Source organism: Patella vulgata, chromosome 2 (assembly GCF_932274485.2).
Source record: "Patella vulgata chromosome 2, xgPatVulg1.2, whole genome shotgun sequence".
Classification (NCBI taxonomy): Eukaryota; Metazoa; Mollusca; class Gastropoda; family Patellidae; genus Patella; species Patella vulgata.
Window position 1 is genome coordinate 75155403 of NC_065880.2, and position 72089 is coordinate 75227491.

The following is a 72089-nucleotide window of genomic DNA, read 5'->3' on the forward strand; positions in this document are numbered from 1 at the left end:
GGACCGTGGAGGCATCCACGGAGGTTTACAGATCCACGGAGAAGTACCGGGGATGCTTCCGTGTCCAGAGCTTTCTCGAAAATGTCTTTCCCGAGGCATCCACGTTGCATCGGTGATGTCTCGCCGAAGTATCAGGGGACCTCCAAGGATATTTGAATCGGAGATGCCTCGGGGGAAAAAATATTTCGAGGAAGCTCCGGAGATGATTCCCCGGCCTGTTTTCCCGACAAAACGTAGAGAACACATCTGGAAAAATTGCAATTCTTCTTTTGCAGTTCTCCCGAGGTCTCCCGATGGTTCCACATGGCTCGCGAAGCTTCCCTGAGACGCCGGGGAACCTAGATATTTCGAGGAGGCTCCGGAGATGCCTCCCCGGCCTGTTTTCCAGACAAAACGTAGAGAACACATCGGGAAAAATTGCAATTCCTCTTTTGCAGATCTCCCGATGGTTCCACATGGCTCGTGACGCTCCGAAGCCGGGGAACCTAGATAATGCATCTTTAAATAAGGAAATACTATTTTCCTCTCGTTGGCTATTATGATTTGTCTCTTTCACGATCACTGATAAATCAAGTAACCATTTTCTTCAACTTGGTTTGTCACTTCCATCAATACTTTCACCTTCACAATCACTGACAAAAGTGAGGTGGCTTGTCGTTTAATGAGCAACAATAATTGACCGTGGGCTAATTTGATTATTAATGTTTCCGATTATATCACTGGTAAACTGATATCGTTGACGTATGAACCCGGTATTGTTGAGTTATGAAACCGGGACTTTTATTATTGACAATGTTTGTCAGTAAATCATATAAGTGGCCATTATTCTAAACTAATGATTAGTATGTATAGAAAGTGGTCAGAAATTATACACTTTTCATGAATTAGCAGGTGTTTAACTAGCTGTAAAAGATGTCACTGCTGGTGTAAAAGCGTGACTATTTATAACAGCCATCACTATTGAATACACAAACCTGGACGTGTATCATTCAATAGTAACGGTTTAAACACCTTAGTGACATAACACCATTCCTAGTTAATGGCTTCTGTCTGATTACTACCAATAAAAAATGACATTTGATCTGCTAGTGTCGTATATAATCATTTATAAAAGTTATTTGTTGCTTAGTCAACAATATCAACTTTAGGGTGTATTAAATAACTTATTTTCGTTTATTAAAGCTGTGTTATGTAAGAGCTAAATATGCCCATTGCAGGTCTTTATTTTGGCTTTAAATAATATACAAACTATTATTTAGATATTTATTGACAATACGAGCTTATAATTCTAGACAATTAGGTGGTGGAGATGATTTAAACGGATTGAAACAGGATCGGCATTTAAGGATTTAATTTATAATGTTGAATAGAGACTAAATCTCGAATAACAAGTACCTTTGCTACGAAAATAAACAATCTATGCCTCATCTTTCCAAATTTCAAAAACGCGATAGCTTGGCTCAGAATAAAGTCATTTGAATGAAATATTCACTATATTCATTTTGCATTATCATTATCTATTTTTAAATTACTATGGCATGAACGCCAAGTTCAAACCTTACATAATGCATCTTTAAGAACGCAGTTGTACGTTTGAAAAATACACATACTTGTCCTAAGCACAACTTTTGGCTGCACCCATATCTGGGCAAGTAAAATATAAATTAAACAAATATCACCATTACTTTACAGATCACTGACTACAAACTATAATGATCCTTTTTCTTCAGAATTTTCATCTGTACAAGTTTAATATCAGAGAAATACCAACGATTTCTTGTGAGAACAACGCCTTGCTTATCCAGGAAATTACTTCCAACATCTTGACAGACATCTTGAAAAATCAGACATCACGTGATTATCTTTTCCCGGATGACGTAGTTAGAATTCATAGTGTGCCGTTTAAACCCATTAAAGCCAACATAAAAAGTTTTGTAAATAAAAGAACATACATTATAGGCAGTTTCAATAAATACAAAGGCGAAGAAGAAGTAGATATTAGTGACCTTGACCTTTGTAACATTCGTCTGATGACCTTAGCAAGTTTCTATACCTGTAAGGATGGACTGGCATACCAACTTGACATATTTGGGAACAGAACAGAAGACTTAGGAGATCATCTGTACTATCACATGCAGAAAATCAAAACCATGGCGAACAGTCACGTCACTTCTGGTGTAATGACTCCTAGTGATATGGAGTTTGGCGACGTTGAGAAACATTTCAAGCCTTACAAGCAAATATCATTCTGGGAGACACACATTTTCACCAAAACTCTGTAACGCCTTGATTTGTCAGAATATATAGTACATTAACAAAACAAGTTTAATTTTAAAAAAATTATTCATAACTGTGTCCATTGAGAGTGTATATCGGTTTCTGTTGATTTAACAACTCCATCTATTGTGATCAACGTCGACTGGTAAAGTACATATTTTTGATTCAATATCGCACCAATTCTTCTCAGAGAAACCTGTAATATACTAGTCGTGTACATTATTTAGTAGTGGTTTTAACTTAAGGGATTTAATAAACGGTCGTATAATTTGCTTTACTGTAGGACAATACTAGTTCCTCGGTGTTACAGCCAGTAAAATCAGTAACAGTGATAATATGACATTAACTTTATGTCTACTTCAATAAAACTGCTTTTCGGCGAGATATGGTATTTTGTTGATGGTGCTTTAGATTTGGTACGCACCCTCCCCTCCTCCTTATTCACAGCTTCTAAATCCTCTACTGGACAATTTATCCACCCAACCCCCTTTTAAAATCTTGAGCAGGTCCTGGCGGTTAAAGTTTTCATCCGAGTGACTTGGAATTTACATTCAAATTAGTGAAACGAAGTATCGGTTCATTTTAAAGAATTCATGGGCTAATATCAATGATGTCCAGTATTATTTGAGAGTGGGAAAGTAACATACCAGGTATTTATAAATTAGATTAAGTAACACACCTGTAACACAAAGTACACGTCCATGAACTCATCTAAGAGAGAATATCTCTTAGCCCCCCACCCCCTTGCACTAGCCTTTCAGATTCCTTACAGAATGCGCTGAGGAGAATTCTTTTGGATTGTAACAATTTCTGATATATCAGATTATAGAGTTATTGCCCTTGATTAGGCCATATAATCGTCCCAAATCGTCACTTATATTTTACAGTATTACGATTTGTTGTAGTTATATCTGGTTCACAGCTAGTTCTCTGGTGGTTCGACCTATTTATGACCTATTATGACAACCATACTGTGTAGCGCCTTGAGCATGCATGGATGTATGGAACTGTGCACGGTATAAATATACATATTATTATTATTATTATTTGCCTAAAGACTCACAATGCGATAACCTTTGTGGACTTCTTCGTTGATGTGATTAGTGCAATATATTTTTGAATATAGTCGGCAGATACTAGAGAAATTAGTTCATGCGACAACAGGCTTAGCCTCCACCCAGAAAGGGGGAAGTGTGACAAAGTGATTTATATTTCTCACCAAATTGAACAGTATCATTTAGGTACATAGAACTTAATGAACTATGCTAGTTTTAACAATATATGATTTTTGACTTTCACCTCTATATAAACTTCTGTTAAGTACTAGCTTATTAAACATGTAATTGATTCAGTATGTTCTTTACAAACTACGTGTGGTCTTTGCACACGCTCCGCTTTACTTCAAAGGAATATGCATTGGTCAGTAGTCATGCCCGTACGTAACTACGTCAATTCTATGAGTTGTAGATGTTATTTTTGTGAAAAATCATTGGAAGAAGAGAGAACATGTTGGGACTGTACGAATTATATAGTCTTTATGGGTGCATCCGACACAATGCTGAAGATAAACCTATTGTTTACAATGTTGACCTCTTGACGCCAATGTCATGATCTGTGATGTGTAGATCACGTGATATGGATATCATGGCTACTGACTGTGTCTGAGATACTTCTCCGCAGGTAGCGTGTCTCAGATGTTCAGAATGTAGTCATGCCGTGACGAGATAAAAGAGACAATTGCATGTATGACCATGTGTGCAAGGGTATATATTGAGGAGTTCGCTGACAGTTAGGAGAGAGGAGCCGGGAGGAGAAGAAAGGGTCGGGCGAGTGTATGGACTCACCGAGTTCAGCCGCTGCCTTGGCAGAGGGGCAGAATGGTAGATCCAATATGGTTAGATGTATTCCTGTCGTAGTAATAGTTCCAGTATTGTCTAGTTTTTGTAGTGTTGATGTATTTATGTAGATGTGTGATACACTGTTCCCGTTGTAAATAAATGCTGTATTTACTAAACTGGTCTACTGTTATCACCAACGATAGTGTTACAGAAGTGGTAAAGAATTTCGAAATAATGGCGAAAGAAGATCATAAAAGTAAAATCAAATCTGTTGCGAACAAAATAAACCCGTATAATTTAATGACGAAAATCAAATAATTTGGTCATATGGCAACTAAAACTACTAAATGTTTCGATTAACGTCGCCTTCACAAGGTTGACGGACACAAGGCTAAACTCAAAAATAACATGTTCAGCGAATATCAGGTGAACATATGGGTAAATTCTTGAAATCCACGTAAAACACCACTTCATATGATGGTGTAACTTTTTGGTGCATGTGTAATAATTGCTAATACGGGCACGAATATTTAATGCGTTTCTGAAAAGAAACGAAACCGGATTTCGTTGCACTTCTTTCACTTTATCCATGACGTCATTGGGAAGAGGGGTTGGTTAGTGGTACTGATCTTACGTCAGGAGACGGTAATAAACGCTTTACTACTTTCTTATGTACCGTATGTTGATAAATGTACAACACTGTCTTATACGAGTCGACTATAGAGTTAAATCATTCGACACCAACATCTAGTATCCAACGTCACAGTGATCAAACACAGCAAAGCGATAACTGTTTACATAACCTATTTTGTCCTGTATTATATATTGTGGTGTAAGAGTTATGTGTATGTATATAAACTGTCTTATATTAAACGAGAGGTGACAGCTCGACATAAGCAGGTTATTTCCGGACTAAACTAGGGATTGGCGCCAGGGCCCATGTTCAATGAAAATCGTAAGTCTAAGTTTGTCATTTAAAGCTGAACCCTGATTACAAAACTACAGAAATAATTAAATAAAAAAAATTAACACCTTAAATAATCGCCATACTTGTTTTCAAGTTGTAGAACAATCATGGACGATTGTATGGCGTACAAAAACAAGATGCAGGCAACGCCCACACCCAGTTCATGCCTTGTCAACCACACTGTCCACATCCAGTAGACGTGGTACAAGGGTTAATCAGCGAACTGGATGTATGAGATGTGTTGTTGACGTTTGGGAAAGTAGGACGAGGGGAAATGTGTAGGGGGTGAAGTGCTGTAAAGGGATAGTTAGATGTATTATGAATGGTTAGAGTGGCTGTGGTGTTACGGTGAAATACTATGCCGCCACCGTAACACCACAGCTTTATGATTTGTTAGACAGGAGTGATGTAATGGGTGTCAACAACTGGGTATGCTGGTACCGTCGCAACGTAGCCGTGAAATATATATTGTGGGGGGGGGGGGGGGGAAGGGCGGAAACGGAAAAATATACAATGTTGACAGTATGTGCCAGGCATGAGGCTGCGCAGACCGAGCGGCAGCTCGATAGGGAGTGTGTGGGAGGGTCACCCTCATAAAAAAATTTTTTTTTAAATTTCAGTTTTCTGTAAGCAGTGAAAACACTATTTTTGGCGTTGTTTGCGGGGTTAAACCTAAAAATCACATTAATACACCTATTGCACGATATTGTGAAACTAGCTGACGAAGACAGCTCGGGCGGCGATTGTTCGACTCGGGGCTGCTCTGTCAGTATCTAACAAACGCATTTAGTTCGCGTACAACTTTTAAAAACCGAATGTCAGTATGGCAATATTTCAGCTGACTGATTGACATTTTTTCACTATCAGTTTACTGAAAATATTAATGCTACACAATAATTATGTCTGATCAGGTACATATTATTTTACCGGTGTACTTTTGCTCTAAAAATAAGAGAAAAGCTGCCTTACCCAAAACAATAACAAATCTACCAACACAAACAATTTTTTTCTTATTTCTTGAAATGTTTTGTACAACAGCGTGGAAACACGAAATAATTTCTAGTATTATAAAGTCTAGTATTATCGTTCCAAAATATATCCAAAGCAGCAATAAAACGGTTGTTCTCTCCATCAAAGAAGTATGTTTTCACTTCAAAATATTCACTATCTTGTGAAGTAGTTATGTCCCTTGATGTTATGTCAACAACATAGAATTGGTTGGCGTTGTTGATAGATTTGTTATTGTTTAGGTTAAGGCAGTTGTTTCTTATATTTAGAGCAAAAGTACACAGTGGTTTACTTATTTCGTCTAATTAGTAAAATAATATGTACCTGATCAGATAAAATAATTAGGTACCAATAATACTTTCTGTAAACTGTTAGTGAAAAAACGCCAATCAGTCAGGAGGAAATTGGGAGTTGAAATGGCCCTGCTTGATTTATCCATACCGGCGCATACCGGCTTACCACAGTTCGGCAGTTTCCCCGGTGATGTTTCTTGATTTAACCGGAAGTCGACAAAATAATAGCAATAATACTTTCTGTAAACTGTTAGTGAAAAAACGCCAATCAGTCAGGAGGTAATTGGTAGTTGAAATGGCACTGCTTGATTTATCCATACCGGCGCATACCGGCTTACCACAGTTCGGCAGTTTCCCCGGCGATGTTACTTGATTTAACCGGAAGTTGACAAAAATTCGGCCACGGCGTACGCCGAATACGCCGCTTTGTTGGCAGCGGCGATCACCGGCGCAAGATGGTGAACATGTCAACGAGATAAAATTCACGTTAGTTAGGAATGCCATTAAACACAAATATTAAAGCGTTAAAATTAAACAAAATGCTTTAAAGTTGAATTAAGGCTTCGTAAAACCAGATGTTCATATGTCATTTTTTTTTTTTTTTTCAGTAATACTACAAATAATTTTCTGTATTATTTTGCGGTCACTTACTTATAGTAATGCTTTCATGAATACTGTTTTACACGCTCACATTGAAATGTGGTCGTATATTGTCGTCCGTCCGTCCACAATTGCTTGTGGACGCTCTAGAGGCCACAGCTAACATCCGATCAATGAATTTTGATAACTGAACAGCTAAATCCATGATATTAAATGTTTCGTATTCTAAACGTTAGCATGTGACGGGACTTGATATTTAATTAATGAGTTGTTACTTTTATTCAGATTTTATTGTATTATAAATGTTTCATTACCGAAAAAAGTAAAAATATGCGACAACTCTTGTTGACTGCACGGACGCTTTAGCTGCTGTGGGCGCGTGTTTCGTTGCCTGGCAACCTATCGTTATTAAAACATGTCATGTTACCGGTTTAATATTATCCGACGCCAAATTTATTATCAGCCGGGTCACTTGATTTGCTCTGATACGGTAACCTGACCGGCGTACGCCTTGTACAAACCGGCTCGCCTATCGGCGGACAAATCAAGCAGGCCCCATGCTAGCCGGATGTGGACAGTGTGGTTGACAAGGCGTGAACTGGATGTGGGCGTGGCCTGCCTCTTGTTTTTGTACGCCGTACAATCGTCCATGATTGTTCTACAACTTGAAAACAAGTATGGCGATTATTGAGGGTGTCAATTTTTTTTATTTGATTATTTATTTAGTTTTGTAATCGGAGTTCAGCTTTAACTACTAGATTTCACTAATAAATATACGTAACTTCCTGTAAGTTAAGGGCAAGTGGTATCCAAAGGCAATATTCAACATCAAAATTTTCCTAAAGTTAAGTTACCTTAACTATAAGTGTTTATAGGCCTCCCACCAGAATTTCTAGCTTGCTTAGAAACACGATTTTGCATTTTGCATCTCCTTGCATCTCCTTGCTACACGGAGTTCCGTAAAAAATGTTTGCTCAAATTCGCTTTATAGGGCCTTATGAAACACTATATTTATACTAAATTCTATATTTATACTAACAATTCTGAATTTGGCATAAATTAAATACTGGCGAAAACACCAGATGCATTAATTCAAAGCGTAGTGTATTGGTTAAATTTTGATTTAAACAAAAATGCTAAAAACATAAAGAAGAAGGGAACACGGTTAGGGCTAAATATTAAGGTCACCTGCAAAATTCGTCAAGGTCTAACGCTAGCCCTAAACCACAATCTCGTCAACAATCACGTCCCCTAAGCCTATTTACATCTCGCGAACTTGCCGAAATCTGCAGGTGGCCTTAATATTTAGATTTAAAAAGGGGGAAAACCCGGGATTTCGGAAATCCATTAAATGTACAAGGTACAAGTATTTACCTCCCTTTATAACAAATATCAATAATATTATTATTGATAACAGTATTTAGTTTAAACAATTTATTCGATAAACTAAATAGGATCTACTATACAAGTTCTCCCCAGAACTGTTTCTGTTATAACCGCCGTAAACCTTTATCTATCTTCTATATACTAATATTTGTGACTGTCGTTTGTCTGTCTGTTTGTCTGTCTGTCTGTTCGGGGTTGGCGGCTACACTAGGTCTGCCCCGAGTTTGAAATTTGGGTATAGGGGTAGCTCGGACCGGGGAGTAACATAGTCCAGGTGGCGTTAGTCTACCACTTCCGGTTTCGGGGTTATGACCCCCGAGCGAAGCCGGTCTGTACGGGGTTGGCGGCTACACTAGGTCTGTCCCGAGTCTGAAATTTGGGGTATAGGGGTAGCTCGGACCGGGGAGTAACATAGTCCAGGTGGCGTTAGTCTACCTCTTCCGGTTTCGGGGTTATGACCCCCGAGCGAAGCCGGTCTATTCGGGGTTGGCGGCTACACTAGGTCTGCCCCGAGTCTGAAATTTGGGGTATAGGGGTAGTTCGGACCGGGGGATAACATAGACCAGGTGGCGTTAGTCTACCACGTTCGGTTTCGGGGTTATGACCCCCGAGCGAAGCCGGGTATCCTGCTAGTTTCAGATAAGATTTGAGGCTAAAGTTCTAACAAATATTTGAATTAAAAATATTTTCATAAAAGTATTATCAGTGCAAGGGAGCCGCGGTGACTCAGCAAGGGGCGGACTCACTTTCCAGGAGGCCCGTGATTCGTTCCATGTTGGCATGTATCTGTGTTGGTGGTGTAAGTCCTTTCAGTTGCAGGTACTTGATGACTGCCCTAATGTCAGTTTTGTTCATATATGATGTCAATGGGTAGGTTCACGAGATGTTCTGGTACGAAGACAGCAATAAAACTACAGTTGCAGTTCTATGATTCATTCAATGATTGTACGTGTTGGTGGCAAAGGTTCAACCCAATTGATCTGTCCTTTTCAGATTTAGAACTTTTTAGCCCGGTCTCGTAGGAATTATTTAAACCCGTCTTATCACAATGGCCAGTGAACGTGTATACAGACGAGCAACTCTCGATGATAAAGAAGATGTGCTTGGTATGTCTGATAATATTTATGATGGTCGGGATTACCTACCAGAACTCTACGATGACGTAATATACGATAACGACATGCGGGGATATGTTTGCGAAGAAAAGGGAAAAGTGGTAAATATTTTTATTCTCAACATAACGGATTTCCTATGCTGTTATTAATTGGGCAGGCTACGATGTCGGATTGATCTGGAGTACCTCACTCTCAATGGGGGCGTTCGGGTAATGTCCCTTGGGCTGGGACTGCCGAGTTCTACAGTTTAAGATCGTCTCACCAGCTAATGCTAGTAGTAGGTTACAATCTGTATTCAGTGAATGTCAGTTTATAGTTTAAAATCATCTCACCAGTTACATAAACACACATAAACTTTGTCGAAATCAATTATGTTGGTTCGGTGTTAATATTTTTCAGTTGGGATTCTTCTTTGTCCATATTGTTGATAACAGCGAGACTATCGTAAGAAGAGCCGGGAGGGTAAAGTCCAGTCACCAGGGTCAGGGTATATTTAGAAATTTGATGGAGTATATGATGAGTGATTGTGCTTCGTTACCCAAAGTAAGATACACCTCTATCGCTATTGATGGGATACCTACAAAGCAGGTCTCAAAATTTTTAAAGAGAGAGAATTATCGACATGCACATGCACATGTAAGTACATTAAAATATCTGAATCTTAAATTATTACTCGAAAAAGCTCGCAACAAACACAGTTTAAACCATACCGGATTATGGGGAAAAATCATCGGCGATAAAACAAAAATAAACCAATTTTCTCCCGATGACTCCAGATGCTCCTGATGTTTTTGCTCATGAGAAATGACACTTATTATGCATCGGAGATGGTCCTGTGGAAGCTTATTAGTGCTTTGGCTATGATCATAAAGCTTCTGGGAATGTCCGCCGAACAATTGCCGTGAATCATAGGGGATGGCTCCCAATAATCAGGAAAGCTCCGGGGTACCTTCGCCGGTAATCAACATCATCGAGTATCGGCAGCACTTATTCCTTGGTCATACTAGGCATTTTTTCCTCGGCAATGTACTACCGCGTGCAATTGATGAGCCTCGTGGGTCCTCGGGGAAGCTTTGGAGGCATCGCGAGCCATTTGAAACCATCGGGAGGCCTCGGGCGAACTTCAAAAATGTCAATGCTTGCATTGAATATTCTCCGATATGTTTTCGACGTTTTTCGGGAAAGCCCCGGGGATGCTTCCTTGTCCAAAGTTTTCTCGAATTTTTTTCCCGAGACATCCACGTAGCATCGGGGATGTCTAGCCGAAGTATCAGGCGACCTCAAAGGATATTTGAATCGGGGATGCCTCGCGAGATAAAGTATTTCGAGGAAGCTCCGGAGATGCCTTCCCGGCGTGTTTTCGAGACAAAACGTAGAGAATATATCGGGAAAAATTGCAATTCTTGTTTTGCAGTTCTCCCGAGGTCTCACGATGGGTCCACATGGCTCGCGACGCTCCCGAAGCTTCCCTGTGACGCCGGTGAACCTGTTCCCTACGCCTCCTGAGGCTCATCAATTTTCACCGGTAGTACATTCCCGAGGCAAAAAATGTCCAGTGGGATCTAGGCATTATAGGTTATTCTATTTGCTTAAGACGATTGCATTCTTTCACATGGTATGTCCGCCTGGATTACGAATAAAATTTAGATGTTCTGGTAAATGAACTCTTTTGAAATAACAGTTCAGTGGCGTCAAATGTCTATACTTACCAGTTGGTCAAAATTTCGGTACCTATCCTGGGTCATGACATAATTTCCAGAAACACTGATAGTTAATGTCTCTAACGCTTTCACTTTTATATGTGTTTCCCCGTCTTTAAAAGCAGCGAACTTAGATTCCACAAACATCATTTGAACAAGATATCGTGTAGATTTAGAGTTTGGCTCTCATCGCGTGCTGGAGTGTCCGATTACATGCTAAGTTATTATTATTAATAGTGTTGTGGGGTTTGTTCCCAAATTTTTAGTGGCTGAGCCAGATTACTTTCTGCATAGCCTTCTGGTGATTAATGACTTACAGTAAAAGATGCACTTACAGTAAAAGATGCACTATGTAAGAGCTAAATCTGCCTAATGCAGATCTTTCATATGACTTCCAATGTTATATAAACTATTATTGAGATATTTATTCACATGACAAACCTAATCAACTCTCTAGGTCATCGGTTGGTCGTGATTCAGACACGATCGCCATTTAATGATTAATTTAAAAAGGGTGAATCGAGACTTTGTTTATTATCGTAACAACGGTAGCAATGACAATCGAGACTACGCTGTTCTTCAAGAGGTCATAACTCCGATCTGAATAAAGTAATTATCTATTTTTTAACTATTATAGCGAGAACTGTCAGCATCGAAATCTTAGATAATGCATCTTTAAATAAGGAAATAATATTTTCCTCGATTTAGCTTTTATGATTTGTCACTTTCACTTTCGCTGACAAATCAAGTAACCATTTTCCACAACTCGGTTTGTCACTTCCATCAATACTTTCACTTTCACAATCACTGATGAAAGTGAGGTGGCTTGTCGTTTAAAATGCAACAATAATTGACCGTGGGCGAATTTGATTTATAATGTCTCCGGTCACATCACTGGTAAGCTGATATCGTTGACTTATGAATCCGGGCCTTTTAGTATTAACAATGTTCGTCATTATATCATATAAGTGGCCATTATTTTAAAGGAGCTAAGTCTCTAACTCAATATCATCCAAAGTTTTACACGTTGAAAACACGAATTATTTGTCAATTCAAATCTACATTGATGTTGTTATCTTACCGCGAAAGGGCAGGCTTCTGATATCCAATATTTAAGACAAAATAAACATTTTACCATTGGTACAGGAATCGTGTACCGTAGTGCGTTTCATCGTCATTTGTAACAAGTGACCAGAAAGAGCGAGGCTAGACATATTCCACAACTCATGTCATACGGCAACGCCATAACTTATCTGGAGAGCATGCGCAATAGACTGGAATAACCAGACGCTAGAAATTTCTATTCGGTTGAGACTCATGCCGTATTTCGCTGAACCTAACTGATTTGAAATTAGAGTCAAAACGGAAACAATTGAATTTAAATCAGTTTATATACAATCAGATTACATTATTATGCGTTGCGACCCATTTGGGTCAATTTCTAGGTCCCAAATATTAGCGATTTAGCTCCTTTAAACTAATGTTTAGTTTGTATAGAAAGTGGTTAGAAATTATACATTTGTCTTAAATTAGTAGGTCTATAACAAGCTATAAAAGATGTCACTGCTGGTGTAAAAGCGTGACTATTTATAACAGCCATCACTATTGAATACACAAACTGGGACAATAGTGGCGTGTATCATTCAATAGTAACGGTTTAAACACCTGATTGACCTAACACCAGTCCTAGTTAATGACTTCTGTTTTGATTACTACCAATATAAAAGGACATATTTGATCTGCTAGTGTCGTATATATAGTGTCGTTATGACTTCTGCCTGATTACTACCAGATTTCACTAACTAATAAACATTATGTATATAAAATGACATATTTGATCTACTAGTGTCGTCTATATTCAATTATAAAAGTTATTTAAAATAAATGATGAAAGAATAATGTATTGAAAATTTCAGTCAAATTACTTTATTCTGAACAAAGTTATCACGTAATTTTTGACTAGAAATAGGAGTCAACTCTCTCTTCACCGTCTCCGAGAATGGCCGATCGTTTGATTGACAGGCGTTAACTCCACCAACATAATCTCGATTATCAAGTAACGTTTTCAATGGCTGTGGTACCGTTAGTCATTCGGAGTGAGACGGGGTTGCAATTCAATTAGTTTCACATTTATTTTTACTACAAATTAAAAATAAGACTGTTAATATATAGATAAGAAGCGAAAGTTTGAAAGGAATGGACCAAATCAATGAGGCATAATTATAGCCGACTTCTTAATTGTTAGCCTGCGTGTACTCTTGTAGTTGTACTGTAACTGGTAGGCCTACGTAACTCCCGAAGCAGACAAATAGGAAACAGTGATCCAATGGGGCTGCAATTCAACTGGGGTGATGCGATGTTTATCAATTTCCATAATTTTTCTGTAAACGCAAATGACAAAAGATCGTACAATACCGACATCCAAACTCTCATTTTAACTACAACTAAACATAATATCAAGGCCGTATATATCGAACTTTCAATCAAATTGACTGCCATGCGGCTTTTCTAAAATGATTTAATTTATAATGTTGAATAGAGACTAAATCTCGAATAACAAGTACCGTTGCTACGAAAATAAACAATCTATGCCTCATCTTTCCAAATCTCAAAAACGCGATAGCTTCGCTCAGAATAAAGTCATTTGAATGAAATATTCAATATATTCATTTTGCATTATCTATTTTTGAACTACTATGTCATGAACGACAAGCACAAACCTTACATAATGCATCTTTAAGAACGCAGTTGTACGTCTGAAAAATACGTACCCATGGCTGCACCCATATCTGGGCAAGTAAAATATAAATTAAACAAATATCATCATTACTATACAGATCACTATTCTCGACTACAAACTATACTGATCTTTTTTCTTCAGAATTTTCATCTGTACAAGTTTAATATCGGAGAAATACCAACGATTTCTCTTGAGAACAACGCCTTGCTTATCCAGGAAATTACTTCCAACATCTTGACAGACATCTTGAAAAATCAGACATCACGTGATTATCTTTTCCCGGATGACGTAGTTAGAATTCATAGTGTGCCTTTTAAACCCATTGAAGCCAACATAAAAAGTTTTGTAAATAAAAGAACATACATTATAGGCAGTTTCAATAAATACAAAGGTGAAGAAGAAGTCGATATTAATGACCTTGACCTTTGTAACATTCGTCTGATGACCTTAGCAAGTTTCTATACCTGTAAGGATGGACTGGCATACCAACTTGACATATTTGGGAACAGAACAGAAGACTTAGGAGATCATTTGTACTATCACATGCAGAAAATCAAAACCATGGCGAACAGTCACGTCACTTCTGGTGTAATGACTCCTAGTGATATGGAGTTTGGCGACGTTGAGAAACATTTCAAGCCTTACGGGATCTCTAGGAAGCAACTATCATTCTGGGAGACACACATTTTCACCAAAACTCTGTAACGCCTTGATTTGTCAGAATATATAGTACATTAACAAAACAAGTTTAATTTTAAAAAAATTATTCATAACTGTGTCCATTTAGTGTGTATATCGGTTTCTGTTGATTTCACAACTCCATCTATTGTGATCAACGTCGACTGGTAAAGTACATATTTTTGATTCAATATCGCACCAATTCTTCTCAGAGAAACCTGTAATATACTAGTCGTGTACATTATTTAGTAGTGGTTTTAACTTAAGGGATTCAATAAACGGTCGTATAATTTGCTTTACTGTAGGACAATACTAGTTCCTCGGTGTTACAGCCACTGCCTCTAAGATTGACAAAACATTAATAACAAAATCAGTAACAGTGATAATATGACATTAACTTTATGTCTACTTCAATAAAACTGCTTTTCGGCGAGATATGGTATTTTGTTGATATTCATCGTGGGGTGGGATTGTGGATGGTGCTTTAGATTTGGTACGCACCCCCCCTCCTCCTTATTCACAGCTTCTAAATCCTCTACTGGACCATTTATCCACCCAACCCCCTTTTAAAATCTTGAGCAGGTCCTGGCGGTTAAAGTTTTCATCCGAGTGACTTGGAATTTACATTCAAATTAGTGAAACGAAGTATCGCTTCATTTTAAAGAATTCATGGGCTAATATCAATGATGTCAAGTACTATTTGAGAGTGGGAAAGTAACATACCAGGTATTTATAAATTAGATTAAGTAACACACCTGTAACACAAAGTACACGTCCATGAACTCATCTAAGAGAGAATATCTCTTAGCCCCCCCCCCCTTGCACTAGCTTTTCAGATTCCTTACAGAATGCGCTGAGGAGAATCCTTTTGGATTGTAACAATTTCTGATATATCGAATTATAGAGTTATTGCCCTTGATTAGGCCATATAATCGTCTCAAATCGTCACTTATATTTTACAGTATTACGATTTGTTGTAGTTATATCTGGTTCACAGCTAGTTCTCTGGTGGTTCGACCTATTTATGACCTATTATGACAACCATACTGTGTAGCGCCTTGAGCATGCATGGATGTATGGAACTGTGCACGGTATAAATATACATATTATTATTATTATTTGCCTAAAGACTTACAATGCGATAACCTTTGTGGACTTCTTAGTTGATGTGATTAGTGCAATATATTTTTGAATATAGTCGGCAGATACTAGAGAAATTAGTTCATGTGACAACAGGCTTAACCTCCACCCAGAAAGGGGGAAGTGTGACAAAGTGATTTATATTTCTCACCAAATTGAACAGTATCATTTAGGTACATAGAACTTAATGAACTCTGCTAGTTTTAACAATATATGATTTTTGACTTTCACCTCTATATAAACATCTGTTAAGCACGAGCTTATTAAACATGTAATTGATTCAGTATGTTCTTTACAAACTACGTGTGGTCTTTGCACACGCTCCGCTTTACTTCAAAGGAATATGCATTGGTCAGTAGTCATGCCCGTACGTAACTAACGTACGAAAATTAATTGGTGGCTAGCTTTTTTTTCGCACGTATACAGTGAATGGCCATTTTGCTCAGTAATCCCAGCCAGAATTTGGCTATTTTCTAAATTTGCGTTAAAGTTTAAAATATTTGGTTTAGAACTGAAATACATTAACTATTAGTCAATCCCAACGCCAAAAACATCAACAGAATTGATTGTGTATATCTGAAATAGACCCGACCGACGCACAAAATAGTGCAATATGGCGGCCTCTATGAACAACCCTCGCAGACGCTGTCATTGAAGACAACGTCAATTCTATGAGTTGTAGATGTTATTTTTGTGAAAAATCATTGGAAGAAGAGAGAACATGTTGGGACTGTACGAATTATATAGTCTTTATGGGTGCATCGGACACAATGCTGAAGATAAACCTAATGTTTACAATGTTGACCTCTTGACCCATTGACGCCAATGTCATGATCTGTGATGTGTAGATCACGTGATATGGATATCATGGCTACTGACTGTGTCTGAGATACTTCTCCGCAGGTAGCGTGTCTCAGATGTTCAGAATGTAGTCATGCCGTGACGAGATAAAAGAGACAATTGCATGTATGACCATGTGTGCAAGGGTATATATTGAGGAGAGAGGAGCCGGGAGGAGAAGAAAGGGTCGGACGAGTGTATGGACTCACCCGAGTTCAGCCGCTGCCTTGGCAGAGGGGCAGAATGGTAGATCCAATATGGTTACATGTATTCCTGTCGTAGTAATAGTTCCAGTATAGTCTAGTTTTTGTAGTGTTGATGTATTTATGTAGATGTGTGATACACTGTTCCCGTTGCAAATAAATGCTGTATTTACTAAACTGGTCTACTGTTATCACCAACGATAGTGTTACAGAAGTGGTAAAGAATTTCGAAATAATGGCGAAAGAAGATCATAAAAGTAAAATCAAATCTGTTGCGAACAAAATAAACCCGTATAATTTAATGACGAAAATCAAATAATTTGGTCATATGGCAACTAAAACTACTAAATGTTTCGATTAACGTCGCCTTCACAAGGTTGACGGACACAAGGCTAAACTCAAAAATAACATGTTCAGCGAATATCAGGTGAACATATGGGTAAATTCTTGAAGTCCACGTAAAACACCACTTCGAATGCTGGTGTAACTTTTTGGTGCATGTGTAATAATTGCTAATACGGGCACGAATATTTAATGCGTTTCTGAAAAGAAACGAAACCGGATTTCGTTGGACTTCTTTCACTTTATCCATGACGTCATTGTCATTGCCAATTTAAAAGAGGTATGCTATAATTCATAATTGTATTGGACTTTAAAATTGTAATAAACTACATCAACAACAAATGGGAAGAGGGGTTGGTTAGTGGTACTGATCTTACGTCAGGAGACGGTAATAAACGCTTTACTACTTTATTATGTACCGTATGTTGATAAATGTACAACACTGTCTTATACGAGTCGACTATAGAGTTAAATCATTCGACACCAACATCTAGTATCCAACGTCACAGTGATCAAACACAGCAAAGCGATAACTGTATACATAACCTATTTTGTCCTGTATTATATATTGTGGTGTAAGAGTTATGTGTATGTATATAAACTGTCTTATATTAAACGAGAGGTAACAGCTCGACATAAACATGTCATTTCCGGACTAAACTAGGGATTGGCGCCAGGGCCCATGTTCAATGAAAATCGTAAGTCTAAGTTTGTCATTTAAAGCTGAACCCTGATTACAAAACTACAGAAATAATTAAATAAAAAAAATTAACACCTTAAATAATCGCCATACTTGTTTTCAAGTTGTAGAACAATCATGGACGATTGTATGGCGTACAAAAACAAGATGCAGGCAACGCCCACACTCAGTTCATGCCTTGTCAACCACACTGTCCACATCCAGCTAGCAATATTTCAGCTGACTGATTGACATTTTTTCACTATCAGTTTACTGAAAATATTAATGCTACACAATAATTATGTCTGATCAGGTACATATTATTTTACCGGTGTACTTTTGCTCTAAAAATAAGAGAAAAACTGCCTTACCCAAAACAATAACAAATCTACCAACACAAACAATTTTTTTCTTATTTCTTGAAATGTTTTGTACAACAGCGTGGAAACACCAAATAATTTCTAGTATTATAAAGTCTAGTATTATCGTTCCAAAATATATCCAAAGCAGCAATAAAACGGTTGTTCTCTCCATCAAAGAAGTATGTTTTCACTTCAAAATATTCACTATCTTGTGAAGTAGTTATGTCCCTTGATGTTATGTCAACAACATAGAATTGGTTGGCGTTGTTGATAGATTTGTTATTGTTTAGGGTAAGGCAGTTGTTTCTTATATTTAGAGCAAAAGTACACAGTGGTTTACTTATTTCGTCTAATTAGTAAAATAATATGTACCTGATCAGATAAAATAATTAGGTAGCAATAATACTTTCTGTAAACTGTTAGTGAAAAAACGCCAATCAGTCAGGAGGTAAATTGGGAGTTGAAATGGCCCTGCTTGATTTATCCATACCGGCGCATACCGGCTTACCACAGTTCGGCAGTTTCCCCGGCGATGTTACTTGATTTAACCGGAAGTCGACAAAATAATAGCAATATTACTTTCTGTAAACTGTTAGTGAAAAAACGCCAATCAGTCAGGAGGTAATTGGTAGTTGAAATGGCCCTGCTTGATTTATCCATACCGGCGCATACCGGCTTACCACAGTTCGGCAGTTTCCCCGGCGATGTTACTTGATTTAACCGGAAGTCGACAAAAATTCGGCCGCGGCGTACGCCGAATGCGCCGCTTTGTTGGCAGCGGCGATCACCGGCGCAAGATGGTGAACATGTCAACGAGATAAAATTCACGTTAGTTAGGAATGCCATTAAACACAAATATTAAAGCGTTAAAATTAAACAAAATGCTTTAAAGTTGAATTAAGGCTTCGTAAAACCAGATGTTCATATGTCATTTTTTTTTTTTTTTTCAGTAATACTACAAATAATTTTCTGTATTATTTTGCGGTCACTTACTTATAGTAATGCTTTCATGAATACTGTTTTACACGCCCACACTGAAATGTGGTCGTATATTGTCGTCCGTCCGTCCACAATTGCTTGTGGACGCTCTAGAGGCCAAAGCTAACATCCGATCAATGAATTTTGATAACTGAACAGCTAAATCCATGATATTAAATGTTTCGTATTCTAAACGTTAGCATGTGACGGGACTTGATATTTACTTAATGAGTTGTTACTTTTATTCAGATTTTATTGTATTATAAATGTTTCATTACCGAAAAAAGTAAAAATATGCGACAACTCTTGTTGACTGCATGGACGCTTTAGCTGCTGTGGGCTCGTGTTTCGTTGCCTGGCAACCTATCGTTATTAAAACATGTCATGTTACCGGTTTAATATTATCCGACGCCAAATTTATTTTCAGCCGGGTCACTTGATTTGCTCTGATACGGTAACCTGACCGGCGTACGCCTTGTACAAACCGGCTCGCCTATCGGCGGACAAATCAAGCAGGCCCCATGCTAGCCGGATGTGGACAGTGTGGTTGACAAGGCGTGAACTGGATGTGGGCGTGGCCTGCCTCTTGTTTTTGTACGCCGTACAATCGTCCATGATTGTTCTACAACTTGAAAACAAGTATGGCGATTATTGAGGGTGTCAATTTTTTTTATTTGATTATTTCTGTAGTTTTGTAATCGGAGTTCAGCTTTAACTACTAGATTTCACTAATAAATATACGTTACTTCCTGTAAGTTAAGAACAAGTGGTATCCAAAGGCAATATTCAACATCAAAATTTTCCTAAAGTTAAGTTACCTTAACTATTAGTGTTTATAGGCCTCCCACCAGAATTTCTAGCTTGCTTAGAAACACGATTTTGCATTTTGCATCTCCTTGCATCTCCTTGCTACACGGAGTTCCGTGAAAAATGTTTGCTCAAATTCGCTTTATAGGGCCTTATGAAACACTATATTTATACTAAATTCTATATTTATACTAACAATTCTGAATTTGGCATAAATTAAATACTGGCGAAAACACCAGATGCATTAATTCAAAGAGTAGTGTATTGGTTAAATTTTGATTTAAACAAAAATGCTAAAAACATAAAGAAGAAGGGAACACGGTTAGGGCTAAATATTAAGGTCACCTGCAAAATTCGTCAAGGTCTAACGCTAGCCCTAACCCACAATCTCGTCAACAATCACGTCCCCTAAGCCTATTTACATCTCGCGAACTTGCCGAAATCTGCAGGTGGCCTTAATATTTAGATTTTAAAAGGGGGATAACCCGGGATTTCGGAAATCCATTAAATGTACAAGTTTCAAGTATTTACCTCCCTTTATAACATATCAATAATATTATTATTGATAACAGTATTTAGTTTAAACAATTTATTCGATAAACTAAATAGGATCTACTATACAAGTTCTCCCCAGAACTGTTTCTGTTATAACCGCCGTAAACCTTTATCTATCTTCTATATACTAATATTTGTGACTGTCGTTTGTCTGTCTGTTTGTCTGTCTGTCTGTTCGGGGTTGGCGGCTACACTAGGTCTGCCCCGAGTCTGAAATTTGGGGTATAGGGGTAGCTCGGACCGGGGAGTAACATAGTCCAGGTGGCGTTAGTCTACCACTTCCGGTTTCGGGGTTATGACCCCCGAGCGAAGCCGGTCTGTTCGGGGTTGGCGGCTACACTAGGTCTGCCCCGATTCTGAAATTTGGGGTATTGGGGTAGCTCGGACCGGGGAGTAACATAGGCCAGGTGGCGTTAGTCTACCACTTCCGGTTTCGGGGTTATGAATGTCAGTTTATAGTTTAAAATCATCTCACCAGTTACATATTAAACACACATAAACTTTGTCGCAATCAATTATGTTGGTTCGGTGTTAATATTTTTCAGTTGGGATTCTTCTTTGTCCATATTGTTGATAACAGCGAGACTATCGTAAGAAGAGCCGGGAGGGTAAAGTCCAGTCACCAGGGTTAGGGTATATTTAGAAATTTGATGGAGTATATGATGAGTGATTGTGCTTCGTTACCCAAAGTAAAATACACCTCTATCGCTATTGATGGAATACCTACAAAGCAGGTCTCAAATTTTTTAAAGAGAGAGAATTATCGACATGCACATGCACATGTAAGTACATTAAAATATCTGAATCTTAAATTATTACTCGAAAAAGCTCGCAACAAACACAGTTTAAACCATACCGGATTATGGGGAAAAATCATCGGCGATAAAAAAAAAAATAAACCAATCTTCTCCCGATGACTCCGGATGCTCCTGATGTTTTTGCTCATGAGAAATGACACTTATTATGCATCGGAGATGGTCCGGTGGAAGCTCATTAGTGCTTTGGCTATGATCATAAAGCTTCTGGGAATGTCCGCCGAACAATTGACGTGAATCATTGGGGATGGCTCCCAATAATCAGGAAAGCTCCGGGGTACCTTCGCCAGTAATCAACATCATCGAGTATCGGCAGCACTTATTCCTTGGTCATACTAGGCATTTTTTCCTCGGCAATGTACTACTGCGTGCAATTGATGAGCCTCGTGGGTCCTCGGGGAAGCTTCGGAGGCATCGCGAGCCATTTGAAACCATCGGGAGGCCTCGGGTGAACTTCAAAAATGTCAATGCTTGCATTGAATATTCTCCGATATGTTTTCGACGTTTTTCGGGAAAGCCCCGGGGATGCTTCCTTGTCCAAAGTTTTCTCGAATTTTTTTTCCCCGAGACATCCACGTAGCATCGGGGATGTCTAGCCGAAGTATCAGGCGACCTCAAAGGATATTTGAATCGGGGATGCCTCGCGAGATAAAGTATTTCGAGGAAGCTCCGGAGATGCCTCCCCGGCGTGTTTTCCAGACAAAACGTAGAGAATATATCGGGAAAAATTGCAATTCTTGTTTTGCAGTTCTCCCGAGGTCTCACGATGGGTCCACATGGCTCGCGACGCTCCCGAGGCTTCCCTGTGACGCCGGGGGAACCTGTTCCCTACGCCTCCTGAGGCTCATCAATTTTCACCGGTAGTACATTCCCGAGGCAAAAAATGTCCAGTGGGATCTAGGCATTATAGGTTATTATATTTGCTTAAGACGATTGCATTCTTTCACATGGTATGTCCGCCTGGATTACGAATAAGATTTAGATGTTCTGGTAAATGAACTCTTTTGAAATAACAGTTCAGTGGCGTCAAATGTCTATACTTACCAGTTGGTCAAAATTTCGGTACCTATCCTGGGTCATGACAGAATTTCCAGAAACACTGATAGTTAATGTCTCTAACGCTTTCACTTTTATATGTGTTTCCCCGTCTTTAAAAGCAGCGAACTTAGATTCCACAAACATCATTTGAACAAGATATCGTGTAGATTTAGAGTTTGGCTCTCATCGCGTGCTGGAGTGTCCGATTACATGCTAAGTTATTATTATTAATAGTGTTGTGGGGTTTGTTCCCAAATTTTTAGTGGCTGAGTCAGATTACTTTCTGCATAGCCTTCTGGTGATTAATGACTTACAGTAAAAGATGCACTTACAGTAAAAGATGCACTATGTAAGAGCTAAATCTGCCTAATGCAGATCTTTCATATGACTTCCAATGTTATATAAACTATTATTGAGATATTTATTCACATGACAAACCTAATCAACTCTCTAGGTCATCGGTTGGTCGTGATTCAGACACGATCGCCATTTAATGATTAATTTAAAAAGGGTGAATCGAGACTTTGTTTATTATCGTAACAACGGTAGCAATGACAATCGAGACTAAGCTGTTCTTCAAGCGGTCATAACTCCGATCTGAATAAAGTAATTATCTATTTTTTAACTATTATAGCGAGAACTGAAATCTTAGATAATGCATCTTTAAATAAGGAAATAATATTTTCCTCGATTTAGCTTTTATGATTTGTCACTTTCACTTTCGCTGACAAATCAAGTAACCATTTTCCACAACTCGGTTTGTCACTTCCATCAATACTTTCACAATCACTGATGAAAGTGAGGTGGCTTGTCGTTTAAAATGCAACAATAATTGACCGTGGGCGAATTTGATTTATAATGTCTCCGGTCATATCACTGGTAAGCTGATATCGTTGACTTATGAACCCGGGCCTTTTAGTATTAACAATGTTTGTCATTATATCATATAAGTGGCCATTATTTTAAAGGAGCTAAGTCTCTAACTCAATATCATCCAAAGTTTTACACGTTGAAAACACGAATTATTTGTCAATTCAAATCAACATTGATGTTGTTATCTTACCGCGAAAGGGTAGGCTTCTGATATCCAATATTTAAGACAAAATAAACATTTTACCATTGGTACACGAATCGTGTACCGTAGTGCGTTTCATCGTCATTTGTAACAAGTGACCAGAAAGAGCGAGGCTAGACATATTCCACAACTCATGTCATACGGCAACGCCATAACTTATCTGGAGAGCATGCGCAATAGACTGGAATAACCAGACGCTAGAAATTTCTATTCGGTTGAGACTCGTGCCGTATTTCGTTGAACCTAACTGATTTGAAATTAGAGTCAAAACGGAAACAATTGAATTTAAATCAGTTTATATACAATCAGATTACATTATTATGCGTTGCGACCCATTTGGGTCAATTTCTAGGTCCCAAATATTAGCGATTTAGCTCCTTTAAACTAATGTTTAGTTTGTATAGAAAGTGGTTAGAAATTATACATTTGTCTTAAATTAGTAGGTCTATAACAAGCTATAAAAGATGTCACTGCTGGTGTAAAAGCGTGACTATTTATAACAGCCATCACTATTGAATACACAAACTGGGACAATAGTGGCGTGTATCATTCAATAGTAACGGTTTAAACACCTGATTGACCTAACACCAGTCCTAGTTAATGACTTCTGTTTTGATTACTACCAATATAAAAGGACATATTTGATCTGCTAGTGTCGTATATATAGTGTCGTTATGACTTCTGCCTGATTACTACCAGATTTCACTAACTAATAAACATTATGTATATAAAATGACATATTTGATCTACTAGTGTCGTCTATATTCAATTATAAAAGTTATTTAAAATAAATGATGAAAGAATAATGTATTGAAAATTTCAGTCAAATTACTTTATTCTGAACAAAGTTATCACGTAATTTTTGACTAGAAATAGGAGTCAACTCTCTCTTCACCGTCTCCGAGAATGGCCGATCGTTTGATTGACAGGCGTTAACTCCACCAACATAATCTCGATTATCAAGTAACGTTTTCAATGGCTGTGGTACCGTTAGTCATTCGGAGTGAGACGGGGTTGCAATTCAATTAGTTTCACATTTATTTTTACTACAAATTAAAAATAAGACTGTTAATATATAGATAAGAAGCGAAAGTTTGAAAGGAATGGACCAAATCAATGAGGCATAATTATAGCCGACTTCTTAATTGTTAGCCTGCGTGTACTCTTGTAGTTGTACTGTAACTGGTAGGCCTACGTAACTCCCGAAGCAGACAAATAGGAAACAGTGATCCAATGGGGCTGCAATTCAACTGGGGTGATGCGATGTTTATCAATTTCCATATTATTTCTGTAAACGCAAATGGCAAAAGATCGTACAATACCGACATCCAAACTCTCATTTTAACTACAACTAAACATAATATCAAGGCCGTATATATCGAACTTTCAATCAAATTGACTGCCATGCGGCTTTGCTAAAATGATTTAATTTATAATGTTGAATAGAGACTAAATCTCGAATAACAAGTACCGTTGCTACGAAAATAAACAATCTATGCCTCATCTTTCCAAATCTCAAAAACGCGATAGCTTCGCTCAGAATTAAGTCATTTTAATGAAATATTCAATATATTCATTTTGCATTATCTATTTTTGAACTACTATGTCATGAACGACAAGCACAAACCTTACATAATGCATGTTTAAGAACGCAGTTGTACGTCTGAAAAATACGTACCCATGGCTGCACCCATATCTGGGCAAGTAAAATATAAATTAAACAAATATCATCATAACTTTACAGATCACTATTCTCGACTACAAACTATACTGATCTTTTTTCTTCAGAATTTTCATCTGTACAAGTTTAATATCGGAGAAATACCAACGATTTCTCTTTGCTTATCCAGGAAATTACTTCCAACATCTTGACAGACATCTTGAAAAATCAGACATCACATAATTATCTTTTCCCGGATGACGTAGTAAGAATTCGTAGTGTGTCGTTTAAACCCATTGAAGCCAACATAAAAAGTTTTGTAAATAAAAGAACATACATTATAGGCAGTTTCAATAAATACAAAGGTGAAGAAGAAGTCGATATTAATGACCTTGACCTTTGTAACATTCGTCTGATGACCTTAGCAAGTTTCTATACCTGTAAGGATGGACTGGCATACCAACTTGACATATTTGGGAACAGAACAGAAGACTTAGGAGATCATCTGTACTATCACATACAGAAAATCAAAACCATGACAAACAGTCACGTCAGTTCTTGTGTAATGACTCCAAACGATATGGAATTTGGAGACGTTGAGAAACATTTCAAGCCTTACGGCATCTCTAGGAAGCAAATATCATTCTGGGAGACACACATTTTCACCAAAACTCTGTAAAGCCTTGACTTGTCAGAATATATATAGTGCATTATCAAAATTAGTTTTATAATTTTAAAAAAATTACAAGCTACAATTATTCATAACTGTGTCCATTTAGAGTGTATATAGGTTTCTGTTGATTTCACAACTCCATCTATTGTGATCAACGTCGGCTGGTAAAGTACATATTTTTGATTCAATATCGCACCAATTCTTCTCAGAGAAACCTGTAATATACTAGTCGTGTACATTATTTAGTAGTGGTTTTAACTTAAGGGATTCAATAAACGGTCGTATAATTTGCTTTACTGTAGGACAATATCGCACTAATTCTTCACAGAGAAACCTGTAATATACTAGTCGTGTACATTATTTAGTAGTGGTTTTAACTACTGTTGTATAATCTGCTTTACTGTAGGACAATACTGCGTGTGTTAATTGATAGTTAAAAGGGATGATCTAGGTTTATTGTGAATATGATGCATCTATTATTATAAATACATGTAGTTACACTTATTTCTTAGTGAAATTAATATTACCACTTTAGTCGAGTCTTACGTTCTTTATTCACTTAATTCTAATATCGACGAGATTTTTTTGGGGAAAATATGTCTTTGTACAAAACTTGTTTCTCCACAAGATCTGAAGACGTTTATTTTCCGGGTTGTCGTGTAAATAGTAAGCTGATTCACGGTCGATCGTTTCATGTTATCTCTTTGTCGCATCTTTTGACTAATAAAGACAGCTTACGAGGACGGAAATAATACAATATGATGCCACCAGGAAATTTTTTCTCGATAATAATGATTAGACCGTATCGTCGTGTAACTGTATACTAAACGGGAAATAGGAGTCAACAGTGAATCAGAATTAAATTAGCAACATTTAATTTCTTCATTACAAACTTACAAGTTGAATGAGGAGTTTAGATATGTGATGGGCAACAACAATAATGTATTTATGTATAAAGATTTTATGTGTTTTACTATGTTATGGTGGAACTCAAGCTGAAGGTAAGGGCTAGGTCCCACTGGGCATTTTTTTGCATAGGCGATGTGCTTCCGATGGAAATTGATGAGTCTCAGGAGGCATCTGGAACGGGTGTCCCGAGGAAGCTTCAGGAACGTCGCGAGCCATCTGGAACCATCGGGAGGTCTTAGGAGAACTGTTGCATTGAAATATTTGCTGATGTGTCCCCAACGTTTTGTCGGAAAAACAGGCCGGGGCGTACCCCCGGGGATTTCCAGATCAACGGGGAACTTCTGGGAATGCTTCTCTGGAGCTTCCGCGAAATATTGTTTCCCCCAAGCATCCGTTGTTCAAAACGAAATGTACTTTATGCAGAATCCAGCCAATCCGCGCATTGGGAATAGTACACTTTTCATACGTCGCCGAAATTTTGGGGATGCAACCCCGTGATCGGGAATTTGTTACCGAAGGTCATCGAATGGTCCGGCTCCAATTTTTAATTGAAACAGAGTAATAATTCTGGAAATATCTTTACTTAAAAAAAAAAAAAACTTGGATGATAATTGATCTGTTATATCTGTTTCAAAGTCAAGCTGGTATCTTAAATGAGAAATCCCTATAGTTTAGTGTATATAAAACTTGGATGATTTTGGATCTCATACATGTAGTGTAAGTGTGTGGATAACCATATCTTAACGATATTCCTTAAATGACTTCCATAACCGTGTTAAGGACACCAAACCACCATTATGTCGTCACATTTTGCTTTTGATTTGACATGCTTAAACTACTTTGATTTACGGTTTTCCTTTACTGCGATTTAGAGGACATGTTTGAATATTGTGACTTATGCTCTAATAGACTTGCTTCCCATCTCAGATTGGACGGAAATGGCTTTAAACGTCTCATCAGCAATATATTTTGGTTATTTGTTTTCTTGGGTAATTTGTCCCGGGGATTTCAAACTGCCATTAGGCTTTTATTTTATGTGCATGCAATGTTCCTCTCACACGCATTTGTGAATATCACGAAGATTCTTGCTGGGACATTCCAGTCGAGAGCCCGATCAGTAGTATACCATACTTACTCGAATTTCTCGTCCCGTAATATTAAAGAAATTAAATACAGATTTAAAAAATAATATTTTTATTTAGTTCGTCTACCACCAACTATATCACACGTCGAACAACCTCTATATTTTCGTGATAGTACAGATGTTTACATGTTTTGTGAAGCACATGGAATACCCAAACCTCGGTAAGTTCTCGTATTCTTACTCTACGGAAGATGCATTTGACATTGTATTAGAACCAGTGACATACCTATGGAACTTTTTTTTAACCATTTTGCTACAATCACAAAAGTTTCAATCCCCGCTTTTCGTAGAAAGCAATGGGTTATTTAAATAGATTTTTTCCGTGGGTCTGTCTGTCCTTAAAATATTTTGGAACACGATAAATCTCCTTCTACATGTACTTGAGGTAGAAAGTTCAAACCCGGTTTAGATGTTCAATATAGGCGGATGACGTCAACTGCCAGAATATCGCCAGTCAAGAGACGACAAGCCTCAAGATCGGTCGCATTATTTCTGTAACGCCCTTCTTGTTTATTTCTTTTTTTCATTTTGAGAGAAGCATGTATCATTACAAGACCTGGCTGACAGATCCATCCGCTTGATTTGATATTTGTTGTTTATTTCTTGAAATCTCTATGTAGTTTGTCTTGTCCGCAGGTTTGTCTTGTCGGTTTTGTTTTGTGTGTAGTGCGGTCCTCCTGCACTTTCTATTCGATGTCATTTTGATGTACATCAATGGAAACGAGTCACTAAGGTTCTAAGAAAAAGATGAAATTATCACAAAATAAGGACAAATTTAGATGCTCATGTCATGGACTAAAAGTCTATATTTGCCCTTTACTGTGATATAGTGTACTTATATCTTCATTTCTTCTTGTGGAGGGGATCACATAACCATGCGTTATCTTATAGATATCAAGCTTTCTTAAAACTAAAGACATTTTGGAATTTGGATATTTCTTGTCTGTTTTATGTATTTCTGTTCACAGTTTTAAATGGAAACGTAATGGAATTGTGATAACAAAAAATGATTTTATGGAATTTAGCCCAGTTTTAGGGAATTTAACCATTTCCAACGCCACTCATCATGAAGAAGGAGACTATCAGTGTGTAGCTGAAAATAAATGGGGTACAAGTCTGTCCACCCCAGCACCACTTGTCTATGCAAGTAAGTTTCCACACTCTGTTTAGATACATTTAACACCATTTCTTCTGTCCACATCATGTCTCGTTGTGGGGCCACTGTGACACTCGCTAAGCAAGAGGTCCCGAGTTCGACCATTGTTGGTTGAGAAAGTACATTGGTTTTTTCCAGTGTGGTTTCACCTTGTCAATGGTGCGGGGCGAAGGGCCCTGACTTCGGTCTTTCGAATGAAACGAAAAACCGATTTACCGTGTACACGTTGGCGTGCACGTAAAAAAACAACATATATTTTCTATTTTCTCTTTAGAATCGCCCCATGACTAATTTAGCTTTGGCTCCTAAAACTCTAGGTTCAAAATTTCGCTTCTACACCCCTTCCAGATTGTCATTATGAGTTATTAATATTATATCAATTATATATATTTAGGATTAGACCCATTTAGTACAAAAACGGATCAACAAACATATAATGTTAAAGAGGGTGAGAGTGTAAGTATAACATGTGAGAACATACCAGAATCCAGACCTGATCCCATTTTCTCCTGGTATCTCAAAACAATTTTTACTGGTAAAAGTGATGCTACAGAAATTAAAGAAGGAGACAGCTTAGCTATAGATGTAAACGGTATAGTACTAGTATATTTTTATTAAGTAGACAGGACAATCTCGGGGACAGAAATCCAAATTTGGAACGAATTTGGAGGTCTTTGGGGAGGGACCACCCTTTGTAGAATGAGTTCCATGTCAGTTGTTTTGGGGTAATGTCTTTGGCGTGTCAGAATTTTAAGGATGATATTGTTACAGGTACGAATATATTTCTAAAGTACCGGTCAGGATCATCATAAGAATAATATGTATCGAGAACTGATCGGGGGAGGGGGGCAAGCGCAACCATTTGTTTAAACCAGCTGTTTTTGCATTTGAAGAAGATGCTGGAGTCGTTTTGGGGATCTACCTGGCCGATATCCATTGTGTGAGCTAATAGTTCGTGGTATTTAAACATTGATTGGCCAAATTTTTATTTCTTCAGGGACTCTCCATTTGCTGAACACTAAACTAGATGATATTCAGTCGGATAAAGTATATCTCTGCGGCGTTACAAACAAAGTACTAAACACGATTGTTCTTGGAAGTGAAACACGTATAACGATGGAGGAAAATACTCAAGGTACCATCAATAATAAATTTGTATTTAACGAATTAATTTTAGAGTCAGTCTAAAAATGTTTGTATTCTTTCTTAATAGATCAACCGATAACACTTCTTAATTATTTGTCATGTTCGCATAGTTAAATATTGATTGATTTATATTCTCCGCTTTCTATTGTATCATAAAATCCGAGGTTCCACATGTTTTTATATTCTAACACACGATCAATAATAGATCTTTTTGAAAAAGTATATCTGCCTCCGTCTAATGTTTGCCCATAATTAAAGAAACCGTTGGTGATACCATCAGTGCAGTACTGTCATAGCCTTTAATATAGCATATCATTGCTGGAAAACAGCAACCGTCCACATTTGTTTAATTGCCGTAATTAAGCGGTAGTTTTTTCTACATTTAGTCATAATTTAGGATGACGCACACGTTAAAGATGCATTTCGAAAAAGTATATCTGCCATGCCCATGTCTAATTGTTATCCTTAATTAAAGAACACGTTGGTGATATCATCATTGCTGCACTGTCATAGCTTTTAATATGGCATATCATAACTGGAAAACAGCAGTCGTCCACATTTTGTTTAATTGTCGAAATTAAACGGTAGTCTTGTTACTACGCTTAGACATTATTTAATATGGCGTGCACGTTAAAAACTCATTATGTAAGAGTTAAATCTGCCTATTGCTGGTCTTTTTTCTGGCTTCAAATGTTGTATAAATTATTATTTAGATATGTATGCACATGGTAAATTCATAATCAACTCTCTATGCCATCGGATGGCTTAGAACTATATTGCCATTAATAATTTATTAATAGAATAGATAATCGAGACTTCGTTTATTATCATGTCATTGGTACTTGACAGTCGAGATTATTTACGCTATATCTTGTCAAAACTTCAAACACTCATAACTTTGCTCATAATAAATTAATTTGGCTGATATTTTCAAAATGTAATCATTTTTCTTTAACTATTCGGTGTGGTCTCTGTTAGTCGGCATTGTTACCTATAATTTATGTTTTGGTGATTTATCACCACCAGAGGTCATTGGAGAACCTCTGTTCAATCATCGATCTGGATCGATAGGACACTTATCTCGCCAAGATGCTTACAACTCGGTAGCTGTGATGGGTTCAGAAACGCCTTGCCAGAAAAAATATATTGTTTGAATGCTCCAGTGTGTATTAAAGGAAACAGAAAATCTCATCTACTGCGATGTAATTTTCGCCGATTGTCTCTTAATCTGTCCCAGCCAACAGCAAATAGCTCCAAATTCCATATACGACAATGTGATTTTCAACACCTCTCCTCCAGTTACAATTCCATTAATCCTGCCTCCCCGACTGAATGCTTACCAACATTCCCAGCACTTGTTGTCAGCACTCAAAGTAAAATATCAAAATAAAAACCCGTAATTCGTACCTGTACGTTCCACTGCTATCGATCAGTTTATTTTCAATTACAATTTCAGTTTCAAGTACAAAACCTCATTTACTGACGGCAACACATGAAGTGACAGAGGTGATTGGTAAAACTGTTGTTTTACAATGTATTTTCGGCGGAAGGTTTGTCTTTTTAAAATTAAGTTGTTGTTTTAGCTTACAGTCTGGTGGGATGTATATATAGCAGATTTTTGGCCGCATTTTAAATACACACCGAGAGTGTCCTCACGTTGCAAAAATCTCGAAAAATATATATGCAACACTCTAACCTTGATTACTTTTCATTATTACGGGGGGGGGGGGGGGTGGTGGTGGCCGAGTCAGATGTTGTGGTTTCGATTTCCCGCTTGTATGTAAAAGGAGCAGGGTCGCCTGTTTTCTCCGGGTCCTCCCACTGCTAAAGACCCCTACACGGAAGAGAATTATTGAAATACATTTAAACCATATTTTAGTCCCGAAATGACCTCGCTTGTGTCGAGTGGACGTTAAGCCCCATTTCCCTCTCTCCCATCGAGAATATTATATACGAAACATTATAGACAGAAAGGGGAAATGTCCTAATTGAGTGCATCAAGATAATTAATTTGTATAATCGAAAAAAAAATGTAGCCTAACTAGTATTCTCGGAAAGAAAACTACTACTAAACCAAAAGATGGCGCTCCGAACCGTAGCCTATAGTTACTAAAATCTCAAACCCCGCGTCTTATTCTAAATATTACTATAATTCGGGATTGTTCACATTAGATGTTTTTGGAGCTGCATTAATTGATACATGTATTCACAATAGGCCAGATCTGAAACATGCAACTGCTGGCCTGTCATGTGCATTGATAAACTATCACGTTCAACCTGGTGTACACGAGCTGTCCTGGTGTACACGAGCTGTGTTTAATTGTCCATTAATTGCTAAAAAAAATCGGAGATGTCCGCATCACAGCGTCGGGCAACTGGAATCGACGTTTGTCTAAGGCAACGAGTTGACAAATGTCAAATAAGTACAAAAAGTCCTGTGTATTGGGTAGCAATCTATTGACTAATCAGTTGTAAAAATGAACCCAGCTATAATTTTTATATACGGAATCGAATTAAATTTAATGTTAATATATTTATAGCCCTGTGTCTGATATCAAGTGGTTTAGCTCATCTGGAGCGGAATTGGTAACAGATGGCGTGAAATATGACGTGGTAAAGTTCGGGCGACAACTTACGATACAAAATATTGATGAAACTGATGAAGGGTCGTATTCGTGCGTAGCGTCAAATGGTGAAGCAAGAGCTAACGTTAAACTGAATGTTACATGTAGGTACCGATATTTTAAAAGGCATTATCACTTTTATCAAGAAAATAAATGCAATTATTTTTTCGATCAGTAAAATGACCTGAACACTGAACTATTTGGCAAGCTTCTTTTAATCACTTGGGAGCCGCTGTGGCTCAGTGCGTAAGTCACTGACTCGCCAACTGGGAGGTCCAGGGTTCGCTACCGGTGTTGGCTGAGCATGTTACTTGGTGCAGGACGGAGTGCCTGGCAAGAACATTGTCTATTCGTTCGGATGGGACAAAAACCGAGGCTCCATGTATACATTAGTGTACAGTAAGGAAACAGTTGGAATTCAAAAATAGAACAGGCCACAGTGCCGCTGTCCAGGAAATAAAACCCTCATTGCAAAATGAATGACGTAATCCCATCTACATTAGCCCAGTCGGTGCTGATATGTAGGAAGTTAAACCCCATTCCACTTATATTCCCTTTCTTTTCTTTTAATTCCTTTAAAAAATACCCCTATAGTATATCTTAATAGGTGTTCGAATTTTTTAAAAACAAAAACAAACATATTAACTGACTTCAGTATTCGAAAGAGTAACTTGAATAAATTTATACCGAAACACGAAAATACACGTGCTGCGTACAGAGAAAGCATATTGTACGACTGTCTTGTCATTCTTCGGAAGTGGTCAACTTTAGAATATGAAAATGCATCATAATCTGGACGTAATCAAATTCTGTTTGACCGAATCCAAAAAAAATCAATTGATAGACCAATTTGTCATCAATTTCGAAAACAGAAAACTCTTTCTTTTATATACGTTATTAGCTGCTTACAGTTATCAAGGAATTCAACATTACGATGCATGTAAGACTTATGCCTAATGTTGACATTTTTCAGCTCCACCGATTTGGATAAAAACCATTATCTCTCGGCATGCCGTGGAAGGTGATGATGTGACATTTTACTGCAAGGCAAGGTCCGCCGCCGGGGAACGTCCAGTATCAATGACTGAGTGGTATATAAATGGTGAATCATTAAGCTTACAGAAAGGTGAGTCATATCGATTAAAGCCCAACGTTGTAGTTGATTTAACAGGCTTTGGTGGGGTGAAGACCATTTTGAGGGGGCATGTGTGTGTTTTTGTGTTAGGGTAAGGGGAAAATTTAGAAAATGGTGATTTCTTGAACATATCAGAAATGAAATATAATAACAATAATATTGCCACAATTCTATGCTAAAATATGTTGTTTTCAGGGGACACCCAACTTTTAGAAGAAACAATATCTATTTTGTGAGGGCATGTCGGTTAATTATTATCCTTTCATCATCTGGTTTCTTTTTTGTTTTGTTTTTTTAGAAGCGGAAAATGGTCGGCAGATCGAACTCAACCCAGATCAAACTACCCTCACTATCAAAGGAGTTTCACGTGATCGAGACATTATGTGTATCCAGTGCCGATTGTCGAATAGTGTTGGCTCAATTTTTAAAGATGGTTTCCTGAATGTCTTAAGTAAGATTTTTGAAAACATCTCAATGCCAGAAATTTATGGATGACAGGGGAGATCACTGCATGTTATTTATCGAGCGTGTGTACCTGGCTAATACATTCTGATTAAAACACAAATCATATTTCGTTTCGTTTTTTTATAGTTCAAAATGTCGTTTTACATGTCTTTATTACACTAGGATCTGGAAGAGTTATTGTATAACCCGCGTCTTGGTTGAGCCAATCGAACGGGGTTAGCCAATGAAACGGTCTGTTGCTGCGTGTTCATGGCGTGTAGTGCGCATAACTGTGGGTAGACATTCGCAGAGAAGACAAAGCAAAAGTTGTATTGTCAATTACCCACTAGAAACATCAACGCTGATTTGTATGATCAAAAGCTTCGCACATGACCCCTGACGCGACCTCCCACTACAACCGGTCAGATCTTCATGTAGTAGAGGTAATCGAAAGTATAAAATAACGAAACGAAATATAGCTATCTGGTGACAGACATGATATGCAAATTGCTATGAGAGAGATTTTGTCCGGACAGCGACGCTACAACCTACTCTTATTTCGAGGATTCTTCGACTTGACCCTTGCCAACCCCTCCATCCTGCACCATGTCACAAGATGAAACAAGGAATTGTTTAGGCCAACATCGTGTTCGAGCCCGTTTTTCCTATTTAGGGAGCCGGTGCCTTACTCGCTGAGCTACCGTGGCCACTCTGTTTGATATGCAAGAACTGTCACTGGTAGAGCACGGTTGTCATAGAAATTTGGTTTGATTGCAATAATCTGGTGTAAAATAAGAAAACACAGGCAAAAAGAAATTGTAATCCAATATGAGTTCGATTGGTAACAATGTAATATAATTTATTTTCAGAACCGATCAAAATCTGGTCCCGACCACCGAGTACTATTATTTACAATCAAGAAGAAGTGATTGATTTTTCTATAAACGCTTCAACAGATCCTAGTCGCACAATTGACAGAAAATGGTTCTTGAATAACAATGTCCTGGTGCCTTATCAAACATATTTCGAATATGACAGTGTTACAGGGACATTTCTATTTAATACGACTTTAGTGAAACCAGAAAATTTGGAAGCCATGATGGGACTGTACACGTGTCAATTATCACATCCAGACCAAACCGTAAACGTCACGTTCACTCTCAAAACTAACGGTAGGTTCAGCTTTGATAGCCTAAATCCAAAAATAGTATTGCTCGCGAATGAAGAATTCATCAAACCTTATTTGTTAGACAAGAATCTGGATGCGGTGCCTTGATATCAGCACCATTACAATAGGCCAGAGTAGTAAGTGATGCTGTCAGGCTTGCGAGGTCCAAACAATAAAATCTTTCGGGGTGGGTGTGACTTATGGTTATAAACATTATTTGACAAAAACAATTCTCTATCTCGGATTAAATAATCTCTACAGTCACTAAAAGAAAAGCTACTCCAAATTGATCGAAAACGTGTTATCCAGAAATGTGGCATTCGCGATTCGTATTGAGGTTTGGGTCCCTGAACGCAACTGATATCGAGATCAAGAGGATCCTTTCTTTCCTGTTTAGCCCCTTACATACTAATTTGATATAGCGTAATCAGGATTAACATATGGCGTAAGATGATGTAAGTGATGATTATATATAATTGACCTGTTTTTTCTTTAAAGATACATCGGACACATCCGATTCTATGGCAGATCTAGCAAAAACATCTAGTAATATTTATATCATAGGTGTAATATGTGGTGTTTTAATACTGGTCTTAGCCCTTGTCGTCATCCTCGTGCTATGGAAACAACGTAACCCAAAGGGTGTTTATAACTGTAAGTAACCTGGCTATCATTCTAATTAAAACTGCGAGATGTTCTTTTACTTCCATGTATTCTTTACATCGACAGCTACCGACATGATTAATAAAAACGGTAGGTGTTGCGTTGGCTCTAGGAACAGCTCGCTAAACAACCAGTTGGAATTTGAAAAAAGAGTAGGGCGTAGCGCCGTTGTCCGCGGGGAAATCCCCCATAGCACACTATGTAGTGTGTGTATGCGTAGTTGCACTCAGTAGCATTATAGGGAAAATTTTAGACTGGATTATACTACATAGAAGCAAGAATGTTTTCGTCTCCTCCGACTTACAATATGGATTCAAACCTAAGCATTCTACTATACATTGTTCATTTGTTTTAAATGAGGTTATAAGGTATTATCACAATAAGAAATCAGATGTTTTTGTCTGTTATTTGGACGCAAGTCGGGCCTTTGACCGTTTAAATTTTATCAAGCTCTTTAAGTTACTTGTCGAAAGAGGTATATGCCCGTTAATTGCTCGCTTATTGTTAAATTTATATACCACTCAAAATGTTCAAATCCGTTGGGCTCAATGTACAACACAGCCTTTTTGTGTCTCAAATGGTGTTAAGCAGGGTGGAGTTCTTTCCCCAATTTTATTTAGTATATATTTTGATGAATTGTTGTCTCGATTAAGAAACAGCAAATTTGGTTGTCATGTCGGTCACGTTTATACTGGAGCTCTGGCTTATGCAGATGATGTGACGCTTGTTACGCCATCTCGTCATGCCCTGACAAAACTCTTGCAAATAGCCAATGATTATGCTCAAGAGTATGATGTAAACTTCAACCCAGAAAAGAGTAAACTTGTTTTTCTGAATCACGATAGAACCAGGAATGACGATATAAATATTGACAGAATATTGTTCAATGGAAAATATATAGAATTAGTCAAATCTGAAATTCACCTAGGTAATTTACTTGATCACGATACAAAAGAATCTCAAGTCAATAGATGTATCAATAATTTTTTATCACGGGTCAATATAACTTTAAGTGAATTTCGATATGCCTACTCTTCTCTTAAATATAAATTGTTCAAAACTTATTGCATGCCTCTGTATGGATCCCAATTGTTAGACTATTCGCATAAGTCAATTGGTAAGCTGTATTGTTCATGGAGAAAGTGCATTCGACGATTATGGAATTTACCTCAACATGCCCACAGTAACTTATTAAATCTGATATGTTCGGATTATCCTATAAAAGTTCAGTTATTGAAACGTTTTGTTAAATTTATTCACACAGTACTTTGTAGCAAGAATCAGGCTACTTTTATATGTGGTCAGTTAGCTTTAAATGGTAGTTTGTCGTCTGCATGTAATAACTTGAATTTAATTTCATATAGATATAATATCAATAAGTACGACATAGGTAAATTGTGTGTCCATACTATACTACAGAAACTAACATCAATCGATAATGTTGATGATGTTACTATGCAAACTGTAAGTGCAATAAATGATATGATTTTATTAAGGGATCAAACGTTTTGTAAAACGGATAAAAACAATTTAAATGAAATTATTCATCACTTGTCCACATATTAGACATTTAACTATGAGAATGTATATTTTTTGTATATTTATTACTTTTCTCATAGTTTTGTAAGTATTTGTGTATTGTGTACTCAATTTAGTACGAAATAAATATATTATTAGCCCTTAGATGAATAAAACTAACTATATTGAATAGCAATAATAATTATTACTTAGCTTTTATTACAGCGACGTTTCAACTAGGCTTCCCTGGTCTTCGTCAAGCATTAGACTAGTTGATGCAGAAAAGTATGATGTTAAACCGGATTTCAGTTCATTTAAGGAATGCGTCTTCTGTACCCTTGATAGCAGCATAATAATAGATCCGAAATGAAATGGGGTTTAATTTCCTACTGTTCTGCTTCGACTGGGGTAATGAAGACGGGCATGTCATACCGTGTTCTATAAGTATGATATTGTCCGGACAGCGGCATACTCTTACCTTAAATTCAAACTGTCAAGGGATCTTTTACGCACGCGCCAATGTATACACGGGATCTCGGTTTTTCGTACCATCCGAATGGCTATATTTTTTTACTTGTCAGCCCTTCAGTCCTGCACCACTGACCAAATGGAATCACGACGGAAAATCCCGATGAAATTTCTCGGCCAACGCGGGGATCGAACACGGGACGTCCAATTAGCGAGCCATTGTCTTACTGACTGAGCCACCTTGGCTCCCTAATCCGAAATGATTTTTCTATACCGACTGGGCTCATGATGATGGGCATACGCCATACAGTGTGCTATGACGGAAAGTTATCAAGGACACTGACAGCAGAGCTGCGGCCTACTTTTATATTGAGTTCCAACTGTCAATGGTTCTTTTACGTACATGTCAATGTGTACAAGAAGTCTCGGTTTTTCGTCCCATCCGAAAGACTAGATAGCTGTCAGGTCCTAGTCCTGCTTCACTGACAAGGGGAAACCACACCGGAAAATCCCGAGCCAGCGTCTTACTCACTGAGCACCACGACTCCTTCCGTGGCCGACCGAAAATCAAAGTCGTTCAAATGATTTTGTGGAATTTTCTGTATCGAGCTACGTATACAACTGACGAAAAAATCAGTACATAATATTGGCATAAATTTAATAGACAAATAAATATTTTAAAATAATTAGAAAAAATCTATATGTTAGTCGTTCCATTTTTGTGTTTTACAGTGGGTGCTGAAGAGAAGAAGAACTACAATCTAACACCGATCGATGAATTGGAAACAGAAGAACTTCGTATCGACAATTGAATACTTTGAATGAAAGTACACGCCAGTAATACTCTAAATAGGTCGTAAAGCCCGTACGTCAATAATACTCTAACCCGATCACAAGACCTATACGCCATTAATACCCTGTCAGTAATACGTTGCCAAGACCTGGGTCCGTATTCAAGGTTTTCTTAAAGTTGAATAAAAATACTTAAATTGTCCGCTTAACTAAGTGTGTTATATTAAATCGGTATTCATAGGCTGTATGTTACATATCCTTGGCTATGCGAAAAACTTAATACACTTAAATTATGGAATACCCCCAATCGCCAAAAAGCATGAATTTCTAACTTATGAAATAACCCACCACTGCCAAAAATCACGAATTTCTAACTTCACACGCAAGTTATGTCCCATTAAGAGCACTACTCACACTAAACTTGGACTGTCTGTTTACAGTTAGCTACGCTTGAGAACACACACAAAGCTAGTTGACCGACATTTTAATACCTAAATCGACGATATATATATAGTCGACAACTCAAAGTATAATTCGATAATTATAAAAAAAAATGCTTATTACGCTTCAAATTAATATCATTTAGTCTGTTCTTTTCATTTTAAAAAGCAGACATCTTTAATACATTTTCTCTTTTAATATGAACTTAAACAATATATAATATACAGTAGAATCTGTATGAGCAGCCACTCCTATTCAGCGACATCTCCTTGTAAGCGGTCACGATAAATTCCCCCCGTAGAAATTCTGTTGTTTTATCTCTTTATTCAACGGTCACTCCTCTAACGCGGCCAGCGGTCACTATTTTACTAATAAATTCAACAAAACATCGCCCATTCAACGGCCATTGTTGAATGATACCATCTTGTCGTTCTTTGTAACACCCCCGCTAACCCGGGATTATCTGTTAATTAATCTTTTGTTTTATTAAACGACTAACCTGATCATTGTTTTCACGCGTAACGACACATTATTTGATACTGATTGAATAAAATAAAAGTACCGAGTTTTGTCACGATCATCTAGTATCTCTCTTAGCGCCTCCTATAATATTACATACAGAGTTACACCCCCTGTAAATAGGTGATAAAATTGGCGATGTTTTTTGTTCATGTGCTTTTTTGATAAAATAAAATGAATTCATCGATTTTCTTCACAAAAATGGATAAATATTATCGAATGCATCACAATGGTAGACAGTAGTATCGAAGGTTGGTACAAAATGACAAGTTTACAGAAGTTATGTTCGAGATTTGAGTAAAGAATTTTCGTCCGGCGCAAGATTCAGCGACGGCCAAATTTACCGCTTCCAATGCATCCAAGCGTAATATTTAATTTATGTCGGCACAAAAAGCAACGAGATTTTATTAAGAGGCCACTCCCGTTAACTTATGTCCGAGATTTGAGTAAAGAATTTTCGTTCGGCGCAAGATTCAGCGACGGCCAAATTTACCGCTTCCAATGCATCCAAGCGTAATATTTAATTTATGTCGGCACAAAAAGCAACGAGATCATAAAATAAATATTTTTATTTATCTTTTGTGTTCTTTTAAAATAAATTTATTTTTTAAATAAACAAATATATATTTTCGTTGGACTTGGTTTGTGTTAAATAGATGTTGAACCCCCCTTGCCATTCTCTCTGATACCAGAAAAAAATAAAAGCCAATGCTGAAAGGTTACTTGGTAGCTTAAAATGGTTGTGCCTGTTGTCTAACATACATTATGCAGGAGCTTAATCTGGCTGTAGGTCTTTCTTCAGGCCTGAAATGTTATCTAAATTATTAATTAACTTTTCCAGACCGTAATCAACCCTCGATGTCATCGCTAGCCTGCGATTTTACTGGATTATTTTATCGTATCGACTATAGTATTGATGATCGAGGCTAGGCCCAAAATTCAATCGCTAAGTTCTCGATTCAGAGAAGATCAATTTGATTGAAATTCCCAGCAAATTCCCTTTACATTATCTAGTTTTTAACTATTATAGTGAGAACTGACAGCTCTTTATCTAATCTCCCATAATGTATCTATAATAGAGCCTCACCACATGTGTCTAACGGTCCAACTATCGGCCTTGTCGGTGCTTCTTTGCAGCCAAAAGCGAATAGTGGGCGCATAGAAATTCAGATAGCAGTCTGCCCGGTAGCCCAAGACTGGGGAGGGCAATAGAAACACCACCAGGTTCCGACATCGTATCTGACCCAAAGTCGACAGCCGATATTTCTGTCGGGCAAAAAAACACCTCCAGTGGTACAACAGACAATCCTCACCATGCGGCGAGTGGGTGCGGAGGCGTATTCTGAGGATTTGGACCAATTGTGCATAGAAAATCCGACAGCAGACTACGACTGGGGAGGGCGCATTTATTGTGGGCTGTCACGGTGGCTAAGTGAGTAAGTCGTTGGCTCGCTAACCTAGAGGTCCCGTGTTCGATCCCAGTGTTGGCCGAGAAAGTTCATCTGGATTTACCAGCGTGGTGCAAGACTGAGGGCCTGGCAATAATCAACGTATAGTCATTCGAATGGGACGAAAACCGAGATTCCGTGTACACATTGTCATGCACGTAAAAGATCCCTTAGCAGTTGGAATTCGATGTAATTTAAGGCGGCTGCACCGCTTTCCGGGCAAAATCTCCCTCAAAGCACACTGTATGGGGTATGCCCCTCTTCATTAGCCCAGTCAAAACAGAACAGTGGGATGTTAAACCCCATTTCATTTCATGTCATTAGCCATTTTGACTGTCCACTTGTACTTGTTGGTGTTGAATGATGAAATTGTCTACGCGATTATACACAACGAGACACGGGAAATTTAAAAAAAGCCAATAGGACTCTAGTATACCGTTAGCCAGTGCACCCCGACAGACGATCGGTGTATATGTGCGGCTAGCGTCCCAACAATCGTTGTCGTTGGCATCAGTGGCAGAGTTTCTAGTGGCCATCTTGTATTTTTCGGCCATATTGGCCAAACTAGTGACCGGATGAATTTTTGATGTATTTCGATTCAGAGACCCTTAAAACATAGGAATAGCCACCTTAGAAACATATATCAACTATTTTATATTTTTGGCGCCAAATTTGGCCTCTATTTTGAATATGGCACTCTCGCGGATTCAGCAAGCATTTTGAGACAGAGCCAGGGTTTTTTTATTCAGAAACCACCTGCAAAGCATATCACTGACAGAAGCGGGAGTCGGGAAATAATCAAGCATAAAACGAAAAAAAACTTTCGCAGGCTACCACCTGATGAGGAGTCTTGCAAACTTAAACTCACCAGAGCTGAAATGAAATGAAATGAAATGGGGTTTAACGTCCTACTGTTCTGCTCCTATGCTGGGCTAATGAAGACGGGCACACGCCATACAGTGTGCTATGAGGGAAATTTTGCCCGGGCAGCGGCACTATCGCCTACTCTTATATCGAATTCCAACTGCAAGGGATCTTTTACGTGCATTCCAATGTATACACGGGACCTCGGGTTTTCGTCTCATCCGAAGGACTAGACAGCTGTCCTTGTCAGGCCCTCCGTCATGCATCACTGAAAAGGGGGAACCACGCCGGAAAATCTGGATGAACTTTCTCGGTCAATGCAGGGATCGAACACCCGACTTCAGGCTAGCGAGCCAGCGTCTTGCCCACTTAGCCACGTGATCCCCTCTCACCAGAGCTACTTTTCGGGCATATTTAATGCTTAATTACTCAAAGTCTAAGATCGCACACTCTCCCATTAGTAATGGTTGGAAACTGCTCCAATCTGGACAGCGCGTGTCAAGTAGATATGAGAATCATGCAGCATGATCAGGATGTTTAAGCGACTTACTTGTTCATGGCAGTGATAATGAAAGTGATGACGATTAATTCCGACGTAACTTCAACTTCGGAGGAACAATCTGAATCTGAACAATCAGAACTGGATCTATCTTTCTATCTTTTGAATCGGGTGACTGTGATTCTGACGAGTAACGCTTTGATTTTAAGTGGGTAAGTTTACGTCGATTATCGTGCGTGATTAAATATTACATGGATCCATTATAAAGCGCTGATAAAATTAATATCAATATTGACTACAGCGTATATCAGGTTGTAAATATCGTTGAGTACCTTCATTTCTTGTACTCTTATTGTTGGTTGCCATACATATACACAATTTCATCAAAATTGAATACCTCGACCCCGAAAACATACAACTTGGGTATAGTTGATAAAACTATTTTCCAGATCAAAAATGGCGGCCATCTTGAATTGTTTGGCCATATTAGCAAAACTAGTCGCCGGATGGATTTTTGATATTTCGTTTCAGAGACCCTTACTCAGTAGCCTATATTAAATAATTTTATATTTTCCCGCGAAATCTGACCGCCATTTTGAATTGGACCCTCTAGCGGATTCTGCCAGCGTTTTAGAGAGAGGTACCCAAGCTTAATCGCTTCAACAGGTTTTTGTCATATAGAAACCACCTTCAAAATAGTAATTAAGTGTTAACTCAAGGAAAATACTAAGGGCTGTCAGGCTGACAGAGAAGTCGATCATTGCATCACCGATTGTTGTATACTTTTCTGTTAGTTTCCGTAGTTTATTAGAGGTTCCAACTAATATAGCTTTAGTTTTTTTCATCATTCAAGTTTAGACTGTAGTATGCCATCCATGACTTAATGGACTGGGGAACATGCTGCTGTACGATTTAAGGATTCTTTAATTTGAGTGGGGTTGAAAACGTCAATTAGCTGTGTGTCGTCGGCGTAGGAGTAATACCGGATACAGTCTTGGTCGGTAATTATACCAAGGGGTGTAAGTGTATAGTAGAAATAAAACAGGACCAGACACTGATTCTTGTGGCACCCCAATGTGACGTCATCTGATTTTCTTTTGTTGACCAGAACAGATTGGGTTCTGTTTCTCAGATACGACGAAAACCAGGTTAGAGGTGTACCGGAGATCCTAAAATTTCTGTGTCGGTGATTCAAAAGAATTTTATGATCAACGGTATCAAAAGCTTTTGATAGACCACGGAGGATTACAGCAGCTGTTTTACCATCATCAACAGCACATCTCAGATCATATATTACTCTAAGAAGTGTAGTTTTTGTGCTTTGGTTGGGTCGATTTCTCCAAAATTTTCGATAAAAAGGTAAAGCTTGAGACTAGACGACAGTTTTTGAGCACCTTAGGAGCTAGCGATTCTTTCTTAAGAAGTGGCTTTACTACAGCTAGACTAGTAGAATTTATAACTGTCACTATTATTGGAAGTAAAACATCCAAGTATTTCAGCAGAATATTCTTGATATCATTTTCACTGAAAGGCTCAAAATGTAAGAATGGTTCACAACAGGTTCTGCAATATATATAAGAGTATCTGACAGAGAATCCTGGTCGAGTTGATTCCGATTTTGAGAGTTCATTTGCTATAGTTGAAGCTGTGTTAGGCAATTTTGAAATAGATTTCTTGCCTGAAAGTGATTTCATAAAACCATGGTACTGAAAGGGATTGTTTTACAAAATAGCTAGTTTTACTGTTCCATAACAGATTTTTACAGGCATATATAGACTAGGCCAATGAAGACGGGCATGCGTCATACTGTGTGCTATGAGGGACGTGTTGATCGAACAGTTGCACAACGGACTAATTTTATTTAAAATTCCAACCGTCAAGAGTTCTTTTACGTGCATCTCGTTTGTCGTTTGTGCCAGGTGACAGAAAAACAGTGGAAGTAGACATTAGAGATGGGTGTAGTTGACATCAGGAGCTATACACCATATGACATTTACAACCGTGCCGAACAAAATACAGAACTGTACAAAATGGTCATGTCTGTTGGGAGATGATTTATTTTGCATTAATTTAACCTACGAATTGATCATACTCCACAATGAAAGTACATATACTACATAATTGCTGTCCAAATGCAAGTTGGGTGAAAACCTAATTTTGTATACCATTTATTCGAAAAATCCCAGTGAAGTAGGTCATGTGGGATATATAATAAACAGACAACTCGCGCGCTGTTTCGTTGGGCATCACTTAAAGGTTTAGCACGGATTTCACAATCCATTTTATTCATTTATATTAAAAAGACATTGACATACTTTTAAACACCCGTGTGTCCTTGCCTTATATCTACAGTATTAATAACAAAACACACACACACAAAACTCGAACAATTAGCACATTATTTATGAGAGCGTATTTGGGTCACTACTTATTGAGAAAATATCGCAACACATCGAACTAAAATATGTCAATTTCATGAGTTATATTACAAAAAATCGACTTTATAAGTCGACTCGACGCATTAAATTCACCTCTTAACGACAAAAACTATGTCGATATGTTTACATCATGCCAATTATAGTCGATTTGACTCGAAATCAACAAGTCATATTTTAATGCAATATATAGACTTAATAATGTCGCCGTTTTCAGTTATGTACCATGTGCTTAATTTCATTGCCCGAGTTTGCTTATTCATGAAAGTGCAGCCAATGAGTGAAGAATGTCTTTCGTTTTAGAGTTTTCTTATTGAAGATTTTAATTTGATTGTTATAATGGACATTAAAGAGAGAGAGAGGGGGGGGGGGGCGTAACGTCCCCTCGACACAAACTAGGTCATTTAGGGACTAACATATGGTTTAATTTTAGGGGTCTTTAGCAGTTGGGGGAAACCGGAGGACCCGGAGAAAACCCACTAGGTTGGACAGGCAACCCTACTCCTTGTCACGTACAACCGGGGATTCGAAACCACACCAGTTGACTCAATGACAGGCCTTATGATACAGTGCGCACGTGCTAACCATTCGGCCACCCCCTCCCCCCACCCCACCCCTCCCCCCACACACACACACCACCACCCCCCATAATGGACATTAAAATCTCCGACAATAATTGTAGAATTCTCCCCTTTCTTGTCTATTATATCTACCATAGCTGAAAATTCATCGGTGAAAAAAATTGTTTGTTATTTTTTTTCTTTGAGGTTGGTAATTTGTATATAATCCTCAAACACTTACTATCAGCACTTATTACTGTTCCAAGCACCAAAATGGGTTTTTTTGCCATGTGTGGCTACAACTGGGTTATTTTGCTCTCATTTCTTCAAATATGATATTTGAAACTTGTGTATAGTTTAACTAAGAACTACGTGATTACTGTGTGAAAACGCGGGGAGATTTCTAGGAGAACTTTTGGATTATCATGTTTTTGGATAGAACATTGCAGTTCAATATGGACATGTTTGTGCTATTTTTAGTATCGGCTTTGTCGGTGTCAATACTACTAGTCTGAACCTTGTGAACTGTCAAGACTAAATACTATTTGGACGAACAATAGAGTTAACAATGCTGTGACTTTTACCATATTCCTGAAACAATGTACTGATAGCAAAATCTTGGGGTTTTGACGAAGTATGTCTATTGACACATTGTAATCGTCCAATCAAATTTCTCCTGAGTACAGTAGACTCAAGGGGGTTTGCATGACTGACCGCTTAACGGGAATGACCACCTAATAAAACCTCAATGTTTGTTAGTACTGATATCAAGGAAAATTGTACGTGTTGATGCATCAGGAGCAAACATCAATACTCGCATCGGTAAATATTGGACCGTCGCTAAAGTTCGCTATTGGAACGAAAATGTTTTGACGCAAATCTCCGATATAAATTGTGTAGACGTGCCTATTTGAACCAACATTTATTACTGCCCACCTTTGTTATGTATTCAATAATAATATTTATCCACTTTTGTGAAGAAAATCCAATAATTATTGTTATTTTATAAAAAAAAAATGAGCATAAATCCAAAAATTCTATTAGAAGTTGTCTTTCTGTCCAATTTATAGAAACACAATACGTAATTATGTCAGTCCGTCTCCTTGATCTAGGGTCTTCCCTAAAACTTAGGACATTCGATTAAATGCATTGGAAGATGGTGAAAATATTGTTCGTCTGCTATGTGGTCCAATGATAAAAAGATTACAAGTGTGTGTGCCCGGAACCTCCTGGTTAACGGGTGATATTTTTACTCACTGAGCCACCGCCGACGGTATCAACACGGACGAATGTACTATGTACAGCTTTGACATATATTCTTTTTATTTTCTCCTCGTTTTTAAGTTCTAGCATTATTATAGCCTGTTAGGGAATGTATATTGCACAGTAGTGGAATTTGGGCGAAATTATGTCATTGGTTGATTTTGTATTATACTGACAGAAGACGGGCCAATTATTATGTAAATTCCACTCTCGTTTTAATCCATGACAAACTTGTTGTTGTTGTTCTTCTTAGTGTTTAACGTCCGCTTCCACCAAGGGTGATATCGCAGACAAGTTGTCTTTATTTTCATTTTAATGATTTTAGCCGACGCGCAGGGGTCTTTGCTGTGGGGGGAAACCGGAGTACACGGAGTAAACCCACGAGGTTGTGAAGGCGCCCCTATCTCCAAGCCACATACGCTCACACCAGGGATCGAAACCAGAGGTGACCGGCCAACTAGAGGTCGAAGCGTGACACTCTAGACCACTAGCCCCCCCCCCCCCCCCAATGACAAACTTACAAATTACTACATTTTAATGAAATAACCAGTGTTGTATGGGATGGCTAACCACGTGTGTTATATTTTAGTTGTGATGTTTATTAGTGTAGAATTATTATTACTATTTCATTTATATAGCGCTACATTACATATCAAAATGTTCCTAATCATAAGACTGTCCGAAAAGATGCGTTTTCGGCTTACACTTCTATGTATGATACGAATTCAATTGTCTAATGGTTACAGGAAGATTGTTCCAGAGTTTGGCAGACGGACAGGGGTATGAGAATTGGTCAACTCGTTCGTTACATTTTGGAATATAGAGGCGAGTTCTGTCATCGGCTGGTCTCAGATTAGATCGTTGATCGGAATAATATGCGAGGAGTTCTTTAAGATAGACTGGATAGTAATCGGAGTATAACGTATTGTATATATTTCACAGTATTTTAACGGGATTTTACCGGTAGCCAATAAAGATCTTTCAAATTGAGTTTCAAATATAACCCGAACAGCATTATGCGAAGCATCCTCCAACCTGTGAATATCTGAGTCGGGTGTTGCAGCTAATAATGCATTATTTAGCGTGGTCTAAATGTGACAAGTGCACAGACTACACTAATGGCACAATCCCTAATTCGGCACTTTCCAATCTTAGAAATGTTTCTCAACTGGGAAGATCATTTGTTTTACGGTACTGTTTATTTGTGGTGTTTTTCAAAGATGTGGCCCAGGTTCTTTGCTATATCCTTTTTTTTTCTTCTTTTTTTTTTGCGGGGGGGGGGGGGTAGGTGGCGGAATGGTTAGCACGTGCGCGCTGTGTCATAAGGTCTGTTATTGAGTCAACTGGCGTTGTTTCGAATCCCCGGTTGTACGTGACAAGGAGTAGGGTCGCCTGTCCAACCTAGTGGGTTTTCTCCGGGTCCTCCGGTTTCCTCCCACTGCTAAAGACCCCTAAAATTAAACCATATGTTAGTCCTGAAATGACCTAGTTTGTGTCGAGTGGACGTTAAACCCCATCTCTCTCTCTCTCTTTCTCTCTCTTTAATGTCCATTATAACAATCAAATTAAAATCTTCAATAAGAAAACTCTAAAACGAAAGACATTCTTCACTCATTGGCTGCACTTTCATGAATAAGCAATCTCGGGCAATGAAATTAAGCACGTGGTACATAACTGAAAACGACGACATATTGCATTAGAATATGACTTGTTGATTTAGAGTCAAATCGACTATTGGCATGATGTAAACATATCGACATAGTTTTTGTCGTTAAGAGGTGAATTTAATGCGCCGAGTAATATAACTCATGAAGTTGACATATTTTAGTTCAATATGTTGCGATATTATCTCAATAAGTAGTGACCCAAATACGCTTCCATACATTATTTGTTAAATATTGTCATCATATTCCACATGTCATATATCTGAATATCAAATATATGATCATAGTAATTTAAACTCAAAACATCAATAATTTTTCATATATTTTTTGCTTAACATTATCATCGTAAAATAATACTGAATCATATTGCACATATCATGTTAAATATTTGCTGACATTTTAATATTAGTAAATGAATTATGTTTGTCTCCCATCGATACCGAAGGCATACCAAATTCAAAGTGCTTTAAAACAATAACAATAATCCACCCTGAATAGCGCTGGTACATTCTGTACCATATGGGCCGAGTAATGAGAAACACTTGAGTAACACTAGTGTTGGATTTACTTCACGTGGGTAATTAAAAATGAAATGAAATGGGGTTTAACGTCCGAACTGGGCTAATGAAGACGGGTGGGGGGGGGGGTAATTAAACGCTAAGAGAATGTTACAAATTTGGTTGAGGTCAAACAGTGCGTTAGTGTTGATGTTTCAGGAAAATAATTAAATAAAAAATTAAAGTTTTAACGACTTGTCTCATATGAATCATAAAAGTATCCACTAACAATGAACTTAATTGTAGGTAGAACAAACTAATTATTGAAAAAGACCATGAGTTTCAATTTTAAAATTTATTTCCACAATCTTTCTGCTAACCTGAATATCAGATTAAGGGGTCCTGGTTAATTCTTTTATTGACAAAAACTTTAAAACGAGCACTAACATTTTATTCTGACCTAACCAATTGTACATATCGACCCGGGACACATTATTCAGCCTGTTTTCAGGTGCGGGCAGAGAGGTCTACTGCTGGTAGTTGGAATTCGGTGAAGAACAGAACGTTAAACCCCCTTTTATTTACACGAATTTCAATTTGTATTTGCCTCTTGCCGTTTTGTTACGCACTGTGTTATCAAATCAAGGGAGAGAGAGAGAGAGAGGGAGAGAGAGAGAGAAATGGGGTTTAAGGCCCACTTGACACAAACTAGGTCATTTCGGAACTAAAATTTGGTTCAATTTTATTTCCATAATTCGCTTGCGCGTAGGGGTCTTTAGGAGTGAGAGAAAACCGGATATACAGGGGGGTTGGATGGCCGAATGGTTAGCACGTGCGTGCTGTATAAAAGATAGTATCATACGGCCTGTCATTGAGTCAACTAGCGTGGTTTCGAATCCCCGGTTGTACGTGACAAGGAGTAGGGTCGCCTGTCTAACCTCGTGGGTTTTCTCCGGGTCCTCCGGTTTCCCCCCACTGCTAAAGACCCCTACGCGCAAGCGAATTAATGAAATAAAATTAAACCATATGTTAGTCCCGAAATGACCTAGTTTGTGTCGAGTGGACGTTAAACCCTATTTCTCACTATATATATATATATATATATATATATATATATCATATATACGAAGCTAATGTATGGATGTTGTTCTCTGAAGTGAGAAATCTGATACGATTTCAATAATTAGACGATAGCTGCATAGGCAGTGCAGCACTACAGTCAGATTTATTTGTGGTTACACGGACATAGAGCCCCTGTTGTCACACTTATTCGGAATCCGCAAGAATCAAGCAGAAACAGCCGGAATGAAGAATTCTCAAAAATCGAGCCACTTTCAGGAGGGAATTTCAAATTGACCAAAATGCTTACAGCTTTCTAAGAAAGTCGTTCGATTAATTAGAATGCGCCTCGAAACCGCCTCGAATGATTTTTGCACAATCCGGGTGTATTAGCCCTCGAATGTAAGTGGAACATAGTAGGAATACTAAGAATGTTGTTAGAATTCAGTCAGAATATTTAGAAAGCACCTCGAATGCCGTACCAGTGCTCTTCGATTGCTCCCCAAATACCGCCCGGAGTCTTTTTTGGTGGTCCCTCGAATGCTGCAGTATGAATTCACCTCGAATACAGACAGAACGCTTCTAGAATGGCCAGCGAATATGGTTCGAGTTGCATTCCGGCTAATTCGAGGTGCATTCGGTATATTCTGGCCGGATTTGAAGTGGCTTCGATTCTGCCTCTAATATCGTCAGAATGTTTCGAATGATGTTGAAATGCCGTAAGAATTATGTAGAGTGCCACCAGACGGGCCCGAATATTTGTTGGAAGGCACCCAAAATGAAGTCAGAATTTTTAGAATACACTTCAATTATGCAGGAATATACAATGAATTTTCATTCAGACCCTCAAACAAACTACACCTTTCGTATCTCCACATTTGGTGACTTTCGGAATATTTGAAGTCATGCCGCTCATCGAAGCGTGATGATGTTAAAATCCTTCCTAGATTTGGCGGTTGTTGATTACTACTTAATAGTGTTGTCTTTTGGATATAGGTTCGCATTTTAGGACATTTTTCTAGAAGTAACTTAGAATGATCAATAACGTACATCGGTCGGATATAATTTGGATTATAAGTCGATACAAATGTTACAATGTTCTTCTTCTCTGAATCTTTTTGTTTGGGAGTTTTCAATGTTGTTTGATCTAGTGCTTTGGTTATTGCATCTTGAATTAGTTTTGATGGGTACTCGAATTCATGCTTTATAAGATAAACCGTAAGTTCCTCTAGTCTATGTTTTTCCATTCGGGATTTGAAACTATGGTGCAAACTCTTCTCGCAAGGTCATATGGTATGTTCCTTTTTGTGTGAGATGGATGGCACGACTTGAAATTCAAGTATTGGTGGGTGTCTGTACCTTTATAGCACAGGTCTGTTTCAATCTTCCCTGATGGATGTAGGTGGGTGGTAACATCTAAAAAGCTTAAATTTGTCTTGCTTTTTACCATGGTGAATTTTAATGACGGATCTAGAGAATTATATATACATTGCGTTAACTAATGTGCTCATATGTTAACCCCCTATCAATGACCCTATTAGTTGTTTATGTGTTAAAAGCTATGTTTCCAATTGAACTAATCAGTTTGTATTGTAACAACATAGGTCTTGGGGCTTCTTTTTTATAGGACTATAAATATTACCTTTTAGTTTGCTAATTTATCATTTGTACTTGATAATGATAAGGGAATACTTGTCGAAGCGTCGTGCTATATGTGTATAAACCAGTGATTGTATTCCATATAAATTGTGTTGTGTTTTTTACTGCATTCCTGCCAACCGAGCTGTAGTCCCATATATATGGAACAGATCTTTTAATATGTATCAGATTGTCGAAACTTTAGAACCAGTCAGCATGTATAAAAGATAATCATACAGTGTGATAGTTCTATTCATTGCTGCAAAACCAAAATGAAGATTTTATATATTGTAGTTAGCTGTATTGTCTCTAATACCATTCTCGGTAAGATATGAACTGATTTATTTTCTTTCCTTGTGGATTTATCTTTCGCAATGTATGTTCCCAAATGTTGCTTTAAAGATATAGATGGAATACAAGCGTAGTTCTACGGACTGTCTAAATTCTATTTGAACACTGACATTACAAATGTGATAGTGATGCAATGATATATATGAACATAATATTCATAAAAAATTATGCAGACTTTGTAACTCTGATATTACGTTTGGATGGCCGAATGGTTAGCACGTGCGCGCTGTGTCATAAGGTCTGCCATTGAGTCAACTGGCGTGGTTTCGATTCCCCACAAGGAGTAGGGTCGCCTGTCCAACGTCGTGGGTTTTCTCCGGGTTCCTCTGGTTTCGTCCCACTGCTAAAGACCCCTACGCGCAAGCGAATTATTGAAATAAAATTGAACCATGTCTTAGGCCCGAAATGACCTAGTTTGTGTCGAGTGGACGTTAACCCCCCTCCTCTCTCTCTCTCTCTCTCTCTCTCTCCTCTCTCTCTCTCTCGCGCCCTAAACGTGAGATCTCGCGTGTGACCCCGGTGTTGGGCCCGAATACCTGGCAAGGGACAACGTATGGGACAAAAAACCGAGGCTCGTGTAGACATTGGCGTGCACGAACAAGAATCCTTGGCAGTAGGAATTCGATATTAAGAGTAGGCTATAGCGCCTCTGTCCGGGCAAAATTCCTCACTGTTTGGCGTTTGCTCAAAGCTTTACATGTGCTGATATTGATTGGTTATGTAATGTACTCAAGAAAACCACGCGAAATAGTTGTTTTTCCCGTTTGATGTTGAAAGTTTATATAGTAAAAATGGAAATGGACTTCTATCCATCTATTAATTGCGGATTGAGCTGATTCCAATTTCAGAAAGAATTTTAAATGTGGTCAAATTGGTAATAGCTAATAACATTTTCTATTTTGATGGTACGTGCGAAAATCAAAGACGTGGCCATGGGGAACAAAGGTGTTCCAACGAACAACTCGACTTTAACCAGATATCGTACACCAAGATAGGCGAAGGTTTCGGATTGGAATTCAAATTACAAATTGACTATCGATGCAAAGAACTCCTTCGAAAGCGTTTAATTTTGGGTAAATGTGCGGTATAATGGAATATCGTTTGCAGTGATTGATAACGGGTGTCTTGTACCCTAATTCGAGAACATTCTATATATTTATCCAAAATGATCATAAATTTGAGGGGATAAAATTTGGTAATGATCCAAAATTGTAGCCATACCTGCTGATTTACTTTGCTTCGCACCAACATGTAAATCTTTTAGTTTAATCTCAGGAGTAACTATTAAACAGAGGCTGTGAATTTGAATTACATTCTCAAAGTTTTAATGTATTCGTAATTGAAATGGGAACAAACTTATATATCGGAAGTTTATAATTAGTAAAGGGGTATTATGGGAGAAAAAATAAAGAGCTAACAGTTCTCGCCATAATAGTTAGAAAATAGATAACGTAAAGAGAATATGCTGAAAATTTGAGACAAATATTGCTTCACTCCAAACCGAGATATTAGCCATTCAATACTAATCTTGATATATTTTTTGATCCAATCAAGATTAGTATTGAAAGTGTCAAGAATATCTCGGCCTACATGCTTTCAGTGGTAATGACTATCTGTCTTTCTTTTTCCAAATTTTTAACAATTTTTAAAGAACTGGGACAGACAAATGATGTTTCTAATGACGTAATTATTGGTTTAGAAAAAAATGTTTGTACCATGTACGACGAAAGGCGACTTACATCAGCAGATGACAATGGAAAAAAAGATTTTCTGAGGGAATTTTAATTGTGATGAAAAAAAACAAACCTTTTGTTTTTAATTATCATTTTGCCCGAGTAGTCTTGCTCCACATTAAACGCAACAACATGTTGAAACAATATGGAGACAGACTGCAAAACCAATGATCGAACAAGATGACCCTGCGATTTAGGGCATATCCAAAGGATGTATGCGAGCTGTTGATTAGCCATCAAGAAGATATCTACCCCGCTCATATTATGAGCTTTGATTTTGAATCTTCTGATGAACACTAAGAACATTTCCAGATCTCTTGAAAAGTACCATTATAATTCAATATTATTATTTGGAATGATGAAATTGGTAGTGAACGAAAAAGCAATCTTATTAGAATACAGATGTATAATTCGTTTCGTGTTTTAATACTTTCGATGGCCTACACTACATGAAGATCTGACCAGTCCCAGAAATTTATGTTTTTTAGATATATCGATACTCATAGTTATGCATAGTTTTTATATTCGAATTATGTGTCTCGATCGCTTTGTATCTAAACGTGTGTTTTTGATTTTGCTTTAAGATTGTTGGATATGGATAAGGGAGCTGCAAGGGAATTATTCAATGACTATTTACATATAACTAACAACTGATCAGTGATGTCAATTATTATTTTGATATCTACCGACAATACGCCATACCGAGATGTGACCGACCACCTAGAGCTCGAAGCGGAACACAACAGATCTCCCCCCCCCCCACCTTCCCCCACCCCTCCCCCACCCCCTTTGTAGCAAACTTGATGATGCACTCAATCGCAAGATCTACTACACCGCATATATTTGTCGTAGGTCCCCCGCCATCCTCACCTCGGCCGAGTTTGCTTCGGCTTTTACCACGGTTCGTCGTGGCATATGTCGTTGTTAATTTCGAGCGCGCTATCCGAACATAATCCTCATATGAATCTCTTTTGGGGGGGGGGGGGTATTACCTCTCCACACAACATCGAGTTCGAATCGCGACGGTGGCCCAGTAGTGATATGAGTGAGATGATAGCTCGTTAGCCACGTGGTCGAGGGTTCACTCCCGATGTTGGTAGCGAAAGTTCATCGGGATATTCCGGTATGGTTTCACCTTGTCAGTGGTGCAGGACGGAGGGCCTGTCATGATAAGAACAGCTATCTAGTCGTTAGGATGGGGCGGAAAACTGAGGTCCCGTGTACACAGTTGGAATTCGATATAAGAGTAGACCGTAGCGCCATTGTTCGGGAAAAATTTCCATCATAGCTCACTGTATGGCGTATGCCCGCCTTCATTAGCCCAGTCAGAGCTGAACAGTAGGACGTTAAACCCCATTTCATTTCAAATCACCGCCTTTTATTAAATATTTACAGTTCGTTTGTTGGGGTTGTTGGTTCATGAATGATGTTTTTAATAATATATCTTATATATGTTAAAATGAGTTCCAAATATAGCTTGTTTATAATATTTTTTTTTCTTGTCGTTCACCGCCCTAACGTTGCCTTACTATCCTGGCGGTCCCTTCTTCGATCTCTATGTTGTTCTAAAATAAAAAGTTCACCGTGGCCGCTCCTTGTCAATGGTGCAGGACGGGGCGGGACAGCGTATAATCGTTCGGGTTGGACGAAAAACATTTGCATGGACCTAAATGAACCCTTGACAGTTGGTAACCCCAAGAAGGGTAGACAGTAGTGCAACTTTCCTTCATAGGTATGACCGTCTTCATCAGACCAGTCGGCACAGACCATTAAAGCGTGGGGGGTTGGATGGCTGAATGGTTAGCGTGCGCGCGCTGTATCATAAAGTCTGTCATTGAGTCGACTGGCGTGGTTTCGAATCCCCAGTTGTACGTGGCAAGGAGTAGGGTCGTCTGTCCAACCTCCTGGGTTTTCTCCGGGTCCTCCGGTTTCCTCTCACTGCTAAAGACCCCTACGCGCAAGCGAATTATGTAAATAAAATTAAACCATATGTTAGTCCCGAAATGACCTAGTTTGTGTCGAGTGGACGTTAAACCCCATTTCTCTCTCTCTCTCTCTCCATTAAAGCGTTAAAAACCATTTTATTTCATTTCAGGTTCGGATATCTGGCATTGGCCCCGAGATGATATGAAAGCCGTTAGAACAACAACTGAATATCCATGTATGGGAGATAACAATTACCAAGAGCAGTTGTGGGCTGATCTCCATTCATTTCCCGATTAATTTTAATTTTAACAATCATCTCTTTTCCCGGTTTCAATTTTCTCCCAAATTTCTGTATAGGCTAAACGCTTTTCATCACAAATGGAGCAAAAAATGGCCACGTCTTTTCTCCAAAATAGCACTACTCCTACTCATTATTCATACTGTGCCAGTTTAAGTAATAGGAGTCACTACAATATTGTGAACGATGGATCTATAAAAGGAAATCAGTCCAAAAATGGTTTAACTCTGTTCAGTATTTTAAATAAATGTTGAATTGAAATTTCATACATCCGTGCTGCTAATTTTGTTGTCTTCAAGAATTTGCTTATAGACTCGTTTCAAATCTGATTGAATCCAAACCGCGAGGTTTGTTTTTGATTTCTTAATCAAATGTTAAATAATCAATCTGAATAGATATTAGCCATATTAGCGTAGATTAAGCCGTGAGAAATTATTCCTTTAAATGATTATTGATTATTAGAATTATTCTCTATTAGTTTAACTATGTTTTTTGCACCCGATTAGATCTTATTACATACTTCGAGAAGGTATTTGTTGAGTAATAAAACCTTCTAGTAGTTTTTCGAGGGCTGGCCGTGCTTGCCGCACGGTACAAATATACCTAACCCTTTTAAGAGAAGTAAAAACTAAATTAGACCCAAGTTCAGTCTTATAAAAAGGGTTCGGGTTAGGGTTCGGGTTAGTTATCCCCAAAATTCTCATTTATATAAAGCGGCCATTTTGGACTCGGAAGCACCCGAACCTCGATAAACTACTAGAAGGTTTTATTTGTACCGTGCGGTAAGGACGGCCAGCCCTCGATAAACTACTAGAAGGTTTTATTACTCAACAAATACCTTCTCGAAGTATGTAATAAAATCTAATCGGGTGTTTTTTGAGTGTTTGTTTTCTTTTTCAGTTGTTACTATCCCTATGTCTTTTTTGGACGCACTATTGAGATTAGGTAAGGAAGATAACATTGTATCATAGGATCATCATTAATGAAGGGTATTGTTTCAAGCAATCGGTTTCACAGCGGTAATGCAAACAAACTTCTTTTAACTTTAAGATGAATGACCTTTAAGGTGACGCCTAGTATAGTTCAAAGCCGTATATACGGCATCGATAGCATGTATGTTGCTTACATTGGACGTAGTAATACAAACTGGTCCGGGCAGAATTGGCACTTGTTACTCATTTTAGGACTTTGCATACTATTTTATGTATACTATTTACACAAAATACGAAATATGTTCAGCACTATTCTATTAAAATTATAGCTGCAAGAAACTGCTTGTCGAAAACATATTTGATCTGGGTGTAGGCCGGTATTAGCAATCGACGAGTTTGTAGTTCTTCGAGGTTGAGAAGGAGCCCCTATCTCCAAGCCACATACGCTCACACCGGGGATCGATCTCAAGCCAGAGGTGACCGGCCTGCTAGAGCTCGAAGGGCGAGACTCTAGACCTCTAGATCACTAGCCCCCCCCCCCCAGCCCCGCCCATAAAAGTATCCACTGTTATATTTTTATATTTGGGACGTATCCTTTATATATTAACATTATAACAGTATCGTCGATTCCGAATTGACTCCCCTTTTATTTAACTGTGTTCTCTTTGGTTATGCTTTCAGAAAATGCTCAACTCGAAGGTTTGTGTATTTATTCATTTTGCGTTTTGTTTATGCATCCATATTTCAATGTGGACTTATTATGTCGTTACCGCGTCTGCCAGGTCGTTCGAAAACAAGAGGATTGTGGACGCGATGGAGGCTACAGTTTTGTTCAAAGTTATGCCACCTTTGCCGAAAAATCTTGTGAACCTGATAGAGTTTCATCTTTGACATAGCAAACCACCATTAATTTAAAACGAAAGTTGGCATAAACCGACAAATCCCCGCCCTTTATTCATATTCATTTAATTGAATTTATGCACATTTTGAAAATATTAGAATTATTTTTTGGTATTGCTTTCAGATTATCAACGGACAACTGGTTTTTGTATTTATTAAATATGTGTTTTCATTCCCCCAAAATATATCCTACTTTTTACTCGATGAAAATTGCCAGAATAAAATTTATCATATAATTAAACATACATTATGCAAGAGCTAAATCTGTCTATTGTAGGTCTTTCTTTAGTGGATTGTGGACGCGATGAAGGCTACAGTTTTGTTTGAAAGTTATGCCCCCATTGGATTTTCTGGCGCGGCTTCTCCTTGTCAGTAGTGCAGTGCGGAGGGCCTGCCAAGGACAGGTGTCTAGTTGTTCGGATGGCACGAAGAAACGAGGTCTCCTATACACATTGACGTGTACGTAAATGGTCCATTTGCAGGTGGAATTGGATATGAGTAGGTCTTAGCGCCACTGCCCGGGCAAAATTTCCCTCATAGCCCACTGCATGGTGCATGCCCGTCTTCATTGGCATAGTCAGAACAGTAGGACGTTAACCCCTATTTCATTTCATTTCATTTTGTACATAGCGATGTGTTTTACTTTCAGATTATGAGGCATTTAATTGGCGGGATATCACGTTCACTACTACACCAATGGGAGCCAGCGGTAAAACTGAAACGATGGGTATGGGAGATAACCATTACAAAGAGCAATTGGGGGCAGATAATCAATAATTACCCAATTTACTTTAATACTAACACTGGTCCCTTTTCCGGCTAAACGCTTTCCACCTTAGACTGAGTAACAACTGGTCATGTCGTTTCTCACAAAAATGTGTACGCTTAACCACTGAAAGTTTGAGATATTATAAGAATGGATTATCCGCAACACATATCATGCTAACAGACGCCTTAGTCCTATTATCTTTCCGCCTATAAACCATGATTATATACAAAACCTGGCAAAAAGTTAAATTCAAACTCTCTTCTTCGATTCTAAACGACTTCGCTCTATTATATACCAAAACTTGGCATAATTTTCACTTCACACCCCTTTCTTCGATTCATAACGACCTAGTCAAAAGGTGAGAGAGAGAGAAAGACTACTTATAGAATTGACTTCATTGGTCTGACTCCAATTAAATCGCCTTTTATCATATTTATTTAAATTTTCTCTTATCATAATTATTGTCCCCCGCCTTTCGAAATAAGCAGTGGACTATTAAAATGGGCCGCCCGTCACAAATTTCGGGACACAATAACTCTCCTTCTAATTGAGCTAGCATTTTCAAACTTGGTGTAGGTGTTTATTAGGCGAATGTCTTGATGCTTAGGGTAAGCAGTGATAAGCAATTTGATTCATTGATGCTTTAAGACACGATGACTTTAGTTCTAATCAAGTGAGATTGTTGAAACCTGGTGTATAGTTTCATTACATCAATACCTTGACTAAGTGCGATAATGAGCATTTCCTGCTCAGGCTAAGCAGAGCGATAAGCGGTTTGATTGAACAAGATTTTGGAACACAATAACTCTCATTCTAATCAAAGTAGAATGTTCATACATAGTTCGAAGATGAGTATTTTCTGTTTAGGCTAAGCGGAGCTAATTACGCAATTTCATTGGTCGATGCTTTGGGACAACTTTGATTCTAACAAATGGAGAGTGGTGAAATTTAGTGTATAGTTTCACTGAGTTTGATCGTGAACATTTTATGTTTAGACTAAGTATAGATAACCAGTTTGCTTGCTGGTCACTGTTTGAAAACCATAAATGTGAAATTAATTAATTGTGTCATCTATGTTTTTGCGATATCGGCAGATAACATGAGCCTCACTGTTGGCTTAAATGGTTCACATATTCACATCATAATTATAACCCTTTGTATCGACTGGGTATAAAGAAAGCGATAAAACACAGCAGTTTAAAATCTTTTTTTTTTACAAAATGGAAGACATACAAATCAATAAATAAAGTGTAAAACGTTCAATTATTGGCCTTAATTGTAATTCGACCTCGATACAAATACAGTAGTTCTATAACACTTATGTTTTACAAGATTGAAGACATAATATTACTAACTGATAAATATAAAATTACAACCTTTCAAATGTTGCCCTGTCGTCCGACCTTGTAATTTAGGTCAACATTTACAACCTTGTGATTCTGGAGAAGTTCTTGGCGAAACTTTAAAAAGTGATCATAAAACAAATCAACTGTGGGTGTATGGCAACAAGTTTATGAATTATTTTCTCCGTTTCGATTAATGGATTTGTTTTCTTGGAATAGTTATCATTGGTAAAGATGAAGCCTAGGATCTCCGTATTTCGCCCAACCCGAACAACTGAACTTTGTCTCTTGCACGATCCTGTCCTACACCACGCAGGATAAAACGACGAACTTTCTCTGCCAAAACAGCTATCGTGTGAGGTACCTCCATTTCATCGATTCAACGTCTTACTCATGGAGTCACCGCCCCCCCCCCTCCCACACACTAACACTCTTTGATGGGAACCTGGTATTTGTACGTTTATACTCTGGGTATGATCAGTATATTATGTTAAATTAAGGTATTTAATAATTATTCTTGGTGTAGTCAGTACATATAAGATTTGTTTTTAATTTTTTGTAGTTCGTGTAGACTTTAGTCAGACTGAAGATTATGGTAAGTTCAATACTGGTTAAATAAGCACACCTTGAAACAGAGCAATACACGGAGACACTCATGGAAATACATGCTAATATCTGTGACTATCGTTTGTTTGTCTGTCTGTTCAGCGTTGGCGGCTACACGAGGCTGAAATGTGATGTATAGTTGAGTAACATATGCCTGGTGGAGATGGAACACCACTTCGGGTTTCGGAGTTATATTACTCCCGGTTATTGGTTATACCCTAACTTCGCACGGTCAACCGCTAGTTGTAATAAAAATTTTAGTTCTGTTTCTTGAAACATTCCATTTTTATCGCTTACATGCATTTATCATATTGTCTACCAGATTCTTACGTACATATTATATAGTCTCTCCTAGTTTACATGAATATTATATGGTTTATTAGGGCACTTGTATATTAGATCGCTAGCGTACATATGTGTATTATATGGTTTAACAGCTGGTTAGTTTACATTAATATTATATGGGTTATCTGACCACTGGCTTACATGTATATCAGATCGCGAGCTTACATATGTATTATATGGTTTATCAGATCGCCAAATTACGTGTATTATATGGAATATCAGATCCGAAACCTTATATGATGAAAGGAACTCTTACACGTAGTTTATATACCTTGAACGTCTTAATGGTATAGTCAATTTGATAAATTAAGATCTTTTCTACTAATTAACGATAAGGACCGACAATAGTGTTTTTGGTCAGTAGGGTCCAAGGTATAGTAAAAGGTGATGGATAAGCAAAGATCTATTTTAGATATGAATATTCTGAACATTAAAATATTTCATACAAAATTATGGGTAGCCTGGAGGCTCAGTGCAGGGGGGTGGGGGCATCAAATGGGCACAAAACCAGACCCAACTTTTCTAGAGTAAAATTTTGCGTAGAATACGATGCCGAGTGATAATCAATCCGCCGTGTTCGAGTTATTCAGGGTCAAAGGTCAAATGAGTTCATTTGCACTGAAAGTGAATGCGCAGTCATTCGTGTATCATGAAAATAAGCTGAAAATGATCGAAAGTAATCACACTTTCAATAAAAATGTAAACTTGCTAAATTCACCTTTGTTCTTTGTGATCCCAGAGGTCAAAAGGTCACATATTTAATTACTCACAACTTTGTCATTTGTTTTTACCGAATCATTAAAATGTTGATATTTGTAGAATATGCATATCTACAATATATCTTTCCTTGTCGGTCACGTGTTTCAATACTTTGGACGCTATTGACTAAGAAACGCTGTTGTCGGTCCTTGGATGTCTAAAGAGGTAGCCACGGAGGGCTTGATTAGGGAAGCTGTATAGTCGTTTGGATGGGAGACATTGATCAGCTGGCACGTGAAAGGTCCCTTGGCAGTTGGAATTCGATATAAGAGTAGGCCGTAGCGCCGCTGTCCGGGCAAAATTCCCCTCATAGCACACTGTGCGGCGCATGCCGGTCTTGATTAGCCCAGTCCGAGTAGATCAGTAGGACGTTAACCCCATTTCAGTTTCATGACATATGTATGACCCAAGATATGTAATTTGTACTTTTCTAAGTATAATCATTATAAGTACGTTAGATTCAGATATGTGATAATTTTTCTTGATATTATCTTTATATATTAGATTCAGATATTTCATTTTTTCCAATGTATTGCATTTCTAGACGAACAAAATCTGGATGACAAAAATGGTAAGTTTAATAGTGTTTAAATATATAAATACTTTGAAAACCAAATAAACACACCGAATTAATTAATATAAATACTTTTTGTTTAATTAAAGATGTCAACGGTCACATGGAACAACTACAAAATTGTGTCAGCAATATTCTACCATTACATATTAGTTTTTTTCTTTTCTTTTTTGTTCCATAGAATTTCGATTTTAATCAACTTGGAATCAATAGGTCATAATCTAATTTGGTGTCGAATCCCCGGTTGTACGTGACAAGGAGTAGGGTCGCCTGTCCAACCTCGTGGGTTTTCTCCGGGTCTTTCGGTTTCCTCCCACTGTTAAAGACCCCTACGCGCATGCGAATGATTAAAATGAAAAAAATAAAATAAAATAAACCATATGTTAGTTCCGAAATGACTTTCTCTCTCCTTTTCTTTATTTAAATGACGATCACGTGTAATCAAATAATTCAATTTTATTCCATGACCCATTAACGAACGAGGACATCTAATGACAAGATACATCTATATTGTTTCGAGGTCTGTCATTAAATCAAGATGCGTTGTTTAGATTCTCCGCTTGTACCTGACAAGTGTATAGTCGCATTTTCAATCTCGCCTGTGTTCTCTTTGTCCGCCGGTTTCCTCCCACAAGCGAATCATTGAAATAAAATGACCTACTTTATGTCGCATTGACTTTACCCCCGCCTCTCCACTATCTCTCTTCCATGATTCTATTATATTGCACGTGCTTTTATAGCCATAAGAGGGACAAGACAGCAATACTGCTTCTAAGCAGAGCGAGAGAAATGGGGTTTAACGTCCAATCCACACAAACTAGGTAATTTTATTTCAATAATTCGCTAGCGCGCCTTTAGCAGTGAGGTGAAACCGGGGGTTTCCGGAGAAATTCCACAAGGTAGAACAGGCGACCATACTCCTTATCACGCAAAAGCGGGGACCCAACCCCCTTGCTTCTCAACATAAATTAGTATGGTTTTTTTTCAATTTACTTGTGATTTGTATATTTATAGTCATCAGCGACTCAGACATTTGGTTAATTGGTATTGGAGGTGGAGGAATTCTGATAATCATTGTTTCCATACTAGTTATGGCCACCTGTTGTAAGAGGAATAAGCAACCCAAAAATGGAAAATCACAGAGTGAACAACCCAGGATTAGAGAACCAGTTGCCAATATTCCAAAACCGCTGAAAGAAGTGCAGGAGCCTAATGATGAAAGTCTGTATTCATCTACACATGACCGGAGGATGGAAGATGTTCATGTATATACCACGAATACCAGTTCAGATTATGTTATACTGTGTTAAATGTTTTATTCTTCAACAGTCGAGCTACAACCATATAACCATTCAAACTATGATGTCGAGTTACAACCATATAACCATTCAAACTACCGACGTCGAGCTATATCCATATAACCATTCAAATTATCGACAGTCGAGATTCAACCATATTATAACCATTCAAACTACCGACGTCGAGCTACAACCATATAACTACCGACTACAACCATATAACCATTCAAACTACCGACTTCAACCATATAACCATTCAAACTACCGACGTCGAGATTCAACCGTATAACCATTCAAACCACCAACTGTCGAGGTACAGACATATAACCATTCCAGCTACCGACTGTTGAGGCACAGACGTATAACATTTCAAACTACCAATATCTGACACGTTGACTCCTAGTCTCCTTTCGTTTAATAGACGTTTTGATTTTCGTACAATTTAGTACGAACTGTTTTTATGTGTTATAGCTAAAATGGTGTTATACTTGTGATATTAAATACATTAACATTTTATTATAAGGTCACTTATAATGTTTATAATATTATAACCATAACCATTCAACTAAACCGACTGAACATATTTAACCATTCAAACTACCGGCAATCCAGGTACAACTATATAGCTGATTCTAAGAAACATCCTCTCTTTTTATAGACGTTTCTATTTTCGTTTTACTGTAGTATTTAGTATGTAAATATTGCGTTGTACTAGTGTATGTGTTGTCAACTACATTAAAATAAATGTATAAAGTCGCTGATCGTTATTTGCATTTTGCGGACAATATTTTACAGCTTTATCAATGTTAAAATGTACACGGATTCATTATTTGATGAAGAACACAAACCCAACGACACAGGGAGTTTGTTCGTCCGCGTGTGATTAAAAGCTCTTTCGTTGAGTTAAGTGGCGTGGTTTCGATTCCCAGCTTGTACGTGACAAGTAAGGTCCCCTGGCCAACATCGTGGGTTTTCTCCGGGTCCCCGGTTTTCCCCCAACTGCTAAGGACCCCTATGCGTTAGCGAATTATTGAAACGAATATGAAGCATATGTTAGTACAGAAATGACCTAATGTGTGTCGAGTGGTCGTTAAACCCCGTTTCTCTCTCTCTCTCCCAAAACCACAAACGGTTGATAAAATTCTGACATGGATTCACTCGGATGAAAAAGAGGTCCATCAAATAATTTTTACCCAACACTAAAAAGTGGCGTTCGGGCATTTACGTTTTCTGTAGATGTGACTGATTAGTGATTAATGTGAAATTTTTAATTCAAATTCTTTTCATAACAAATAAGGAAGAAAATAAAACCATTTAAGCACTGATATTTTCTTTAAGACATTCGTCATTCACAATAATGTAATTTATAATGGATTCATAATCCCTTTGTGCCACCGTGGCAAAGTGGGTAGGACGCTGAATTGATAGCTTGGAGGTTGCGTGGTCGATCCCTGCATTGGCTGAGAAAGTTCATCGGGATTTCCCGACGTGGTTTCCCCTTGTCAGTAATGCAAGACGGAGGCCCGGACAGCTGTCTAGTCGTTCGGATGGGACGAATAACCGAGGTCCTGTGTATACATGGGCATACACGTAAATGATCCCTTGCCAGTTGGAAATCGATATAAGAGATAGTGCCGCTGCCCGGGCAAAGTTTCCCTCACAGCACACTGTATGCCCGTCTACATTAGGTCAGTAGGACGCCAAACCCGATTTCATTTCATTTTATTTCATAATCACCCCAAATGGCGATCAACGTATTAAGAAAATTGCAGTGAGCATATTCCTGACGACATTACTATGAATGTGTTACACTTACTGAGTCGGAGTAAAGTAATGAAAGCTGTGACGGCTTTGATCAATATTGTATGAATTTAGAAAGTGGCAAAAACATGTAACTGTTAACATTGTTCTATTTCAGCCCCCTTTTTTTCGAAATCGAATTTGATTAATATTATAGTGTGCGCATATCTAAGGAGTCAAAGAAATACAATTTCTGTTTTCTGGGGCGTAGGAAAGATATTCGTCATTTTGTTTTATTTATTTTGATATCCGGATTATCAATATTAATAGACGTATTGATTTGTATTCATATACCAATGATCTTTTTAAACTAAATTATTTTCGCTTTTGTTTGATTTGACTTTATATGCGGATGGTTGCATAGTTATGATGATTATATACCGTATTATAAATTTTAAATAATTGTATATATAAACCATATTCAGTAGTGAAGTCATTCGAAGAGACGACAAGCTATGGCATTTTTTTAAATATAATTTAGATTTAAGGGAGACATTCTATTAAAATGTCAACGTTGCTTTTGTTTTTGCCTTACATTGATCTCGGGAGTGTCCTAGTCATAAATTCTACAATATGTCAATAACACTACACAGCTGTATGTTTGACAAAAATATAAGCATATTCATATCATATTACACCCTAGAATGGCATTATTATAGTAGGTTTATTTATTTGAGTTACTTCATTTTTCACGAAAAAGAGGTATGTACAGTATAAACCGGAAACTAGTTGGGTTTTTTTTTCTCATAAACCACAACTTAACACAGCAAAAACGCGTGTTAACTATGTTAAAAGGGCATATAAAGTTATTTGCGAGATATCATTGACAATGGTTTGTTAATTAACCACAAATGAATACAAAATTTAATTATACTGAGATAGGCTATGACAGGGAGATATTATAGAATCTTTATGGTACACTATTAGGTTATGTAAATTATCTCTGTCTAGTTCTGTCACGTGAATTTACACAAAGTGTTATGTCGTGTAAATTAATATACTAGATATGTGCCACGCAAATTAACACATTATCGATCTATGCCAAGTATATTAACAAATTGTTGATGTATGCCACGTAAATTAACAAATTCTAGGTTTTATGTCATGCAGATTAACTCAATGTAAATCTTGTCTGAATTAACACATTATGTATATGTGCCACGTAAAATAACACAATGTAGATCTATGCCAAGTATATTAACATACTGTTGATCTATGCCACGTAAATTAACAAATTCTAGGTTTTATGTCATGCAGATTAACTCGATGTAAATCTTGTCTAAATTAACACATTATGGATTTATGTCACGTATGTTAACACATTGTAAATCTATGTCTCGTAAATTAACAAATTGTAATTCAATGCATTGTTGTCACGTTTTTTAAGCACATTATAATTTTATGTCGTAAATCAACTCAATGTGTTTTTTGTCACATACATTACTACATTGTAATTCTGTGTTGTGTGAATTAACTCAATGTCGATTTGTCACATAAATTAACACATTATACCTGTATGTCATATAATGTTAATGCGCTCTCCACTACGTTTGCTGAGATCATTCGTCTGCTCAAAGGTGTGTAGCACCATGGGCCTTTTTGTCAGACGTGGAGAGCGGGAATTAGCGAAACCAGTCGCCACATCCTACGTACGACCCACGCATCTTTTATTACTACATATCTTAGTAGCCTTGTGATCGTCTAGAATTTGTCTTATATATTTACTTCTTCTTCACGTTGTGTATTTACTTCTTACTGTTTTGTTAAGACGTTTGTCTTCTCAGTAGTTATAACAATGCAACAGTTCGTTTTTACATTTTATATATCAGCTGCATACAAGCATAGTATAGATTACAATAATAAAGTCATTCTCTCAAACCTCATGCAGCCAGACTCGTTGGGCGAGTCTGGTGATAGAACCTGCTACATCTTTTCCCTTCTGGAATCAAGATGCTATCTAGGAACTCGGATGGTAAACTATCCGGAATCTAATGAAAGTCTGACTTAAAAGTTTGCCATGATTTCTTTTATAGAACCTATGAACAACAGCACAAAACTAGTGTATTCATGACCCTGGACAATTACTAATATGATTGGTCACTTTAGCCAAATGATGTAATTAGTAAATTTCCAAGCACGTGTAATCTCGTGGTATTTTATTGACACATACAACCAGCTATGTTTTGGTTCTGTAACTCTTTTTATGTGTCAACCCGTCAGTTATTAACTAGGTTGATTTAAGTACAATTCTACATGTATGTATGTGAATCTACCAACTTGCCAAAGATTTAATTAATGAAATATACTGCCCCCATTAATTTCAAGAGCAAAAATTCTAGCAGTATTATTACAGGGGGGAGCCCTATCGAAACTCGTTCATAATTTTCTTTGGAGGTTTAATGTTCCCGACTCTGAACCTCGTAGGTTAAAGTTTTGGTTCGATTTCCAATCTTGTCAGGAATATTCGGGTCGTTCTAAAGAGGCACCTTGGTGGAATTCAATGTTGCGGCGCCCAACAGCTGTATGTCCGAAAACATGAAAGCCCAGGTACCGTATGTGTATTATCTGCAAATCTTTGCGTGTCTCACTGTCTAGAATATTGCGATTTATATTTGAAGACGAAATCATTATGTTTGATGCACACAAGAAACATCAATATCACAACTGAACATACCCACAAGTAATCCATTACTAGTAGTCACGAAAATGAAGTCAATCACACGAAGTCCCACATTTCTAGTGCCCAAGAACCTGTATACGAGATGTCCCCTTCGTAATGCTTGTTTAAAGGTGTATTTGATTAGCAATCCTCGAATCTGATGAATACCGGTATGCTCTGTTCTAGGCTTTTCAATGACCTACATTTAAATCAAAAGAATCCAAGAGGGTTGGCAGATGTATGTATTCTTGCAATCTGGTTAGCTTGTGTGAAACACTATTGTTTTTGTTAAGATTATTCTTCTTCTTATTTTTTTTTCCACTTGAGCATATCTAAGAAACTACTTGTCGGATCAATTCGATGTCTTCGGTTTTACTGGAAAAGTGGGTGTGACTTAGAGATTAAAGCTATTTCGAACGTTCTGCGAATATGCGAAATGTCCGAAACGCCAAAGTTGTCGTTTTTTGAAATATTGCAGTAATATTAACAATAATCGTCGGATTTTAACATTGGATACATTTTGACATAGCCTGAGACAGGGCACATAGCTACGGTAGTTTAGATTTTTGATTTTCGACGAATCTTCGGAGATATTAGGCGCCAAATTTTGAAAATTTAAATTTTGACAAAAAACTTTTTTATTAATGAATAATTTTTTACGGCATTTTACCCAGGGTTAAGGGGTCGTCTGATTTGATCAAAAATGTGAACATTTTTTGTCTCGATAATTTTTTTTGGCCGCTATTGGCTAATTCAGTTTATCGGTTCTAGGTTAATTATTTATTGCCCGATTTTTATAAAACAAAGTTCATATGCTCCATGGTGCAAATTCTCAATTTTTTTATTACCGGTAAAGTTTTCTATCGGTACCGGATGTGACGCAATTTTGCTAAAAACTCCAATTTTGTCGAGTCGGAACGTCTTTTCACTAGCAAATGTTAATTTTTGCAGATCTGATAGATCAAGATAAATGCCCCTACCAAAGGCGCACAAAATGTCGGACTCACCTTTTTCAATTTTGGTTTTGTATTTGCGCCATTTCGATTTAAAGGTGAAAAAAGGTGTAAAAATGAGCTATTTACAACCCATTCAGGCTTTTCATATTTCAAAATATTTCTTCGGAACTATAATAAACTTGGAGCATTAATCCATAGTTTGTAATAGTTTGTAATATGAGTATTTGCCTAGAAATGGTCAATTTTGCATGAGTCACTTTTTACGCTATTTTGCCTGTAAAAGAGACAATTATTATTGGATTTTCATAAAAATGACACCATTTGATGCGTAATGTCAATTTTGACTAGTTCAAACCAATTTAACATTTTCAATGTCACCGGAAATGGCGCCATTTGGGCAAAAATGTATTTATAGCCTTCAAAACAGATATTTTATTCAAACGAGTCTGGTTTGTAATGTTTTCAAAATTATGATATTTGATTCCAATCAACTAATAGAATGAACCCATACGATCATATAGATATCACAACATGTTTTCTAACTTGTTCAGTTGCGGAGAAATAGGCGATTTTCAGCAGGTCACTTTTCAAAGTTTTTGGTCCATAAAAGTGGCAATTATTATTCGATTTTCATAAAAAATTTCACTGTCTGATACCTAACGCCATTTACGATTTCATACAAGTAATTTAAGATTTTCATTATCACCGGAAGTAACGTCATTTTGGCGAAAAATGTATTTTTAGCCTCCAAAGCAGATATTTTATTCAAATGCGTCTGATTTGTAAGGTATTTAAAATTATGATATTTGATTCCAGTCAACGCATAGATTGAACCCAAACGATCATACAGATACCAAAATATGGTTTCTAACTTGTACGGTTGCAGAGAAATAGACGATTTTCTACAAGTCACTTTTTAAGGTTTTTGGTCTATAAAAGTGGCAATTATTATTCGATTTACATAAAATTTTCACCATGTGATGCCTTATGCCATTTCTGATTTCATAAAACTAATTGAACTTTTTTATTATCACCAGAAGTAATGTAATTTTGTCAGGATCACTTACATGTAACACATGTATAAATGAATTGACATTGCTGGATTTGGTTGAATCTGCTTCCATTTTATTTGATGCGTGCAAAGTTTGTGCATATCTATTTATCGGTTCCATTGGTACTGGAAGCGATGAGTTCAAGGGTAACATGGCACCAAAAGTGACATAAGTTCAATGGTAACGTGGCACCAGTGAAACCCGTCATTACTGTTTCGCAGTTCTAGTTATTATTATTATTATTATTTTTCCATTTGAGCATATCTCAGAAACTACTTGTCGGATCGAATCGATGTCTTCGGTTTTACTGGGAAAGTGGGTTTGACTTAAATTTTAAAGCTATTTCCAACGTTCTGCGACAATGCGAAATGTCCAAAATCACCGAAGTTGTCGTTTTTCGATATTTTGCCGAAATGTTATCAATAATTGTCGGATTGTAATATTTGATACATTTTGACATAGCCAGAGACAAGGCACATAGCTAAGGTTCTTTGGATTTTTTATTTTCGACGAATCTTCGGAGATATTAGGCGCCAAATTTTGAAAATTTAAATTTTTACAAAAAAACTTTTTTATATATGTATTTTTTTTTGTGGTTAAAGAGTCATCTGATTTGACCAAAAATAGGGTTAAAGAGTCATCTGATTTGACCAAAAATAGCAACATTTTTTGCCACCGTATTTTTCCTTGGCCCCCATTGGCTAATTCAGTTTTTCAGTCCTGGATTAATTATTTATTGTTCGATTTGTATCAATCAAAGTTCATATGCTCCGTGGTCCAAAATGTCATTTTTTTTGTTACCGGTACATTTTTCTTTCGATAGCGGAAGTGACGTAAATTTAGCAAAAACTGCAAATTTGACAGTTCGGTACCACTTTTTGAAAGCAAATATTATTTTTTTCAAATCTGGTATGACTGAAAGGGTGTGCCTTGTTAAGGCGCAAAAATCATCGCGCTCAGTTTTTTTAATTTTTATTTCGTTTTCGGATCATTTCGATTTAAAGGCGAAAAAAGGTGAAAAAATAAGCTATTTACAACCCATTCAGGCTTTCCATATTTTAATATATTTTTTCGCAACTTTCATAAACAAGTAGCAATAATCCATACGAAGAGAATATATGTGAAAAATAGTTTGTAATATAAGCAGTTGCCGAGAAATGGGCAATTTTGCATGAGTCCCTTTTTACGCTAGTTTGCCTGTAAAAGTGTCAATTATTATTCGATTTTCATAAAAGTGACACCATTTGATCCGTAATGTCAATTTTAACTAGGTCAAACCAATTTAACATTTTCAATGTCGTCGAAAATGACGTAATTTGGGCAAAAAATATATCTATAGCCTTCAAACCAGTAATTTATTCAAACGAGTCGTATTTGTTATTTGTTTAAAATTTTGATATTTGATTCCAATCAACTAATAGAATGAACCCATACGATCATATAGATATCACAAAATGGTTTCTAACTTGTTCAGTTGCGGAGAAATAGACGATTTTCAACAGGTAACTTTTCATGGTTTTTTGTCCATAAAAGCGTCAATTATTATTCGATGTTCATAAAATTTCCAGTGTGTGATACCTAATGCCATTGACGATTTTATACAAGTAATTTAACACGTTTTCTGTCACCGGAAGTAACGTCATTTTGGCAAAAACTGTATTTTTAGCCTTCAAAACAGATATTTTATTCAAATGAGTCTGATTTGTATTGTTTTTAAAATTATGATATTTGATTCCAATCAACAAATAGATTAAACCCACACGATCATACAGATACCAAAAAATGGTTTCTAACTTGTACGGTTGCAGAGAAATAGTCCCTTTTCAAGATTTTTGGTCTATAAAAGTGGCAATTATTGTTCGATTTACATAAAATTTTCTATAGGTCACTTTTCAAGGTTTTTGTTCTATAAAAGTGGCAATTATTATTCGATTTACATAAAAAAATTTCATCATGTGATGCCTT

At 37.5% G+C, this 72089-nt stretch overlaps 4 protein-coding genes across 5 annotated transcripts in view; all 4 read left to right on the forward strand.

The window, feature by feature from the left end:
• LOC130010287 (histidine N-acetyltransferase-like) overlaps nt 1-2504 on the forward strand; it is a 5736-nt gene extending 3232 nt beyond the window's left edge. The window contains exon 4 of the mRNA XM_050537000.2: nt 1731-2504. Within this exon, the coding sequence (XP_050392957.2) occupies nt 1731-2282 (552 nt within the window). The 3' untranslated portion in view covers nt 2283-2504. The remainder of the gene's footprint in view (nt 1-1730) is intronic.
• Nucleotides 2505-4951: 2447 nt separating this feature from the next.
• On the forward strand, nt 4952-15029 carry LOC130010286 (histidine N-acetyltransferase-like). Its single transcript, XM_050536999.2, has 4 exons — nt 4952-5070; nt 9363-9585; nt 9884-10120; nt 14066-15029. The coding sequence occupies exons 2-4, from the start codon at nt 9418-9420 to the stop codon at nt 14627-14629; spliced, it is 969 nt and encodes a 322-aa protein (XP_050392956.2). The 5' UTR covers nt 4952-5070; nt 9363-9417; the 3' UTR covers nt 14630-15029.
• A 2710-nt stretch (nt 15030-17739) lies between these two features.
• LOC126811407 (contactin-5) lies at nt 17740-40533 on the forward strand. Of its 2 annotated transcripts, XM_056099079.1 has the most exons (13): nt 17740-17825; nt 21054-21290; nt 27881-27983; nt 28791-28969; nt 29373-29570; nt 29976-30113; nt 31581-31674; nt 32665-32852; nt 33722-33874; nt 34182-34334; nt 35197-35499; nt 35994-36149; nt 38877-40533. In XM_056099079.1, exons 3-13 carry the CDS (start codon nt 27949-27951, stop codon nt 38954-38956), a joined length of 1677 nt encoding a protein of 558 aa, XP_055955054.1. In that variant the 5' UTR covers nt 17740-17825; nt 21054-21290; nt 27881-27948; the 3' UTR covers nt 38957-40533. The 2 variants fall into 2 exon arrangements, with proteins under 2 accessions (XP_055955054.1, XP_050392955.2); XM_050536998.2 differs by lacking the exons at nt 17740-17825; nt 21054-21290 and adding an exon at nt 26663-26770.
• A 25575-nt stretch (nt 40534-66108) lies between these two features.
• The window catches only part of LOC126811416 (beta-1,3-galactosyl-O-glycosyl-glycoprotein beta-1,6-N-acetylglucosaminyltransferase), an 11591-nt gene continuing 5610 nt past the window's right edge, over nt 66109-72089 (forward strand). Inside the window, exon 1 of the mRNA XM_050537021.2 lies at nt 66109-66159. The gene's annotated coding sequence lies outside the window, so the exon portion shown is untranslated. The remainder of the gene's footprint in view (nt 66160-72089) is intronic.

Excerpts from the sequence above, each read along its gene's own strand:
- LOC126811407 (XM_050536998.2), top strand. The coding sequence starts at position 26,710 with ATGTATTTATGTATAAAGATTTTATGTGTTTTACTATGTTATGGTGGA. Across the intron at positions 30,114-31,580 it reads GATGGAGGAAAATACTCAAG|TTTCAAGTACAAAACCTCAT; the intron begins GTACCATCAATA and ends TTACAATTTCAG. Across the intron at positions 36,150-38,876 it reads CCCAAAGGGTGTTTATAACT|TGGGTGCTGAAGAGAAGAAG; the intron begins GTAAGTAACCTG and ends TGTGTTTTACAG.
- LOC130010286 (XM_050536999.2), top strand. The coding sequence starts at position 9,418 with ATGGCCAGTGAACGTGTATACAGACGAGCAACTCTCGATGATAAAGAA. Across the intron at positions 9,586-9,883 it reads GCGAAGAAAAGGGAAAAGTG|TTGGGATTCTTCTTTGTCCA; the intron begins GTAAATATTTTT and ends AATATTTTTCAG. Across the intron at positions 10,121-14,065 it reads ATCGACATGCACATGCACAT|AATTTTCATCTGTACAAGTT; the intron begins GTAAGTACATTA and ends TTTTTTCTTCAG.